Source organism: Sycon ciliatum, chromosome 4 (assembly GCF_964019385.1).
Source record: "Sycon ciliatum chromosome 4, ocSycCili1.1, whole genome shotgun sequence".
NCBI classification, from domain to species: Eukaryota; Metazoa; Porifera; class Calcarea; order Leucosolenida; family Sycettidae; genus Sycon; species Sycon ciliatum.
In genome coordinates, this window is record NC_088646.1 from 33,192,950 (window position 1) to 33,264,299 (window position 71,350).

Consider the following 71,350-nt stretch of genomic DNA (forward strand, 5'->3'; position numbering starts at 1 on the left):
GCGCTATTTTCCGCGTTATTGGCTTTCATCCGTGTTTTCGAGAGATTTTGCATAAAAGTTAAAACCCGCGTTATTCATGGAATGTACAAGAAAATAGTACATAATGTTGAAAATGTACTACAAAGTCGTACTGGTGCATGAGTTTGTACGACAAAGTTGTATACTTCCATGAAACTGCATGCTAAAGTTGTACAAATGACAGACAACTCGTGCATAATAGACACCCTTAGCAAAAAACGTTATTTTGTAACGGTATTACATACCGTAAAGCCTAGCAAGGCGCGGGGGATCAGTTGCAAACCTGAGACCAATTGTATTGCTGAACACCCTGCGCAAGGTCATTTCACTCGTTGTGCTCAAACGTATTACACCACGTGTGTCGCATTATCTTGGATCCACTTCGTCTGGTTTCAGGCCTGGTCGTGGCGCTGCTGATGTGGTGTGGACACAGCGCTGGATTTCCGCTAAAGCCACCCACTTCGTGTGGGATTGCCACGTCTTTGGCCTCGACATGTCGAAAGCATTCGAAAGCATTCGACACCATTCGACACCATTAGCCACACAAAGCTCCTTGCTGTTATGTCAGAGATTACCGGACCTGACGAGGCATGCCTGATTCACCATTAGATTTTGCTGTATGGTACAACACTCTCTGTGAAAGTGGGTACCACTTCAGCGGAGGCGTTTGTTAGCACGCTAGGCACACCACAGGGTGATGGGCTGAGCCCGGTTCTATTCGTTTGCTACCTGGAGGCAGCACTGAGGGAGACTCGAAGCAAACTACCACCACGGCCAGACACTGATGCAGCAATACCACAGGAAACGGGATAATATATTATGCCGATGACATTTCCTTCTATTCGACTGAGCGACAATGGCTTGACAACTCCCTACCCATGATAGCTGACGGCCTGGGTGACTGGTCACTCAACGTTAACAGCAGCAAAACAGAGTGGCTTCACATTTCTGCCTCCACCACCGAATGGTGAAGATCCAAGCAACTTGGCTCTCTCTCTAGGGGGAAGAGGAGGACTTGAGGCGACGAATGGACCAAGCATCAATATCGTATGGCCGCATGTATTCGCTCTGGATGCGACGTCAACTTGTATCCTAGGAAATCAGGCTTCGTCTCTACAATGCCATCGTCCTACCAACGCTGTTATACAACTGCGAAACCTGGGGACTGACGGAGGCTGCACTGTAGAAGCTGAACGCCTTCCATAGACGTCAACTACGTAACTTGTTCGGAATTAGGTATCCCGCCATCATCTCCAACAAAGACCTATATTCCAGAGCACAACCACAGCCACTCTCGCACACCGTTGCTGTCCGTCGTTTCTGGATGCTGGGTCATGTTCTGAGGGTACCCTCGGACTCCTCGCCACAGCAGGCAATGGACAACTACTTTCAGATATGGGGTTTTGTTGATGACACTGCACGCCCCATTGTCCGTCCCAAGAGAGGACAACGCTTGTGGTACAGTGGGCACAGGCGTCAGCATGTGCAGAAATGTCAAGCCGTCATGACTCCGTCTGGCCTCATACCACACTTATACCTGGGCCAGTGGAGGGCTCTCGGCATGACGCCAGGATTCTGCGCATGAGTGGCCTGCTGGACGAGCTCCAACAACTGCCTGCCCGGGGTCCTGATGCAGGTGAGGTGTTTGCCCCGTATGGTGACTCGGCTTACCCAGCGCACCTGCAAACCCCCTACCAGGGTATGAACTTGACTGATGCACAGCCTGAACACAACGCAAGGATGTGCGAATGCCGGATCTGCGTGGAATGGGGATTCGGCGAGATCTCCTCGAGATTCAACTTTATCGACCTGAAGAGGAACCAGCGCCTCTTGCTGCAACCAGTGGGCAAGTACTACATCGTTGCTGCCTTAATGAACAACTGCCATGTTTGCCTGTATGAGAACCAGACATCGAAGCACTTTGATCTAACACCTCCTGCACTGGATGAGTACTTGCGATGAACTTCAGTCTCTACAAGCCAGGGTACGGTTCGTAATTTAATGGAAACTGCTTTTGAATGATTATACTCTTCACTTCTTATAATTTTCTGCATGGATCGTGATGTTAAAATTTCCAGCATATCTATCTGATTTTAGTTTCCCTAGGTTCCAGTCCCCCACCCCCTTCTACTTTGTTGAGCATTTGTACTCAACCAGTCATGCAAGTCATGCAAGTCATGCGAGTCATGCAAGTCATGCAAAATCACATAAACTGTAAAACAAGTAAACGAAACTCATCATCAGCTCTTGTAGGTTTTTATTCCTTCTTTATATATATAATATGCATATCTGCAAGCATCTTGAACTTTGCTGCATGTTTGCCGCTTCCTTCTCCCGTATGTTCAGCTCTCTCTCTCTCTCTCTCTCTCTCTCTCTCTCTCTCTCTCTCTCTCTCTCCTTGAGCTTGCGGCGTTCGCGAATCTCCTCTGCAACGTTTAATCTCCTGCTCTTCTCCTTTCTTGTCACCTTGTCGTCATGTTCTTCCTCTTCACTGCTCTGTGATTCTTCATTGCTCTGTGATTCTTCACTGCTCTGTGATTCTTCATTGCTTCCTATGACAGTAGAAACAAGCAGATGTTCATATACGTATTATAATTATCAGTTTAGTGCTGATTCATCGGAAGGTATTTCTTACATTTATTTTCTTAGCTAATGATATTCATCAAAATATTGATGTACTGGTATTCAGTTTGAGCTTTAATTGTTTATTTGATTATTATAGAAAGCTAGCTATGAAATCGTCTTGGGAATTGAACTGAGATGCATTGCTGCATTTACATGAACAAATGATTATACAACTTACTCTTTTCGGCTTGCGCTGAGCTGCTTGCGTTTGACCCAGGGTCTGCATGGCAACATGTATGTATGTATGTATATTTTTATTTGAATTCGCAAGTACACACGGGCTACAAGCCCAATTACATGGAAGCGAATGCCATAATGAGGCCAATTAAGAAAAGAAAAAAAAGGTGGAGGAAGGAGGAGGACGGTAGCAAAGCAACAGGGAGGACAATTCAGGACCAAAATCAACAATTGCACAAATGTGAGAGCACCTGAGACCGGGGGTACCTGTGGAGCGATAAAATGCCAAGCAAACAGAAGAAAGGAAATCACAAGCCAATACACGCTAAACTGCACTTGAGTTAGAATGAAGGGGAAAACCGGAGCTCAACAAAATTATAACGTACAAAGTCATAATAAGAAGTCAACTGGATGAGAAGTAGCACAAGCAAACATTTCCTGGCAACATCACGCTGGGCTTTAGCAAGCAAGACATCCTCTTTGTCTTTCTTCTTGTCCTCCGCACTCTGCTCCTTTCTGGTGAGCTCTACATCCTGCAGCTCAAGAAGCTCTAGCAGGATGCGAGCTCGCTCATCGTACGGCTGCTCAATACCTGTCCTGCAATACACATGTACATGTAAATCTAATAATGTTCACCTTTCTGTAGTGCATCCAATCGATCACAGCTATTCTGCTCTACAGCATTGTTCCTCAAGATTCTGAGCTTTCTGTTTGTCTTTCTCTTTATCATCATCCTGAATGGCACAAGTGAAGTAGGCATCCCCGCTTACATCGCGATAGTGCTTATAATAATAATAATGTAAAGCACAGAGCAACAATCAGGGTTCTGCCTACAACCAGTATGCCAATTATGAAGTATAAAAAACAATGAACAAACAAAGGTCACGCCGCTTATTAGCACAAAGGGTTCCAGATGCAACACAGCAATACAGAAACATAACACTTCAGGTACATGCGGTTGACAGAAAATGGTGAAGACTTCAGGTGCTTACTTCGCTTTCAGGCGATTGTCGCGAACCCTAAACTCCTTGACACGGGAAAGTGTTTTTTCTCTGCAGAGCCTTGTCGTGAAACACTTGCTAGTGCTGCCTTCAAGTTAGCCGTCCCAGAGTCCCAGAGTTCCAGAGTTCCACCCCTTGGACCCCCTTGTAAAAGGGGAGTCCTGTGCGAGGGCCTCACGGAGTAGCTTTAGCTCGTCTTCCGCAACAAACCTGCTCCGCGGACCAGATGCTGATGACTGCGCTGTCGACGACATGGCTGAGTAAGCTTTCAAGAACGACAACGAACGTGACAAGAGGCGTGGAAGAAATGAAACTAGAAGCTGGCCTCGTCGGCAATTTCAATGGTATTCCACTGAGCTGCAGGGATTCGAATTCGATACATATTCGTCACGATCCCTGATCTGCGCCACGTGCCACGTTTCGCGCGGAACAGCCATTTACGCTATATATGGTGCAGTGTGTACGCACTACGCAAGATTCGGCAAAAAACATTATCGTTGGTCGCAACGAGAAAAAAGCACCCATAACAGTTTTATGCTGCAGCTTCAACGCTATATTTGGGATCCAGGTACGAGTACTGTACAAAATAACTTTACCGTTGTTTGCTAAGGGTGTCTAATGATCGCGTATGATTTATACCGCATATTTGCCGCATAATAGCCTGTTTTCGCCCGCATATTTATGCGCATAATTTTAAGATTGTGTCCGCGTTATTCTGTGGGGACAGTGTAGAGAGTAACACATCATCCAGCACCAATCAGACAATAAGCCTTTTGCGCGTTTTACAGATGTACGAAGTTCAGTACTAGGGCGTAGGTGTGTACAGAACCGATTGGGTGTTCATTGTGTGCTATGCATGCGCATTTGACCAATTTTAGCCTCATAATTAAGGGCAAACAATCCCTATTCCAGTTTCTTCACTTTGGTTAGAACTAATGACTAGCTAGATCTTTGTCAGAAAAGGTCATCGTTTGAAATGCCTTCAGGGCCCATTTCTTCGTGGAAATAGCAGAAAACACAATAGGGTCCTGCACATTCAACACCCATTAGGTTCTACGGGATTCTACGGGATGTCGTGCATCTGTACAACGCGCAAAAGGCTTATACTGTAGAGAGTAACACAACATCCAGCACCAATAATCAAAGCTGCACCTACCACACTGCAGGTATCCTATTCGCAAACACAGGCTCAGTCCCCAACACAGGCTCAGTCCCAAACACGGGCTCAGGCTCCGTCTCTGCTACGAGTGTCTCTGAATAGGTGACGAACAGTCCTGTAAACTGGAACGATTCGAACTCTGGCGATCTGTCCGGCAAGCCCTCTGCTCGGTATCTGAAAAGAAACCGTCAAGAAGGTCAAAGACGTACGTGTATCAGTGTTCTACAGTCAGACATCGCCTAGTTAACCGCACACATCCGTTTCCCACAAAAAAATATCCGGTTAGGCGAGGGAACCGGATAATCGAACACGCATACTGTATGCATGCATGACATGTGCCGTAAATCGGTAACCAACGATTTTCTTCCGGATGGCGAGGGATCCAGATAAAAGAGGACCGGATAAGCGAGGTCTGTCTGTACTTGAGAACTCATTCCTACGCTAAACGCTCGCCGAGACAGCAGCTGGTACTGGCTAGAAGAAAGCGTACAGCTGTGGGTGGTTCAGTCATCTCGGGGTCTTCAGCGCCGCCTAGAATCGAGAGGCTGTTGAGTGCATGGGAAGATGAAGCAGAATGAAGATAAATGAACGCAGGCCGAGCGAAGGGGGCAGGCAACACGTGCACTCAGTTGTGTCACGCGAAACTGTGTCGTGAGTGCCTACATCACAGTGTGACTTACGCTGATAGATTTTAGATTTGAAAATTTGCTCATGTACTTACAAAGAGCCTTGAATTTGCATTATTATCACAACAAGAAGGGATGTGCTTCGTTTGCGGTTGCTCAGACCGGAGGGGGGGGGGGATATGCCTATGATGAAGTTAAGTCGTTCCTGTTACATGTGTATAATTATGCGATAGTACTTCACAGGCTACATAAACATCTGCATCTCCAACGCAACAAGAAATCAATCACGCTGAGTTCTATAGTGTTGATGTTGGTAACTCTTACCCAGACCAGTACGGCTTGGTCTTCAGTGAATAGGAGCACTGTGACAACTGACTAGCAAAGAGCTTGGCTGTTGAACGCACGAAATCCTGGACATGCAAAACAGTTTTCATTTGAGACATCACAACATTCGGCCACATGCTTCAAAACTACACTATTTCGTTATGAGCCACTATCACCCTGTGGCATCTGAAAACCATTCTGAATGTGTGGATACTCAGTTATGCTTTTTCCATGGATTTTCTTTTAGCTGGGCACATACTGTTAATTCCATGACGCAAGTACCGGGTTTACGCTGTAAATTCTGTGAATTGTATAGCATGGTTGCGTGGATAAAGATGGATAAAGAAGACGAACAGAATCGGATGAATTGCCCGCTGTACGTTTTGCATGGTTCTGCCAATTCTAATGCCTTTCGAGCAGAATCTGCCATTTTTCGACCCATTGTCTGCTGAGGAAACTCTCTCGATAGTCATGGATTGTGAGACAATAAGCAAGGCACATCCAAAGCGCTCTACACTCTACTCTGGGAGGTATAGAGAGGTTCTGTAAAACGAAAATGCTTACAAAATTTCGCTCTACGTCATGAAGTGAGAAACTTCACATGAACGTTCGCAACTTTGGACGCGAAACTTGCAGGGAACACAAAATGAACTTTTGTGGGAAGTTTCGTGACATCGGGTCAACAGGTTCATCGTGTACGTGCACTTGGGCGAGTGCAAACTACGAAAATGTGCAGAACACAAAGTTTGTGCGAAAGTTCGCATACATTTTCGCAAGGCCCGTCGCGAAACTTCGTTCGAATTTTCGTTTTGCAGAACCTCTCTTTATGGTAACACTAGTGTGTTCGGATGAAATACATGTATGGTAGCAAGGTGCAGATGTGTTTACATCATATACAGTTACATGTATACACGTTGTACTTACAACAGCTGGGCAGTAGTGATCCGTGTCGCGGCCCTTGGTCACGCTGGTATAGTTCCCTCCGAACACGAGTAGCCTTTTGAACAGCTGTGAACACATACACACCGACTACCATCAAGTTCTGCATGCACTCAGATCGAGTGATAGTCTCAAATTGAATGACAGACTGATCATACCAGAACCCAGTGATACAGTTTTGTTACTAAAAAAACAAACAATTTTAGACCACAATTGACAGTAATCTGAATGGCAAAAGATGAAAAGAAATGCTATTGAAGTGCTCAGTACCCAAGCCAGTACCGAGTGGTACGATTTACTAACAATCTGCAGTTCTTCGCGCTGCCCTCATCTACTAGTAAGCATGTTCTTAGCCTCACCGGTACATGTGCGCTGTTATCCATGAACCTTGTGATGTCAAACTCGTCACAGCGTGGTCTGTGTGTTGCATGCTTGGACGATGGAATACCGAACGTGGCGTTGTCTCTCTGTGCTGAGTGCAAGTTGCCAATAAGGCGATCACCTTTAGTCACTTTGTAGTAGCCATCACTCGAGGGCAGGTAGAAAGTCTCTCTGAAAATAATACGGAAAAAGGCTCCGGTCATGATCATAATCTGCTGCACATTTAAATTTCATCTCATTTCAGTGGTTGGGAAGTGTAAAAATCTTCTAGGCCAGCCAGTTATTGATTCGCTGCGGGCTTCAAACCAGGGAGCACTATTAAAATCACCTGTTTTAGTAACTACTCCCTGCTTCACACCCTTAGAGTGGTGTGCAGGAGCTGAGGCAAGATCATACCAGGGGTTGTTTCACTCCATAAAGGAGAGGTTTTTGTCTCGTTAGTCAGTAGCCAGGTGTTGGTTGGTTCATGCATGCAGTGTAAATGAGCAGCAATTCGTCCCGGCGACGGGCACTTAACCGACATTCTTACAGTGCTCGGAAGAAGATCAACTGCTGAGGCGGATGTACGCGAAGAACCTACAGCCAGACAATCACATGACATGCAGCAACACAATCATACAGCAACACAATCATACAGCAACACAATCATACAGCAACACAATCATACAGCAGAATGCTCCCAGAACATGAGTACCTGGCACAGCATGTTAGTATGGCTAACTAATTACTTATCAAAGCATAGATTTATGTTGAAGTACTTACACAAAACCAATATCACCTATTTTCGTTTCATTTCTGTGCAGTGTGCACTTTTAAATCAGTGTTCGCGGCTTGGTATTCCTGTTGCTTGCCTTCCAACTCTGTCGCCTTTCTCCTCTTCCCACCCAATGTTTCTTTCCCTAATGGTGCTGCACTCACCCCTGGCTGGGTGAAAGTATCCTGTGGCAGGCAGGCGCACCAACTATGTCCTTTGTGTGTGTGTGTGTGTGTGTGTGTATATGCATGTGTGTGTGTGTGTGTGTGTGTGTGTGTGTGTTTACGCCTTGAACCTGAGCGTGCGCCGCGACAGCTCTTGTTTGGGTCCCTGAAAACGACCCGGCCTGCCCATGGTCCTCGTCGGCGCTGGAAGGACGTGTTGCGTGTTGACCTCCAACATCTTCGAAACTGGTTTGACGTGGCCTCGGAGAGGTCTGAATGGCGCCAGTTTGTGCATGGAGCACCTCCACCGAAGCCAGCACCTGCTCGCGTGGAATGCACCGTATGCCACAGAACATTTGCAAAGCCGCACTACATGGCTCGTCACAAGTGTACCACTGAGAAGAGGATGCCTATCCATCTCCAGCGTGGTGCACTCCAATGCAATATCTGCAGCAGATGGTTTGCCAGCGCTGGAGGCCGTGCTGTCCACAAGTGCACCCGCAGTACGATCAGCACCCAAGCTTGCCCGCCCTCGTCTAGTCGAGAGTCGATTCTCCTGGACAGTGGCAAACTCCAATGCTCAATGTGCCAACTCCAGTTTTCGCCATCCAGTTTCAAGCGGCACAAATGCAGCCGTGGCAGTCGCCCTACTTGTAAACAGAGGGAAACCTTCGAATATGAGTGCCGGTTCTGCAACAAATGTTTTCGGCTTCCACGAGATCTCAACCGGCATGTGGCTCGCCAGCATTTACTCTCTTACCCTGACTCTGGCTCCCTGTCACAAGGGAGTGGCATGGCCCTATGGGGCAGTCATGCTATAGTAGTAGTAGTAGTACAGTTGTGGCAAGTGAAATCCGACACTTGCCATAGGGGACAGCGCCTCAAATGGACATCAATGATGTAATGCACTGCACCTAATTTGTACTATAGAGCCGCATGCATCCCAAACAGGTCGAAAGGTCACAGCTTAGATACACACAGTTCACAAACATGGTACACATAAGGAGTATTGGTATCCAATTCCCAGTCATTTTTGCCAGCACCTTTTGAACCTTGACTGTGATGAGTACGAATTCTGTCATCAGACAGATAAAGTTGTATGCAACACATGTACTGTACGTATGCAGGGCTGCAGAGGCTGCAGGATGCACGGTGCAGTCCCTTATGCCAAGTGTCGGATTTCACTTGCCACAACTGTAGTAGTAGTAGTAGTAGTAGTAGTAGTAGTAGTAGTAGTAGTAGTAGTAGTAGTAGTAGTAGTAGTAGTAGTAGTAGTAGTAGTAGTAGTAGTAGTAGTAGTAGTAGTAGTAGTTTGCATGTACGTATGTGTGTGTGTGTGTGTGTGTGTGTGTGTGTGTGTGTGTGTGTGTGTGTGTGTGTGTGTGTGTGTGTGTGTGTGTGTGTGTGTGTGCCCCTGTAACGAGAACAATAGCACATGGTTATTATCAAAGACGCAAAGACAAGCAGCAATGCAGTATGCTGGTTTCTACGGTAACCCATCATAGTAGCAATTATTGCAGCAGGTGGGTGAGTAGAACATGTAATGAGTCCGTTGAAATGGCCTCCCCCCTCCCTCCCCCCCTCCCCCCCCCCCCTCCCCCCTCTCCCCTCCCGCTCAGGCTCACCTCATCCACCACAGCAACGCGGGCAGATGTGGTGTGATTGTTGAGTATGTCAGCCACAGTTAGCCAGCCATCGGTCGATGCTTCCGCAACATCCTTGACATCTTTGGCAACCTGTCGCTGCATTGCGCTGTCGAGATAGAACCGAGCTACGATATTCGTCAGAACAGAGCGTAACGGAATGACAACGTGGTGTCTGAAGACCACATAATGACCACGAACAGAAAGTCACATTCAGCGCACATACCGGTACTGGAAGTAACAAACATGTCACAAATATTGATATGTACCGTATGCCCAGACAAAGTACACATTCCCCACTGTCTAAATGATGAGGTAACTTAGGAGCAATCAACTTTGTTTTTAAAACGTTTCGAATTATTATTTTAAATCCTTTGAAATCTACGGCCAGTCCCTTGGCTGAATTGGCATTCATTCGATTTCATTCTGTGCCCAAAGCTTTCATAGCTACTTACGTCAGGATGTAGGCAAGTTGCGTAATCACTTCCTCTAGTATTCCATCTTGCCCCATTTCCAAATCGAGCTGAATGGGTGAAGTCGTCAGGATGTCGTCCTTCCACATGGCGGAGACGAGCGTTCGCACTTGCCGCATTGCGTCCACCTGCTCTGACCGTGTTGAAGATGACGGTTCAGAGTAGCTGCTGAAAAACAAACACGGGCGCACGTGTAGAGCAGCTGTGTGCAGATATCACACTGGATACTGGTGTATATGCATTTGGCAAACCGTTCCTTTCAGGTGTATTCCCCAACAATCACTGCGAGCACAGAATGTCGTGTCGTGACAAAATGGCAGCACAAAAGCACATGGCAAGCAACGCGCCTGTTCTGTTGCACGAGGTGAAATGGAGCCACGGTTTCTATGGTAATGGCAATATGCTCCCTGCCCGTAACATGCAGCCAAGCCACTGTGGTTAAAACCCCAGCTGCAATGATTTGGTGAGCATTACCTGCCAGACCGTGGGCACTTCACAGAGCCAAGCTCCACGCGGTCCGCCAAATACTGGTACAAGTCCAGCTGCTGCGTCTTTCCAGCAACCATCAAATGCATCATGATCTGGACCGACAGCACATTCATCAGATACTCCACACTGCTGTATTGGACCATTGCTGCCAGCAGAAACAACAACAACAACAAAAAGAGAGAGAGAGAGAGAGAGAGAGAGAGAGAGAGAGAGAGAGAGAGAGAGAGAGAGAGAGAGAGAGAGAGAGAGAGCGAGAGGAAGGGAGGGAGACAGACAGACAGGCATAGAGACAGGCATAGAGACAGACAGACAGAGAGCTGATATTTAGAGTGCGTTCTTATATTCTCCAGCATCTCAGAAGAAGAAAGAAGAAGTCGAAGAAACTGGTATAATTTAAGAATTGGTCTCTAAGAATTCGGAGATATTTTGCACATGTGAAGCAATATGAAGCCCCAAAGGGGCCGCGGTCTTGAGTCTTACGAATGTAGCACACATTGTGCGTATGTAAAAAGGGAAACGTGCACACTCATGATCAACACATGGCTTTTAGCTGTAGTTCGCATGCGCTGATCCCAAATGGCGGGAAGCTCCAAGTTTCAACCACCTCTGAAGAACCACCTAAAATTCGGAGAGGATATACGAACAGCTCTCGAACTTTTCAGAGAGTCTCTAACTTTTCCGAGAGGATTTAAGACCGCACTCTTAAATTTGGTAACGCTTTCATTTAGGCCATATTTTGTAGACAACATGCAAACCTTTGGCTAATGCTTTTAAAACTAATCACCTTGATTCAATGCCACACATAATGCACAGAAAGGAGTGGCACATATCCTAGACCCAGTCGTTCTCAAACAATTACAACGATGATGGTAACGGTGATGACTACGATGCTGACGACAAGAAGATAATCGTAAGGTTGAGGGATCATCTTACATGCAGGAATATCATGGAGAAAATTTCTAATTGTCTGTGGTATCTGACTATCAGTTGTTGCAGGGAATCTGACATCGGCTAGTTGAGCAAACAATGATTGCGTCCTGTAACAGAAGTACGACTTGAGCTGGTCATGATCCGAGTTGTTGAGGTAGTTCAGAGGTGCACGCGTCGTCTTGAAGAACGCCATATCAATTGGGCAGGCACCAATGGCTGCCTCTCTTTCAAGCTGTGTACACAAACAAACACACAATGGCACATACACACACGCACAAACACGCACATACACATACACACAGATACATACACACATACACCCCCACTCCCCCCCCCCCCCGAACACACACACACACACCTGTCCTGTCGAGCCACTGCCACAAGGGTCACGTGGGCCCCGGAGGGGCAACGGAGAGAGAAGAGGAGAACGCCGTCCCACGGCGTCCGGGACACAACGAGAGGTCGCCAGGATTCAGGTCCGTCCCGCTCCACCAGAGACCTCACGTTCCAGCACCCAAAGCGCATACGACGACGTCTCCTCCTCTCTCTCCTCTCGTTGACAAACTTCATAATGCGCGATGAAAAAATGCTCGGGGGCTTGTCAAACCGCCGCGAGTAGCAACGAAGGGTGCAGGCAGAGGTGACGGCATCAAACCCCGTCCCGTCCTCAACCTACGTCGACCCCTTCGTCGAAAGCGGCTCTACTCGCCCAAAGGCTGGCCCACGGGGCCGCCCAAGGCCTGGAAAAACTCTAGAGAACACCTGAGATGGGAGCTCGAAAAAGCACCAACCGTCCTCCACCAGTGCAGGGGAGAACACACACACACACGCACGGGCGCGCGCGCGCGCGCACACACACACCCACACACACACACACAATTTATATATTCTACATTTCTGCCAACTCTCCAGCCTTAGCAAGCAACTGGTTATGTTTATGCTAAGCTGCACAGTGTCTACCATACCAACCATAACACCAACAGCCACCACTCACAAGTAAAGAAGTCTTGACACAGCAGAATCAAATGCGTATCCTCTACTCCTACTATTCATATAAGGAATATACCGTAAAATGCCGTTGATCCGCCCCGCTCTAATTCCCTCCCCCTGTCGAATTTCTGCCTGTGAAGCGATTTTGGCGTATACAACGAAATACGATGTTGAACCGACGCATGTACTGCTGGACACAATACGTGCGAGTGCAGGATGAAAATGTGCACAGCATTCCAGGTCTGATCTTCTGCTTTGTTGTACATCGTACTGCAATTGAACAACTTTATCTAATTCCCGCCCCCTGCCGAATAACCAGCTAGGAAGCGACACAGAGTGGGGGAAGGAGGGGGGGGGGGGGGACGGATCAACGGTACTTTAGGTACATGTATAGAACAATGTTTCTCTACTCCTCTCCACCACGCGCGCTCTTCAGCAGACTAGCTAGCATTGTATTATTGAAAGGTCGAATGGTAGCAATCAACACTTTAGAATCACACAACAGTTCATGGTTTTACCAGAATCTCGAGATTCCTTAGCCCATGAGCTCACAATGACACCAGAGTGACATCACAATGACATCATAATGACACCATAACTGTTAATGACATCACAGTGACACCACAGTGGCATCACAATGACGCACCATGACAAAGTATGGCTGTACATACCAGTAGTCGTGCCACTGCGGTGTTGAGTACCTCTTGGCCATCAACTAACGGAGTGTCCGGTACCCCTCCACTGCCAACATACGCAACACCCGACAGCAGATTCTCCAGTGCTACATAGTCGTTCACCACAATGGCCTTGTAGCCGTAGTTCACCCAGAACACTCGCTTTGGGTCGGCGTTGATGCCGCCACGCTCCGCAAAGTACCACGCCGCGTCATTCATACCCTGCATCAATAGCCAGATCACGGTCCATGATGGCAATGCAGTACACACAAAGTGTGGTGCCATGAGACTACTGGTGACTAAAGAATAACCAAGACTTAGTATCATCAGCTTGCGTGGTGTACCCAATACGGGAGGTTCAATAATGAATCTCCACATTCTCCAGTCCCTGCCATGTGTGATGGGGTATAGTGTGTCTATTGTGAATAGTGAATACTCCTTGGCATTGGCTTTAACATACCGTAAAAGCCCGTGTATAGGCCCCCGGGCGTATAGAATAGCAGCCTCGATTTCCTGGGCGGATACAAGGGCACGGGCGTTATTTTGGAACCGGGCGTATACTTGGAATGGGGATAGCAGTAAGTATTGGGTATCAGTACCTGTACATGTACTGGTGTTTCCGGCATACCTGGGTGTATACATGGGCATGGGCGCTATTTTGAAACAAAAGGCTTGACTTCCCCTGACTGGGCGTGTACACGGAGGGTGGGCGTAATTTCGAGTGGGCGTATACACAGGCTTTTACGGTAGCCCTTCCCAGGTCCCAGCAAGTATGCATGTCACCAAGACCGGACAGGCTGAGCTGCATCAGTGGGTTTAGGAATACAAACCACTACATACGAGTACCTACAATACATACAGTGCAACTCTCTGATAACATGTACATGTACTCGAATGAGAAACAAAACTGAGTGTGCAAGTATCCCCTGCGGCATGTCGGCGAACACACTCAATATTCAATATGGGACTTCACCAGTGACTCTGCACTTCACATGTAGACCATGATTTGCAAGACTCCATGTGTACACACCTGTCATGTTTCGGAATGATGTTAGGTCTCTGTTGGTGCTAGGTCGACTGATGAGACCTATTTCACACCGAGACTCTCTACAACAGTGACCTGAAGTGAATTCTGAACACGTGTGCGCAACACAGGTCTTGGCAGAATACTGTTCAAACAACAGGCCCCCAGTCGCTATTGCTATGCCGAGATGGAATGCAACCATATTGGGACAAATGAACCCCGTACAGGATAGACATACCCGCCAGTTGAAACGAGGCCCGTCGACAAACCAGTAGTTGAAGAGGTTTCCGTACGGGATGTCCTTCGCTGTTGCCTCAAACCCACTGAAGCGGACCTTGGCCAGTGGCCCGGCTACATACGTACATGTACATAGATACAGAATAGAATGCACACACGTGCACACACAACACTCAGACTCAGAGACATGCCCATCATGGAAGCAATGATAGCGAACTGCTATGTTAGACATAGCAACTTGTGCTGGGATTACACCATTCAACAGCTTGCAAGGCCGATGAATTCACCCCAAACTAATTTTAGCCTGGTATCCACCACACAGCTGATTGAAGTGGCTTTTTCTGGCCAGTGAATCCCTATTTTTCATTACACACACGCACACACACCATGTACACACACACACACACACACACACCACACACACACACACCACACACACACACACACACACACACACACACACACACACACACACACACACACACACACACACACCACACACACACACACACACACGCGCGCGCACACACACACACACACACACACACACACCTTGGACCGGCTTGGACGCGCTGCCATATTCTGGCTATGCAAACCCCATGGGGGGTTGAGCAGGTTCGGAACAGTAGGGGCGATGACGGGATAGGTCCTGTGGTCTACTAAAACACCGACCGCAATTGCAACCGATGCAGAAGGAGCTACGGTCTGTGTTGGTTGCTCTGGCCGAGCCACGGCTGCACTTGTGACGCTTCATGCCTTGGCGTGATAGCACACAGCGGTTGCAGCGGGCGCAGTGGAAGCTGCAGCGTTCGCAGGACATATTGTTCGTAACTGGTGACTCAGGTGTGTCAGAAGATGCCTCTGCTGGTGATGTTGCTGGCAAGCACTTGTGCTGGGCAAATCCACCCTTGCTCCGGAACCATCTGTCACACTGGTCGCAGTGACAACTTCCTGGCTGTTGGCTTACAGGCTAGGCAGGGCACGCGTAGCTGTACACTTGTGTCGCTACCTGTCACTTACACGACTGAAGGAGTGGTGACAAGTTTGGCACACAACCGGTGATGGTCGAGGTCTGTTCTGCTTGTCTGGCAGACAATGGTAAGCATTGCGCCATTTGGAGCGAGAAGAGGTGGCCACTTCATACCAGTCGTCAAGTGGTTTGACGTCACTCCGAACACAGTCTCCTCACCTTTTTCGCGAACCATGGGCAGGTATCTTGTTTGGAAACGAACCGAACAGGAGAGCCTTCGGGATGCGCTCATCCTCCATCCTTGACACATGACCAAGCCACTCAAGGCGACGTCTGCTGAGACGACACTCCATGCCCAAGGTATCTCCCCAGCGCTCCAGAACTTCAACATTAGTTATCCTGTCATTCCATACATTTTGACGACACACACACACACACACACACACACACACACACACACACACCGGATAACCATAAACAAAGATAAGCTCCAATGTCCACTTTTGTCAAGTGCGTGTGTGTGTGTGGGGGGGGGGGGGTGCACAGATATGACATCGATACAATACTGATGAGTTCCTGGGGGGCTCAATGCCGGCCTTGGGTTTAGGCATGACACATCGCTAAGAGATCGCTGCTGGTGGCATGCAGTGATTGATAATGTAGATCTACTATGCATGTAGACAAATACGGTCACCGTATTTTCCCGAATATAAGTCTACCTTTTACGACCTAAAAACGGAACTAAAACAGGGATAGTCGACTTACAATCGGGGTTTAACTTTGACTTTTTTAAACCGGGGTCGACTTATAAACGGAAAAATATGGTATGCTTTGGCATACGAATTTCGTGCAGGCACGTAGCTTACCAAGCTTCAATGCTGGCAACGGGGACATGCCGACTTATTTGTAGAGGTCAAACGGGTGTACCCTTAACTAACGAACGGGTAATTTTCTTACCGGGCGGGTTAACGGGTACCCTTTAGCAGCCATGTTTAATTTTTGCGCATTTTTTACATAAATCATGATTTTAATTTACATTTGTATCTGGTCTCAGGTTGCATTTTGATATCACATTGTGATTCGCGAATTGATTTGTGTCTGATAGTTGCAGAGGCAGACCTACTAGGTGCGAAAATGCAACAACAATGCAGACATCCAGGGTGGAGTTGTTAATAATTGACTCCCGCCAGGAATGCGCGATCCCAGCGGTGTTGTTCCGTACTGACTGGATCATCGAAATCCAAACGGGTACCCTTTTACTAACGGTACCAGAGATTAACGGGCGGGTACCCGGGTACCCGGAACACCCCTTTGACCCCTACTTATTTGCCCAGCCTAGTAGGTAGCACAAACTAGCCTCCGCATCCGCAGGCCACCACTATGCCTGTGTTTCTGAACTTTCAAGCGATGCCGACGCGGATCCCGCGAATACTATTACCGTATTATCTCTAATATAAGCACAGTCTCCAATAATAGCACGTCTCCAATAATAGAACACCTTGGGGCGGCATTCAAAAAATAAGGTGCTCAGTCTCCATTATAAGCACACTGTGTAAATTCATTATCTGTACTGGCGAAAAAAAACCCTGAAATGTGTGTGTCTGACATGAATTTGGCATGGCAACATGCCTCTGAAATGAGGTTGAAATAATAATGGAACAGTCTCCAATAAAGGAACGTCTCCATTAATAGCACGGGGCGGAGGTACATTGAAAAAATAAAGGACCGTGCTTATATTAGAGATAATACGGTATTATAGAAGGTAGCACAGTGCTTATGACTGACACACAAAGCGACAAGACGGCAGTGCACTGGACACGTGCGCCCGCAGCATATTCCATAGTTCAGTGGGTCAGTCACGGGCTAGAATAGCTATGCTCATTGCTCTACATGTAGGCCGCTCGCCCCAGTACCATGAGTACAGTGTATGGATACCGGTACTAGTAGTAGTATGATGTTGAAAACGGAGGAGTTCTTACCTACTCCCACTGGGAATAGAGCCATGCCGTTGCCTCAGGCCAACCGATCCGCACCCAGCCAAGCAGTTGCCGGCTGGGTCAACACACGGGCGTGGGTGCTGTTTCGTCGTCCTCTGACCTTGGAGCAATACAACATTAATTTTGTCGCCGAAAATTCCGCGTAGACTGGGCAACAATGGCAGTCAGCGGACAGGTTGCAGTTCGTACTGGGTTATCTTCGTCCGCGTTACAATGTCGATGAGACGTCGTCCCTTGGTCGCTCGACCATCTCCCGCGAAGTATTTGTCTCATCGAACACGTTCTCGATCGGCATTGAGTTCGTTGCTTCCCAGGCGAAGCGGCGGTGAAATACTATACCAGCCAAACACACCGCTATCTTTCCAAGGTTTTCCTGTGGAAAAGTGACCAAGGAAGAGAACTGAGCTAACTGGGAATGCTCTAGCCTAGTCTAGGGCAGGGAAGACTCCCTTGCTCGAAGGTTGTGACTTCCTCCCGCACATGGTGGCCGAGTGCCAGGGCACAGACTAAGGAACTCAACTGGCCAATACTGCAGGGACCACTTCAGCTTCTCGACTCGGACTCGACTCGGACTCACCGGTTCAAATAGTTCTGTGGTTCAGCTCTTCTGCACAGTGTAAAGTACCTAGTTACGTAACGATTACGTAAGTAGAGCAGAGTCGGGTAGACCAGCTACTAACCATGCTAACTGAGCTACAAATGTAGTGCACATGTACATGACATGTATGTCGTAGTCAACGGTCGGAGAGCGGAGAACTCGGAGCAGAGACCGGCAATCTCGGGTAGGAAACTCCAAGTAATCAATTTTAGTTCAACTCACACAATCCGACGAGATGATGGTGGCCATCATCCTGAAAGTCGCTCACGGTCACATTTTCAGTGATACCTTCCTACGTGTAGGCCCGGTACATAAATACAAGGCTGATGTGAATAATATTCCTGGGCGATAATTATGATAGTCACATGCATGTACAATGTCATGTAGGTGAATACAAGGAGGAAAACTAGTCTTCCTTCTGCCAGCGGAGAGGGCTCAACACAATAATGTGGAGCACTAGTACACACAAAAAGGCACAGCGGAGGTTTACAGAATTGTCGCAACTCAGAGTTTCTTGCTCAATGCAATCGTCAGGTGACTTATGACATGTTCAGTGGGACTTGGCCAATATAAAGCATAGTTTGGTGATAGCTAGTTGGTATCTGATTCAGCACCGACGCCAGCAAGATACTGGAAAGCACTGATCGAGAAAGTGGAAAGTGTCATCAAGCGCATGAGATGGAAGGCCTTCTTCTTCGGGAAGGACCAGGAAGAAGAAAGAGAAACCTACGGCTTCAAGAGCAAGCACACACCACCACAGATTGAACACTTTAACAGTTCTGAAGGATTACCGTCACACCCTGGCTGCTGTTTACAAATTCACACCTTCCATTTCTATTTTCACTAGCAATCTATACTTTCTGCGCTAATAGTTCCCTCGCCCAAGCACCCAAGGGACCATCCACACGGCCATCATGGCAACATTTTCTGTGCTGAATCAGATACCAACTAGCTATCACCAAACTATGCTTTATATTGGCCAAGTCCCACTGAACATGTAATAGTCGCCTGATGATTGCATTGAGCAAGAAACTCTGAGTTGCGAAAAATCTGTAAACATCCGTTGTGTCTTTTGTGTGTAATAGTGCTCCACATTATTGTGTTGAGCCCTCTCCGCTGTCAGAAGGAAGTTTTCCTCCTTGTAGCTGTGTTGCATCCTTTCACAAATAACGGGCTGCTTCATTATCAGATTCATCCCCAAGAAGCAGCCAGAGAAGTGTGAATGCTCCAATAGTTATGTGAAGTAGAGAGAGAGGTAGGTAGGAGCCGCTGCCATCATAATCATAATACATACTACAGTGCTGGCAACTGAAATCCGAGCCCCTTGGCGGCGCGGCGCGCCGCCAAGGGGCTCGGATTTCAGTTGCCAGCACTGTACAACACAGACATGACAAAATTAATGATGCACACGTATTGGTGAGATTTTGCTGCATGGATTGGTGATTACAAGTAGCCACTGCACTGCATTGAATCCTATGCATATGTACCGGTATACAAATTTGAGAATTGTGAATGCATGTATCCTCTTGGAAGATTCTAGTAGAGCAGATGGGTTGTAAATTATTGACAGGGATAAAAAATTAAAAAACGGCAGCTACTCTGGTGCCATAACTACATGTATGTGCTTGCTAGGGCCAAGTAAAATAGTGCCGGGCTACTGTGCCAACTGGAGAACGACCAGGGGATGAAAATGTATACACAGACCTTGGAGTGCTGGCTTTCAAACGGCATGGCTATAGCTCATAATGAGTACGCAGACTCACGCCGAGAGAAGAAAAGAAAAACATCGGCATCAGTGGTGTGCTTCTATGCTAGCTATGGGAGGGGGGTGGGGGGAGCACAATTTATTTGACTGGTGCAAAAAGAAAGGAAAGCCGGAGTGACATGATAACGGGATGGGCGCGAGGGCCTCTGTGCATAATTATGCATCATGAATCATGTGAACACTGTGCTGTGCAGAGTGGTCTGGTAGAGACTACCATGCATTGCTGGTCACGGCCGTCCTGCAAGTGAAGGCCTGTTGGCGTGGTGGACGTTGTGAACCCTGAACAGTTCTCGGTGTCGCCAGATCCACGACGAGATCTGTTATAGAGTGGACAAATCGCCACCGGGGACACAGACAACAAAGGTATTCTTCAAACACATCACTGGCTTGTTTACATTGTAGAATTCCCGAACATCAGACGTTTTGTTCACCTCCTCCACATTGAATTGGGGAGTTACAATATTGGCACTCCCAGAACTGAATTCAATGTATGGCTTTTTTAAGTTAAGAAATCAAATTTTATGGCAGTCCAAACTTTTAATTAAAATACTTGGGGAGCTTAGAAAAGAGGTATTACTCCTGCTTCTGCATGTGCAGGGTTTACCGGGTGTTAGCGGCCGTCGTGAGTTCCCTTCGGGAACGGACACGATAATTTACTTCTTTTTTTTCTGCATGTGCACTAACTTCGATGGTAGAATTCAATAAAATATATCTAGAGTGCGGATGCAAGTTTTTGCGCTCCGCGGTCGAGTTTGTTTCACCGGTGTAGCTGCCTTTGGCAGGACCGCACCTACACTGATTTGTTCTAGTGTTGATGTATGACTCAATAATATGGCGACCAACGAAGATATGGACTTAGCTCTGCTGACATACGAGGAGCTGCTCACAGTTGCCCGAGCTACAGGACTGACCAACCCGGAGACAATGGGCCGACAAGACTTGGTTGTTGCCCTTCGCAAGGAAGGACTAGGAATACGGAAGTCACCAGACCAAATGGTAAGCGACCTGCTCTCCACTTTCCAGCTGCTTAACGAGACTATAAAAGGTATGGCTTCAGAAATAGAATGTCTTCGAACGAGCAAGACAGACGCCATTGTCTCCTTGCAAGTAGAAGTTGCTCAACTGAAGGGAGTAGTAGAGAGAATGCAGTCCACAAATCCCGTACCCGTAGCGTCCCCAGCTTGCACTGCACCAAGAGAAATTGTACAGTAGCACTGCAAGGAAAGCTGCCTCACCAACAGGCACACACACCAGCACGGACGGTAGTACACGTACTACTACAAGAAGTAGTACCCCAACGGCCAGACCTGACCTGCCCGCCAAACCTCAAACGCAAGATACAAGCACAAGCGACAATGGGTGGCAAAACCACACCGCCGCCGCCCTGCACAAGCCGACACCAACACTACCAGTAGTCCACTGAAACGCACTATCACAAGCCAGTTCACAAAAGAGCCAGCCCGTACCAAACGCACTGACCTTCAGGGCGTGGAGCGGGTGAAGCGCACGGCTTTCTACCTTGGCAATGTAGACCTTGGATGCGATGCTGCCTCAATTGAACTGTGGTGTAAAAAGAAAGATGTCGAAGTTTTTCACTGCTCAATCTCAGAATCACGGTACTTTGGTACAGCTTATGCCCACATGGTTGTGGGAGAGAACTGTGTAGACAAGATCCAAGGGCCTGACTTCTGGCCTGACAAAATTAGTATCCGGAAATGGAGGTTCCACACTGACCAGACTGAATCTGAACAATGAGTAAACCAACACCTCAACTTGACCCTAACGCAACACCCTTCTATCCTTCAACGCCCCTAGCCTCCTTTCCCGTAGCCTGCATCAATGCACGTTCCCTTAGAAACAAATCTGCTGAGCTATCCTACTTTCTCACGACCAGCTGTCCCCTTGTTGTTTGCATAACTGAAACCTGGTTGTGTCCACAAATTTCCCTCTCCTTCCCAGGCTATGAATGTTTTCGAAGGGATCGACCCACCTCCGAGAATAAAATTAACACCAACGACTTCCTGGCCTATGGCGGTGTTGCTATCTTAGTAAAATCAAGTGCATTTGGTCCTATTACCCACGGTACAGACCTACATCTTCCGCAATTCGAAGCTACCTGGGTAGAGATATCGCCATCCACTGGAACCTCTGCTTGCCCCACGCGCCAGCAGCCCATCCAAATTGCGGCTGTCTACCGCCCACCGTCTACCGACCCGTCGGTGATAGATAACTTTTACGCCTCATTTCAAAGCTGCTTGACTAAAATACGGACCCCTGGCTCGCCAGTCCTCATCATGGGAGATTTCAATGCTAAATGTTCCACCTGGTATGGAACAACAACAGACACTGCAGGCCACCACCTTCCATGTCTTCTTGACATGTTTTCCTTGCAGCAACACGTCACATTCTCGACCCACCGCTCCCACAAAGGCAATGAGGTTGCTCTGGACCTGATGATCACTGACACTGCAGCCAGCATCTGCGATCCGCGCCCCTCAGCCCCTCTCGGTCAGTCGGACCACTCAATTGTTCTCGGCCGTTTGTGCATCCCGACATGTACCGCATCACCACCTGCACCCAACACTACACTGCCCTCCCATTCCTTCCAGATACCTGACTTCAGTCAGTTTGACATCTCCTCCATTCTTCCCACTCACCTAGTTGCTCTAAATGAATCTATTGCTATTGTGAACTGGCATGCTGCTCTCCAGTTGAAGCTTGGAGATCCAAACCGTACTGCTCCAGCATTTTATGACATCCTTCATGGTCTATGCTCCGCTTTCCTACCCACCCGGTCGCGCTCTTCAGCCCCTAGACGACGTACACCAAGTCCCCCGTGGCTGACACGTGCTGTTAAAGCTCAGCTGAAGAGGAAGCGAGACTCGTACAGCTTGTATCGCAAGTATCCTACCCCTAGCAATCACGAGCATTACAAGTGCGAACGTAACAGAGCACGAATCCTATCTAGAGAGGCTCACCGCCAGTATGTGTCCTCCATTAGCACTAACCCCTCATCCATTATTGCATCCACCCCTAGTTTGTTCAAGTTTGTTAAGCAGCTTCGTTCGCCGACCCCTGTTGGAAACCCTATCATCACTGAACTCCATGAAAATAACACAGTACACAACGACCCTACCCAGATTGCCAATGCTCTGAATCGCCAATTCATCAGCTTTGGAACACCGGATGATCCTGCATGGTCTCTTCCTGGTATTCCATACCACGGGCTCCCAGCACTACCCTCTTTTAGCACTACTCCCACCGCCATTGCCCAACACATCCGTAGCCTAAAGCCCAAGAAAGCGGCAGGTGCAGATGGCATATCCCATGAACTCCTAAAAGCCCTGTCTCCTAGTATAGCTATCCCTCTCAGCCTAGTTTTCAACCAGTCCTTCGCCACCGGAATCTTCCCTGATGTCTGGAAGGCAGCTGTGGTTGTGCCTATTTACAAGAATAAAGGCAGTAAACTGTCTGCATCCAATTATCGGCCGATTTCACTCCTTTCCACCATTTCAAAGCTCTGTGAACGTGTGGCATTTGGCCACTTATACCAACATGTGAACCCGGTCCTTGATCCGTCACAGTCTGGATTTCGGCGAGGCGATTCGACCGCCTGGCAGTTGCTGAGGCTTGTGCAGAAGCTCTATGAATGCAAGGATCAGAAGCAATTTAGCCTCCTATGTTTTTTCGACCTGAGCAAAGCATTTGACACTGTCTGGACAAGGGGTCTCCTCCATAAGTTAGCAGCGTTTGGCGTGGCCGGGACGTGTCTGCAGTGGCTCACCAGCTATCTCACTGAACGTCGACAGAGTGTTCGAATTGGACATGCCCTGTCCGCCCCTCTAACAGTCCACTCTGGAGTGCCCCAGGGCTCTATCTTGGGGCCTCTATTTTTCATCGTATACGTTAATGATTTGGCAGGTTTGGATCATACCTCACTCTACGCGGACGATACAGCGCTCCATATAACCGAGCCAGGATTATTACAAGCCTGCGACTCGCTACAGTATCACATTAATCAAGTTGTGCGCTGGATGTCGAAGTGGAAGCTCCGCCCCAATGTGTCGAAAACGGCAATCCTTTGTATCCCCCCACGACCCTCCAGTGACCTCACCCTCTTTACGACTTGGCTTTTTACTTTCCCTGATGATCCCATTGCTATCAACATCGTTAAAAATCACAAACACCTTGGTATATTTCTTGATGAACACTTGTCCTGGGATTCGCACGTAACCTATATTGAAAAGCGAGTTTGCTCCGCGATAGGCTGCATTTCTCCTCACATCTCCCATCTACACCATGGTTGTCGAATACAAATTTATCACTCTTATGTTCTTCCTTTGTTTGATTACTGCTCTCTCGTTTGGTCCTCCGGTCTATCCTCCGCTCTTATGCATCGGTTAGAAGTCACCCACCGTAAATTACTTCGATTAATATTTCGCATGCCCCCCCCTCTGACCTCCTCTCAGACGCTATACATTTTGGCTTCCTCTTCCCCTCTCTCCGAACGCTTTCCCCACTCGGCATGCAAATTCATTCACCGTATTAAGCTTCAACTTGCTCCTCCTCATGCACTTGCGCATTTAAGCTGGTTCAATAATAGCTCGCGTACTAGATGTTCTCTCCATTTCCCACTTGCCAGATCATCGATCCTTTTAAAATCCCCTCTGTTCAAGACCTATTCTCATTGGTCTCGGCTTCCGCAGGAGGTAAAGTCTCGTGACACCTTCGCTGCATTTTGTTCCATTCTGCCCGCGCCTAAGTCGAATTGAATTGAGTTCGTTGTTTTCCATTGCTAGCCTAATCTTCATACTGCTCTCTCCAGGTTCCTATAGTACTTCTTTTGTTTTGTTTTGTTTTCTCTTTTTTCTCCTTCTTTTTCTCAGTTGTCCCCACCATGGCTGGTTAAAATCGCCCGCATCACATGCTTATTGGCACTATGTCATCGTGATTGTGGAATAATAATAATAAAAATAATAATAGACAAGCTAGGCATAATAGTGTTATTTCAGCTGGACATCCAAGTGCAATCATTTTCAGTGCAGTGTGGTCTCCTGACACTTTTAAAAACACACAAAATCAAAGAGTAAGTAGAAGAGGCAAGACCAGGCAAAGTTGCACGTACCGGGAGTCATTTCCTTCTCTGTGGGCTTCACGCACATCTATCACGCATCTGCCACCAACTCCGAGGCTGTAACGCTGATGTTCAAGGCGGTAAACTGAAACGATTCGAACTCTGGCGGCCGGTCCGGCAAGCCTTCTGCTCGGTATCTAGACGGGAAATGAAGCCGGCGCAGGTCAGAACAACAGCTGGAGTCTATGTCTCAGAGACTTGAGGCTAAAATCCCAATTTATATGCTAAGCTGATGGTAATTGGTAGGGGCTGCAAGAAAATGAAAACTATGCTGGTTCAGCCGACGTTGCCCACCGTTCAGCGGCTGAGATATTTTGACGAATGAGCTGGAGAGAGAATGCCGCTAAATGGATGCAAACTACCGTGAAGTCTTGTATAAAAGCCGCACTTGAATAGAAGCCGCACTTGAATAGAAGCCGCACTTGAATAGAAGCCGCCCTCGAATAGAAGTCGCAATTTTGGGCCCATCAAATCACACATAAGCCTGGTTTTAGTGTTGACATACATAGAAATACCTCTCTTGTATAGAAGCCTGTCTCATATAGAAGCCTGCAAAATTTCACCAAGAAAGTCACAGAAGCCGCGGCTTTTATACAAGACTTTGCGGTAAGTGAGGGGGCCGGGCTAGCAACAAACACATCAACCGGTGTGAAACTACAGCCTGAATAAGTCTACTTGCATCTTACATGATGCTCTCTTGATAGACCATGATCTGTACGTTCTTTTTGTGCATGTAATCATACAAAGAAGCTTGAATGATGCGGCTTTGAATCAGGTAAACAAGAAGAGTCAACAATATAGCATTGATGTTGGTGGCTCTTACCCAGACCAGTACGGCTTGGTCTTCAGTGAATAGGAACAGTGTGACAATTGGCTGGCAAAGAGCTTGGCTACTGAGCGCACAAAATCCTGGGCACGCAAAACAGTTTACATGCTCTCAGACATCACACAATTCGGCCACATGCATCAAGAACTACATGTTCTGCTTGCCGCTTTCTACCCCGCAGCCAAGAATCCGACTCGCAAACTGTAGATACAGGTGCTCAAATTCATGTCTTTCCTTCCACAGGCTTCCTATACTCCAGGTTCACACTGTCAATTATTAGCATTCAGCAAGCTTGCCAAGCCTTTTTATACTGATAACTTGAAGCCGAGGTATGTTGCGACTTCTTCATGCCAGGCTGATTGAAAGTACTTAGCCTGTGGCAATTTCGTACGATATGACTCCATGAGAATATTTTTTTTACTAGGGTTGTGTAGCAAGCATGCAACTACCGGTATTCAAATATCTTCCTCGACCTAACTGTGCTTCAGTATTCAAAAAGGAAGTTTCAAATTCAATGCCGCTTCGAAATAACACTACACCTGGTGCATGTGCGTACCGAGGCATACTCAGATAGCGACGGGGGCACCTTGATGTTGAGGGCTGTGCCAACCGGTGTCTTGGCAGTATACTCCCGGCTACTGCAGAGGACAGCCATGCATTTTGGGAGGATGGAGATGGCTTCCACGGCAAAACTGCCACAGCTTGATTTTTGAAATATCTTGTATGGCAGTTGCTTCTTCTTTGAGGAGATCAACAAAATCATCCATATGCCAACTATCATGGCTGGGTGTTTTGTACATCTTACCCCAAGACGATCCACTGCCTTTTAGAGCCAGGTTGCTGGGGTGTAAAGAAAGAGAGGTAGGGTGAGTGGGAGAGGGAGGGAGAGGGAGAGGGAGGTGAATGGGAGAGGGAGAAATAAAGAGAGGGAGAGATAACCAGGTTACTAGTAGGCTTGAGCGGTGGACCAAAGTTCAGTTTTTGGAAAATATTCCTACCTATTCATATGTAGGTTTCTTTGCGGTAGTGGGCAGTGTTTTTGAATTTAGGGATGAAACGAATGCCAATATTGAGGACTCGAGTACTCTTTGAAAAAAAAAACGAGCGAGTGTTCGAGCGAGTACGAGTATTTTGCTGACAACATAAAACATTGCACTGCACACACTCTCGCAACACCGAACGTACTACACCTGATACACATGTAGTCTTGCATGCAGCCTAGTGCAGGAAATAGTCTCAGAAGTGCTGTATTTTGCTGGTAAGCAGGGACAAGCAATAATTTCGCCCTCGCATGGGCTATCAGTACCGGTTAAAGTAACAGAAATGTTTGATGTACATGCATACTGTACACTGTACATAGGATACTTCAAGTATTTTGCGAAAAGAGTACTCGCTCGTTTCAAATTTCGAGCGAGGGCTCGAGTATTCGATATACTCGTTTCACCCCTACTTTTAATGCAGTATTGATTTACCAAAGTCGTGGGGTGTTTTCATCATACAAGTAGCCATACACATGGGTGCAATACTTACAGGAGCTGGGCAGTAATGATTCCCGTCACCGGTCTCGGATACGTTAGGATAGCTCCCTCCAAACACAAGTAGTTTGCTGAGCAGCTGGAAAAAAAATATTTTGTTTCGAAACATTATGTTATTCACTCGCACCGATACTGTCAAACTGACTGGCAAAACAAATAAAAAGAAACAAAAAAAGTGCAAATGTTCAGTGCCCAAGCCAGCACCGAGTGGTACGATTTACGAACAATGTGCAATTCTTTGCATTGCCTTCATCTAAGCATGGTTTTAGCCTCACCCGTACGCTCTTGTCCATGAACCTTGTGATGTCAAACTCGTCACAGCGTGGTCTGTGTGTTGCATGCTTGGACGACGGAATACCGAACGTGGCGTTGTCTCTCTGTGCTGAGTGCAAGTTGCCAATAAGGCGATCACCTTTAGTGACTTTGTAGTAGCCATCACTCGAGGGCAGGTAGAACGTCTCTCTGAAAATAATACAGAAAAAGGCCCGGGTAACGGTTGTATACAGTTTTTCATTCTTTTTTTTATTCTCTTGTTTGTGCCGCGTCACAGAATGTACTTATTCACTGCAACAATGAACTAATGGGTTGGTTATGCCTCGACTGCTGTTTCAATGCACTCCATTTGTTTATATACTACTTCTTGTTGTGGAGTTGAAGGTTCTCCCAAGTCACTGAGGCAGTTGATGATTCACTGCTCAATTTTCACACGGCCACAGTGGTGCCACATACAAGTAAGAGGTTATCCAAGGGACTATCGGGGACTGCTTCACTCCAGCAGCTATTCTCTGGGTTTGGTGTAGCTCAGTAGTAGTAAAGAGTCACGGCGGCCAAGTCACGGCAATGAGTATGACAAGTTTGAAAACACTGACTTTATACACACACATACACACGTGCGTGCGCACACACAGAATTATACACGAGCAGCAATGCGTCCCGGTTGGCCCTAAACAGGCTTTCTTACAGTGCTCGGAAGAAGATCAACTGCTGAGGCGGATGTACCCGAAGAACCTACAGCCAGCCAGACACATGACAGGCAGCAACACAGGAGAACGCTCCCAGAACATGAGACTTCTAAAACGTTTTGTTAAAGTTCAATACAGCAGTGGAGGGTTGCATACTGGTCACGTGTAGTTGATATGGTCACCTTTAAGCAACCTGTTGCCTATGTTGCAAAAGAAGGATCCACGAGCGGGATTCTAACCCAGCCGTAACCCCTGTCTTTCTGGGACAGTGTCCCACTGATTAGGCAGCCAGGAATCACGCACACACACGCACGCACGCACACACGCACGCGCGCGCGCGCGCGCGCACACACACACACACACACACACACACGTGGCTCCTTCTTGCTACACCCATAAGGACATTATTGTCGCAAGCAATTCTTGCACCTGGGTCATTCCGGGGGCTAGCAACCATCGCGAGTTCCCTCGGGTCGAATGGAGACGAAAACTTAACGTCTCAGTTTAACTCAATTCTTGCAGCAGATGGATAGCCCACAGTGAAGCCTGTCTAAGCCGACCGCTTAAGGGACTTTCAAAACGTGGCCCGTGCTACTAGGTGGTCTCCTTATCCAGGGTCATGTGACTGGAAATAGCCTCCCGTGTGTTCTGGTTGCAATGGTCTTCTGGGACAGGTAGTCGCCTTATCCAAGTGGCCGCTTTGACAGATTTTACTGTGCGGTATTTTTGAAACAGCCCCGGCCTGTTCAGTCTCACCTCATCCACCACAGCAGCACGGGCAGACGTTGCCTGGCTGTTGTAGGGGTCAGCCACAGCTTGCCAGATGGCATCGGCCGTCGGCGCGTCATGCGACCCCGCCGGCGTATCCATCAACGCCGCATTCGCCGTCGGCACCGAATCCGCAGCAGCCTTGGCATCTTCCGCCACCTGTAGCTGCATTGCCTTGTCAAGGTAGAACCGAGCTACAATATTTGTCAGAACAGAGCGTAGCGGAATGATGATGTGATGTCTACAGATGATGACACAAGGACAATGAGCAGACCGTATCACTAAGTCTTAGTTTACATGCGTAATTTCAACAGCAGTCTAATGTTAGTGAGTGTGTGTGTGTGTGTGTGTGTGTGTGTGTGTGTGTGTGTGTGTGTGTGTGTGTGTGTGTGTGTGTGCGTGTGTGTGTGGGTGTACATGCAGTACAGACAACATCTGCATGCAGGAGTCGAAGGCGACTGTCCTTTATCTCAAGCCGCACTGGATTAGCACTTCGCAGTGGTGTACGTGTAAGCGACAAACTGATTTGTTTCCGTGTAGATACCTCAACTCTGGCTAGTTTCTCACTTGGTGTCTTTGTTGAGGTTGTTTGGGTGCTTGGGCTGTCTCCTCATTCATTGTTATTGGTCACCCGGTCGTTGATTTTGCTGGAACTGACTGGGAGCACTAGTAGTAATAATAATAATTTTTAAAAGAGGTCGGAGGCGGATAATACTTTAAAAAACGAAGGTAAGTTTTGGGTCGCAAGAATCCACGCAAACACACATCCAGTCCAGGGATGAATTTACTGTCATATTTTTGCATAGCAGTTTCTGCTATACGAAATCACAATTGTGTAGCAGTCTTTGATTTTGAATAGTATTTTTCTTTGAAGGTTCGGTGTTTGCCACATTATCACTCTTGAGAGTGGTGCCTGAAAGCCCGTTTGCAGAAAAACGAATGAAGCGTACATGTGTACCCAGATTGAGAGTACCTGCACCACATACACTGCACTGTATGCATGTTACTTGACAGCGCAGGCTAGGCATGGATAGCCTGTATATATTGCAATTTTCTGCGAGTCACGGTGACTTTTGAGTAGCAGTAGATCAATTTTGCATCGCAAACTGCGATGCGATACAGGATAAATTCATCCCTGCAGTCCCAATTAGGCACTTGTCAAAAAGTATCCGAACGTTTTCGGTCCCTTCTCATCAAGGATTATACAGGGAATGGCTCAAGTTGGAAAGACTAAAACTTATATAGCGTGAAGATTATGAGATAACAACAATCGTGACAAGGTGGAAAATTATCAAGTTCAGAACGACACAAATTTGCTCACCATGTTGTTGTCACTATTATTATTTTCCTTCGAGTTTTGAAAATGTTCGAGTCCTGGTGGGTTTGGCAGTTTTATCTCTTTTCAGGCAGTTCACTTCCCCGACTGATACTTTGAATTTGAAGTTCTCCCAATCCTTTCACAAAATTAATCACTTTCTTTCACTTCTGGTAGGGTCCAGAAACCGTGACCCTGCCGGGTTGGTCCCCTGGGGGAGGGAAAAAGACCCAAGTGCCATCAGTATGTGTGGCACGTGTTGTGAGCTGCCTTTGGAGTGAAAAACTTGCCAGCGCCGTCTAGGTTCAGCCTGATCCCATAGCTCAGTGGTTAGACCATTGCTCATAACAAGCAAGGTCCCGGGTTCGAGTCCTGGTGGGTCTGGCAGGTTTTTTCTCTTTTCAGGCAGTTCACTTCCCCGACTGATACTTTAATATTTGTAATAATAATAATAATAATAATGTAGAAAGGAAAAGGACATGAGGATACGAGTTAAGAGTAACTCTCCATCACTGTAACTGGATACTATATACAGTCAGAAAGTGCAATAACTAGGCACACAACTGACAAGAGTACTGAGTTTTTTTATGGCTCAACATCCGAGTTTCAAATAATAATAATAATTGAAGCATTGGGTAGTTTACCGTGAAGTATCAATCTACCTAGCTTGTTTCTTACGTCATGATGTAGGCAAGTTGCGTAACGAGCTCCTCCACTATTGCATCTGCGCCCATTTCCAAATCGACGTAGAGGGTTACGTCTGTCAGGAGCTGTTTCTTGTACGCCGCTGATAGGATTGTCCTGACCTGCCGTAGTGCATCCACTTGGTCCAGTCGTGTAGAGGATGGCTCAGAGTAGCTGCTGAATACAAAACAGCACAGACACATACGTCGTCGTGCAGGGCAGATAGACACAGATTTCCACCAGTACGCCAGGCATCGACGTGCACTGCTTGGTACTGTCGGTGAAAGAGCGGTTTGGCACCCGCTTGTATATATAATTATATTCTTGCTCAACGATATCCCTACGGGCATGAGAACGAGTCCAGCACTGGGGTGGCAGGTCCTATCAGGGGGTTGTCATCCGGGGAATTGGCTTCCGAAATTCCAAACAACAAGAGAATTACCGTAATGCTGTAGACTACGTATCGAGGAGGAGGAGGAGGAGGAGGAGGAGGAGGAGGAGGAAGAGGAGGAGCATGCTGGTTGTCTTCATTTATGACCAGGCTCGCCGGAACCGGTCCGATTGGTCAGGTTATTACCGGACCAACTTTTCGGCCACCAATACATGTTTCCTAATGAGGAGGTCATGTGTACCCGCCATATCATACACAAACTGTATGAAAGTCATGTGTACCCACCATATCATACACAAACTGTATGAAAGTCATGTGTACCCACCATATCATACACAAAGTGTATGAAAGGCAATGATACTACCGGACCAATCAAAAACTGCTTCCGGCGGTCCTGGCGACATTATTGATGCATCTGTGGCTGCAGCTGTCACATTGGCTCTGCCCCCCCCCCCCCCACACACACACTATTCCATTCCACTGTGCTGATGTCAGTTTGAATGTACCCAGAAACGGGCCAGAAAGGACCCAGGGGCTAATTAGTAAATACCTGCCGGTAACGGGACATTTCACGGAGCCGTCCTCCACGCGGTCCACCAAATACTGATAGAGGTCCGGCAGCCGCGGTGGCGTTGTTTCACTCAGAGCCAAACGCATGGTAATTTGGACAGCCAGTACGTTCATCAGATACTCCACGCTGGTGTATTGAATCATTGCTGCCATGGCACACAAACAACAAGAAAAGAACGTGCTTCACAGCGGCCACTTGCTTATCCCGTGGAAGCTCTTGTGTCGGGTAGAACTGCCTGGTGCTGTTCATTGTGAGGACATCATGAATGGAGTTGTCATTGTGTATTGTGTATTGTGCATTGTGTGTCATGAATGGAGTTGTCATTGTGTATTGTGTATTGTGTAGTTGTGTATTGTGTAGTTGTGTATTGTGCATTGTGTATCATGAATGGAGTTGTCATTGTATGCAGATTGTCAAGTTTCATTTTCTTTTTCTTTAAATGTTTTGTTTGTTTTGTTTTGCTTTTTCTTTAGTTATTGTGTCAGGCCAGTGATACCATGTTCTGTGATTGCCCGTAGAAGAGACTTATTCAACAAAATTGTGAGGACATTCCCTGAGCTGTCCTCGCCGGCTTTCGCTGGACCGGGGATGGCGCTGGATTACATAAATCAGATCCATTCAGCCAAGTGTGCAGTGAATGTTCGAGTGCTGGTGGGATTGGCATTTTTCACTTTTCAAGCAGTTCACTTCCCTACTAACGAACTGTTTACAAGTGACAGTGTTTTAATCGTACCTGCAGGAATCTCTTTGAGAAAACTCGTAATTGTCTCTGGTATTTGGCTGACAGCTGACATGGGGTACTTTAGATCAGCCAGCCGTCTAAACAACGGAGTTTCCCCGTAGAAGAAGTAAGACTTGAGCTGGTCATGATCCGAGTTGTTGAGGTAGTTCAGAGGTGCACGCGTCGTCTTGAAGAACGTCATATCAATCGGGCAGGCACCAATGGCTGCCTCTCTTTCTAGCTGTGGACACAAACGTACACACACACACACACACACACACACACACAATGTAGATAACCTATAAATGCTGCACTTTTCTGGCGAAAACTATGACACGCACCTTTTTTCCAAAAGTTTTTGATCTTAATCTTTAGTAAACAGTGCACAATGTACTGTACTGGGCAAAATTTGCTGTATTTCACACAGTTAGCGCAATCTTGCTTTGAGTTGCTATTATAAAAGTGCTTTGTTGTGCGAGCTCCGTAGATGTGGCCTGGTAAGTTGTTCGTAGATCGAATCGTGCATGCATAATAATGTGTGCAAAATCAGAGTTGTAGCACCTAGACCGATCATGGCTGGACCTTATTTCGAGAAGAAGAAAAAGTTGACCATCCAATCTGTTCAAAACGGGGTTTCTTCGTCAGTGATGTTCACTTCTCGTCAAGTACCTCATTTCGCCAGACCATCTGAAATCCAGGTACTATGGCCCTGACAATGTATGTACATGTATAATGTATGCATGAGGTGTGTAGAATGAACTCAATCTCCGGACAGCTAGCTAGCTGTTTCGACCTTGTTAGGTCTTGTCTTCAGACCTCAGAGTCACTGGATGAACCGATCGCAGCGGAGTCTAATGCGCAACAAAGCATCCCAGTCAGATTTCTTTAAATTGCGGTAAACACAGCGAGCTTGCTAGCTTTGAGTGTAATAATATAGTACAAGTATACTGTAGGGAGACAGAGAGTGGGTGCCATCAATCAAGTCACAGTTGATACCTGCACTCTAACCCGGGCCTTTCGCGGCAAGTCCATTCTGGATATGAACTGCATCACATGTGCACCAGGAATCCCAACATCTAGAAAGAAGGCCGCGGGTGTGTTTTGCATGAAACGAAGTGGGTTTTGCTTTCCGGGCTGCCTGGTCCGGTTGCCTTGGGTCATGGCTGGTTCAGGAATCCCAGCCTAGCAAAGTGGGTCCATAAAAAAAGGATACTCTTGCACATTTGCATGCAAAGTCCATGACTTGGGAAGATTCCACAGGTTAATGATACTCGGTAATTTTGTCCAAGGGAAGTCCCGATGGCCGCTAACACCTGCATGAAAGAGCCCACCATAACAACCATGGCAACCCACCATAACAACCATGGCAACCCACAAGAATACTTTCAACAAGAGAGAATATTTCTTCTAGATCTTAGAACTCCCCTGGAAATCCACGCAATTTCTTCCGGAAATGTAAAAACTACGCGTGAGTTCACAATGGTAGCCATGCATAACAATGACATCACAATGATATCACAATGACACCACATTGATATCACAATGACATCACCGTGACAAGTTACGGCTGTACATACCAGTAGTCGTGCCACTGCGGTGTTGAGTACCTCTTGGCCATCGACTAACGGAGTGTCCGGTACCCCTCCACTGCCAACATACGCAACACCCGACAGCAGATTCTCCAGTGCTACATAGTCGTTCACCACAATGGCCTTGTAGCCGTAGTTCACCCAGAACACTCGCTTTGGGTCGGCATTGATGCCGCCACGCTCCGCAAAGTACCACGCCGCATCATTCATACCCTGAATCCATCGCCAGATGTGCGTGATGGTGGAAAGAAACAGAAAATACACTATCAAAGTCAAGTCATTGGCTATAACGATATTGATATGCATGCCCTCTGGCATGTTAAATCCAGATATTTTATTACCCTGCGTGATCATTAGCACTGCCGGTAAATTGTGTAATGCTGGAGGATACTTCAAAATAGAATGACATCTTTTCCCAGTCTTAGGCAAGTTTAATATCAGAACCAAGAGGACAAACTGTGCGGTAACCACTGTTTTCTTTGGCCAGTGTTCTTGCATATTATTATCATTTGTAGTGCATGTGTGTTCTGACACGTAACAGACTAGATAGACATACCCGCCACTTGAAACGAGGCCCGTCGACAAACCAGTAGTTGAAGAGGTTTCCGTACGGGATGTCCTTCACCGCTGCCTCAAACCCACTGAAGCGCAATTTGGCCAGTGGCCCGGCTGCATGTACAATGTAGATGCAGAATAGCATGCACATACAGTGTTGTTTACAGTGTTGTTGGTTGACAGCATGTAACAAGGCGGAGGACCACCGTGTTCGGAAACAGTGACCTCTCTACAGTCCTCCACCTTATCACATGCTGTCAACTAGGGCTGAGTCGGGTAGCATTTTCTTCGGGTATCGGGTAGTTTTCCACGGGTAGCACGGGTACCCGACCGGGTAATGTTTCCATGGCAAAAAAATGGCAACACCACAATGCACCCCTTCCCTTACACACTGGGTAGACATGCGGAGTATTACATGAATTTGCGCCCGTGCACTGTACATGATGTCATCTGCGACTTCGGGTTTTCGCGTACTATTCTGTACCCGTCCACCCGGGCCGAGATCCTCACGGGTAGCGCGGGCACCCGACTACCCGTGCACACCACTGCGTCAACCAACAACATGTTTCAACAAAACAAGGTTTACCTAATGCCATGCACTTGAAATACATGCATGTACATGTACATGCACACAGATGGTGGTGGGTCTTGTCTACTCACCTCCCACCCCTTCAGGAGTTGCACCTACATGTACACCTTGATCCCTGATGGTGCCTTGGTGGTGTTACTGCACATGCGGAAAACTCAGGCTGACTGAGTCTCACGGGAGCCATGATTTCTTTTTCATTTTTTTCATATGTAGATTTTATTTTTTACTTGAAACCACGCACCCAATTCGTAAAAGAAGAAAGAAGCAGGAAATGACAAAACAACAGACTAACAAGACATTGACTGAATGGGGCTGCAAATGCAACGCAGCGGTGGTGATCTATGAGTAGCTTCAAGAGTCCATGGGGTTATGGACTCTTGGTAGCGTTAGTTACTTGTAAGTAGTAGTGTGTGGCTCGACCTCCGCTCCCATGCCACTGCCTGTGCACAGTGCTCCACATGTGTCATGTGCATGTCTGTGCTGCCACCACGGACAAAGGAGTGGTTTTCCGCACAAATGCGGAAAAATACAGAAAGTTGGTGGCACTGGTATCAGTGTGCGTGTGTGTGTGGGTGTGTGGGTGTGTGTGGGTGGGTGTGGGTGTGGGTGTGCATAGTACACTGAATATGCTCCACGCGAAGCCAATAATGTAGCTTATCACTCCCTTAGTATTGACTCACATAGATTTTTGCCATACCTAAGCAGTCAAATATTCCTGCATATATCACTCCTTAGGGCTATATTGACTGCTTATATTTGACTGCTTAGGGGTTGCGCAGTTGAACGGTGCCTAGTGCAGCATTGTCACTGCATGAGTAGGCCGTGGTGCAACGGTTGTGCAATCATAAAACGGGGTTCATGAGGTTATCGTTCTGGAATTTGAAATACGGACTGTTTGTCGTGATAAATCTAATATTGACTTCGTACTTGGTCAGTATAGGAAATAAAAACCTCGTAAAAGACCTCGGCTTCGCCTCGGTCTTTTACTCGGCTTTTATTTCCTATATTGACCTCGTACTCAGTCAATATTAGATACATACGTGTATTATTATTCATTTTCACTGGGCCATGGGCTGTACTGTGGTTGCCCTCCTCGTAAGAAAAGATAATAATAAGTCACAATGGTGAAAAGTCACACTGTGACAGTTCAGACAAACACGCGACTTCTTACCTGCTCCCACTGGGAACAGAGCCATGGCGATGCCTCAGGCAGGCGAGGGCAGGATTGATTGCGACCAGTCTTCCCAAGGCTCCGACCAACCAATCAGCCAACCTAGCACTCTGCGCCACCACCGGACCGTGAGCAGTCAACTCCACTGGCCCACACAGGCGTGGGTGCGGTGTGCTGCTTCGTCCTCCGACTGGTGCAAATCGTCACGGATGATCCCCTCAACAGCACGCAGCGAACAGGTTAGTTCTCTATGGATGATCAAGTATTGATTTCGTTCCCGTCGGAAGAAGAGGTTATCGGCAGGAGGCGTCGTCCCTGGGTAGCTCGACCACTTGGCAAGAAAAAAAAGTCTTTTCGAACGCCTATCCACATCTGTATTGAGTTTGTTGCTTCCCAGCCGAAGCGGCGGCAAAATATCAGCTAAGCGTGTCGCTATTAGCCATCGAAGGTTTCCCAGAGGAAAATTGACCAAGGAAGAGAACTGAGCTAACTGGAAATGCGCTAGGGCAGGGAAGACTCCCTTGCTTTGAAGGTTGTGACTTCCGCAACATGGTACTCGAAGCGTCAGGCCACAGACAAAGGAACTGAAAGCGGCCAAGCATTCAGCCTTTTCAGGCACCAGCCGGCAGCAACCACTTCAAAACGAGTAAAGTCGGAAGACTAAAGCCAAGAGTACTCTTGCTGAAACGCTAGATTGTCGGATTCGCCGGCTCGCAGGTAGAGTCTTCCGCTGCATCCTGAGTGACGTTGAAGCAACCACAGGTAGTCTGAACTAGCCGAGCGCGCCACGGCACTCTCTGGCTGGTTCGGGTGACATTGGTGATGGTTGTAGAGATACCGTTGAAGCAAAGAAAGTAAGAACGCGAGCAAGGCTCGAGGACACACACATTCAGAAAGCATAATTATTGTGGCAACACTGTTGAGTGTTGTCCTTGTAGCCCAGTAACCTTTGATTTTGAAACAATTGTGACTGCTATGTGTCATGCAGATCTACGGACTACGGACAGTGTCAAAATAGGAGTTCCATGCATGTAGATTCTACATGGACATGATTGTATCGCTCTACTGTACTGTAGTCTGTAGATCTACAAACAAAATTAACGTTAGTGCCTTCGTAAGAGGCAAGAGATGAGATGGAACGGTGTCCGACCTTGACTTTGCTTGGCCAGGTGCCTGCCCTAGTACTTCAAGTACCGGTAGTGGTGTGCACACACCAAACATGACTCGGTGTGTAAGATAACAGTAAAACCTGTCAGGGCGACCACTTGTCCTAGACTGAGACCACACTGGAACCAGGACCATGTACCAAGGGATGCTCTTTCCAGTCAATATTGACCCTGGGTAAGGAGACCACCTAGTACAGCTGTACCTGGTAACAGAGACCACATTTCGAAGGTCCCTTGAGCGGTGGTCTGAGACAGGTTTTACTGTGGTACATTCTTGAGTCGTACAACGTACGTGATTTAAGCCTTGCTTGCATGGTAGTTTAAGTTAACATGTTTTTCGATATTGACAGCATGTTACAAGGCGAGGACGCATAGTGCTCCTGACTACAACCACAACCCGGTTGGCAGTCCCGGTCGTGCGACCATTTGAACCGTATTGGGAAAACCCAGGTTCGGACCCTCTTTACTCTAGGGGTTGGTAGGATGTAGAATTTTCTTTTTTTGTCGTGTTGTAGATGTTGTCGTGTTGTAGATGTTGTCGTGTTGCCGCCGCAGTTGTTGTTCACGTTATCGTGTTGCTGACCACGTCTGGAAATGATTTTTTTAAAGAACAAAAGAAAAAAGAAAGATAAATGACAAATTACAGAGAAAGACAAGAAAATAACAACATTACAATCACAAAATCATTTCCAGACATGGTTCCTACAGCGGCAGCAACACGACAACGTGAACAACAACTGCGGCGGCAACACGACGACATCTACAACACAACAAAAAAAGAAAAAATTCTACATCCTGCCAACCTGGGTTTTCCCAATACGGTTTTGTATTGATTTTTTATTTGAATTCGGTATCTCAAATAAAAATCAATACAAAACCATGGTTCAAATGGTCGCAAGACCGGGACTCTGCCAACCGGGTTTATGGTTGTAGTCAGGAGCACTACGCGTCCTCGCCTTGTAACATGCTGTCAAAATCGAAAAACGTAAGTGATTGCAGTCAATGCTAGTGAAGCTAGGATGTGACACCGGTCTTCAACACAACAATACTTTTTAAAAATGCTATACTATTACTAACACCAACAGATCATCCCAATATGCCTAGCCAGGAAAGTGTAAGGTTACAATTAAAATTTGGACACTACTTGAAGTAGGCACATACCGTTTAGTCCACTAAAAGTTAGTGCACGCCCTACTGCATACTGGCTGGTTCACATGAGCACTAGCCATACCATACAACTGGTTTGGTATGGCTCCCTGCTGGCCACCTACAAGAGCGGTACGTATTGCGACGAAGTCCTGGACTTGCCAGTTACCATGGTGATGATGATGGCCTTTCACAGCTTCAAAGCCGATCATACCGCTGAAGACCATGACGGCATGAGCGCTAGGTAAAACCAGGCCTGGCGGAACCAGTCCGGTCAGTCAGGCCATGGCCGGACCAACTTTTTGGCCACCAACGTGTGTTTACTGCTGATGAGATCATGTGTATACCCTCCATATCATACACTAACTGTATCAAAGGTATGTGCCATGTAACTGGGTTCAAGCATTCACAAGAACACTGGAGAAGGAGGCCTCGTTTGTTGGACTACACACAACACCAAGAGTACATAATCCCCAGAGTGTGCAACGCCTGACCCAGCTCTGCATAGGGTCTTGGTCGAGCCGCGTAATCGGATCTTCTGATGCCATGCGTACACTCCACACCAGCGCAAGGCCGGTCTCGAGGCAGGGCACCGTTGTTTTTGATCCGAGAGTACCCGCGACTCCCCGGGTTCCCCTCAGATGTGTACGGGATTATGACGCAAAGATCCGATTACGCTCGATCAAGACCCTATGCAGAGCTGGATCAGGCGTTGCACACTCTGGGGGGTTATGTACTCTTGATAACACCAGTCTTTACTCTTCAGTTATCGGCCACCCAGTGAGTGGAGTTGTGTCCAAGTAATCATTGAGCATTCTGTGATCAATGAGAACTGATACAACTCTGTACTTGATAGCTGGGCTCTATCCAGGGTCAACAATACTCAACATGTGGATGCTGGGGCCGCAGGCATAGCCGATGCTGAGCCGGCTTTATGCAGGGTACTTTATACTGCAGTTTCACTGTAATGAGCCGGCTTTGCCGTACATTAGAATTCAATGTGATCGGTTCATCCAGCAGCTCTGAGCTCCGCTGACGAAACAACGTTGAAATATGCAGCTGTCCGAAGATGTTCACAGCTCATGTGAAACGTCCCCACTGGCACACAATACAATCCACAGCTATCAAAACTCGGGGATTTGTACACAACTGCGAGATCTGTGTCATGGCAACCTTGGACATAGCATGCCTGTACTCATTCCCATGGCACAGTACATGTATAGAAGAGTACGTTTTTTTTTGTAGACAGCCTTCTAGGATAGTTCTGGCCGGAAAAATCCGACATGAATAAAGTAAACTCTATGTGGACTTGGAAACATAACCACCTTCTTGGCACAGCGGTGCAGTGAGTGAGGACATTTCAGTGCAGAAGATTAATGGCAACAGAATATTCGTCCCGGGTGCAATTACCCATCCTCCAAAAAATGTGCTGGCTACACACACACACACACAGCATTGGTCTGGTCATGTATTGCAAAAGCTAGGATAACTTACTCTACATCGTTCTTAAAGTTGACACAAACTGTAAACCTGCGCTCATAGCTGGCCTGTGTACACGGTATACGGTTAGGCTTTCACAGAAACTTCCGTATTTTAGGTCGTGCGATGCCTTTGAGCACAAATTTGTTGACCCCGCTAGTCAAAGTGACTGGCATGTATGCCAGTACGTGCCTGATACACCTTGAAAATTGCAACATGTTGGAATTTCCATTTTGGCACGTTTCCGTATGCGAGACGACCCGAAGCCAGCAAACATGCACACAAACACGTAGCTTCACGCGTATACGTGTCAGCTGCGAATAGTTTTCAACGCTTTTTGCACAATATACCCACCCACTTTAGGCCCAACTACAATCTACATTATGAGTGTTTACCAGCACAGAATTCTGCAGAGCTGGAAATATAACATTCACAAATGAATATAGACATGTGCGGGGGCGTCGACCGATCGGTTCACGGCGTGTCGGAGTGCCAGGCTCTGCTACCAGTTTTGCTGGAAAACAGAGCTTTGCTACTGTGGACCGATACGGCACACGGTATGCACGCCCTAGCAGATTAGTAGGCGGGAACGCATCAAATGCACCCCCGCGGCCCTAATACATACATGCCGTTTCTGCAGATTTCATCCCCGTTTGAAGAACAGATGTTGAGTGTTTTATGTGGTGTCCCAGAGTAAACAATAAAACAGTGATCATATCAAAAGCACACATCGCTATGCTATGCTAGCAAACACCCAAGCAGAGAATACGGCCCGGGATACATCGTAACTAGCTTTCTGCAGGAGTATGACCATGAGTGAGACACACGCCACATACTGACACCACCAGGACCAACTGCACAAACGCATTCAGGGTGGTTGCCTTGCCTTCAGATTTGGAAAATTATGAAAAAATGTGTACATGGAGGCTGGTTGTGAGACACTGAACAGAAGGCAAGCATGCACCTTGATATATCAATGCATAGTCCCAAGAAACAGCAAGATGACGCTGTATAAATTAAGTCTCTAAAAACACACACATGACTTTACTACAAGCAGTAGCTGACCGCCAGAGACGATTTCCACTCCAGCACAGCATTGCGCACATCATCCACATGAGAAGACTTTCTCCACATCCACGTCTATTTTGTAGGGTAGGCGATCAGCTGGCGCTTTCCAATGACTTCTCCGACGTAGAACCACATTGCAATCTCAATGGCGATCAGGGTATTCTGTGCTGCACGACGAACTGGAGTGTTTGCGAACGTCGGGGCTTTGGCGAACAGCGCCTGGGCTTCCCTCTGAACAGCACCGAAGTCGGTCGGTGGTCCAAGTTCACGCTTGGCATGGCCCCAGAAAGTCTCCAAGTGGGGACGAGCAAAGTTGACGAGCCTGGTGCCACGAGTGGCAAAGGACTTCGCTACTGCAGCCATTTCAACTTCAGTCGAGAAGAAACGTATTCTCGCCTGCAAAATTCTCTTGTCGCCTTGCTTTTTGACTTGGCTTGAATATCTGTGGGTCTTCGATGACGCACAGCTGCACAGCTAGCTAGCTTGCTTATGCATTGTTGCTATGCCGTTCTCGTGCCCAGAAAACGCACACACACATTTTACACAAGTCACACTGATCAATCATTTCGCTACACCGTGACGTCATAATTATGGCTTTCTTTTGAATCGATCAATCAGTTTTGTTTTTTCATCTGCGAGCTGCATGGTTGCCTTCATTGTTGTTCCTGAACTTTCTCAGACCTCCTTGCCTGCGAGACGTCGACATGGCATCTGCCACCGTTTGTGCAACCCAAGAGGAAGAGGAAGATGCAACTATTCTTCGCTTTCCCAAAGGTGCAGCGGAATGTTGCTTTTGTAGAATAATACAACTGCTTTTTCTGACGTCGATTACTCTTTTCCTGGTTTCTTGCAGAATTCACTGGAACGGAGACATTGTTTATTTCGGAAGTGAACCTGCTACTGGAGCATCGAAAATCCCAGAACGAGAATGCAGACGATGATCAGGAACTTTCTGAGGTCTTCCAGAAAACGCTGGAGTACACACAGAGATTCAGTCGATTCAAGAACAGAGAAACAATCCAAGCTGTTAGAAGGTACATCTAGATCTGCATGTTACACTTTATGCAATGGTGGATTTTGCTCATGTGCATGTATGTACATGCATTCACGTGGCCGTGTGTACATCAACTTCCTTTTGCAGTATTGGCCGATGAAATACCGAATGAGCCTATTCAATCCAGTCAACGTCGTGAATAACAATCTCCGATGTGCTTCAGTAACAGCAACACGCTTCAGGCCTAGTAGTAACAGTTGACTGCATGCTTTCAATTACAACCTCGCAAATAACCACGAAACTGTATCAACACTTTTCTGATGCCTGATCAGGTGTCGTTATTCACTAGGTCGACTGTAGATATTCTTAGCACAATACTTGGGAACGTGTGACTGCAAACAATCATCGCGTCCGTTTTATCTTACACTCCGGCCAAAACCTTGATGCTTTTGTGTGGGGATCACAGCTAGTGCACCTTTTGTTCGGCTTGCTTGTCACGGTCATGTGGTATTTGCAGTTTGTATAACACACAGATGACCTAGGTATAAACAAAGCATAGCGAGGGCTCCTGGGCTTTCAAGCCCTCTCGTTTCGACAACCCATGTGTGTCTATGTCATGACCGAGTTTAAACTAATGGTGGTCCATTCATCAGCCTTGCAAGCTGTTGAATAGGAGTACTACAAGTCGTAATCCCAGCACAACATCTCATGTCTAACACATGCTTGTTTGCTATTGCCGCTTTGGCGAGACGTGTGTGTGTGTGTGTGTGCGCGCGTGCGTGCATGTCTGGATATATGGGCGTCCATTTGTGCTGCTGCATGGTTGAATTTTCAAAGCGGTGACCCATTGTGTATGTGACCCCTGTTCCAGCCGCTTAACTCAGCAACAGAACCCGGAGCTGCACAAATTTGAGAAGGCACAGCTGGCTAATTTATGTCCCGACACTGCAGAAGAAGGAAGATCTCTCATTCCAAGGTAAACTTTCTTTTGTTGGCTCATGCAGTTTTGTATAGTTTGTATGCAAAAATTGATACTGTACCCATGAGCTTGTTCGATCAACCCCGTTGGGATTTCTTTGCTTGAGGTAGTTCGCTACAATTTCATCCATTGACACAGTTTTGTGATCACTTTTCACAAAAATGTTATTTTCCTTCTTTGTTGTACCCGCGGAAACAGTTCGAAAAGAACACTGCTTGGCACAAAGACAAAAGTCGACGGGGTGTTCTGAACACAAGTCTCAAAAGGAGATCATAACGACTGGCGATAGAACAGCGGAAAGGGAACACAGTGTGCGAACAGATAACTACTTGGTCCGCCCAGTTAAAATTGGCGCTTATCTTCTCACTTGGTTTTTTGGTGTTCCGCCTGTGCCATACGGCATGGAACCACCGATTCACCATCCGAACATGACCATTGACCATTGCATCCGACGACATGGCAGCACAAACCATCACAGAAGTTGCGATCAGTTCGTTTGAGTCTTTTTGACGGAGCTGCCGCCGACGAACACTTCCGTCAGCGCAAGAAAACACTGCAACCTCCGCTCGAGTCCGTAAAATAGGTCAGGATGTTCGCATTTCAGAGCGATGGAGAATACAGTTTCTGTCTACTTCCAGCTGTCTGATGGCAAGGATTGTTTACTCCGGGGAGGTATAGAAAAGCTGAAAAAGCGCTTCGCGAGCTTGAATTTCAGTGCTTGCACAGTACAGCCCCTAGTGAAGGGCTATCACCAGCAAATCGCTGACGAAGAAACTGCAGCTCATGTCGATGTCTCCAGTAAGTGAGACCAATCCGGCGGACACACTTTGAAGCTCACAGAGGACAGGGCAAAGGAGCTAATCAAAGGAAACACCAAGTCCTGAGAGAAACACTCGTGCAAAGGACTTTCAGGAAACTAGCCGAAATGCCTGGTGCACGGCGTTGTAGGTGCAGTACGCACAGGTGCTACATCAAGCGGAAGCTATCACTGCGCTGCATGTACAAGCACCAGCGGCTCGCGTGGGTACGGGTGCTGATCAGCAAGTCCGACAAGGGCAAGAGGCGATTTGAAAAAAGGACACTGATATGGCGTTGCCTTTTTGTCTCAAACAAAGTCGCATTATTGCGACGAACGGGGATAACACTTACAGTCAACATGCGGGCAGTCTCACTCAGCTTCTGATGGGAAGGTGACAGGCACGCACTGCCTTTGAGCGTGATTCGAGACGAGGAGAAGTGGAACAAGCTATGAAACGACCTGTGCAGCAGCTGTCCGGATCGTACGTTTTGAGCTCTTCCTCCAGCGACGATAGTGGCGAGGAGGATGTGTAACTTGCTTGAATTTTCGACTGAGTTGCTTACTGACATGTAAATAATCATGTATATAGTGCTTTGTGATCGTGGTTTGCTTCAAATATTAGTATTTCTTTCCTGAGACAAGTGTGAAGATAAGCGCCAATTTTAACTGGGCGGACCAAGTACTTCTCAAGAACTCAAAGAGATGCTCCAAGGACAAAAGAACACAGATGCACAGAAAGTATCCGATCATCCGCCCAACATCATAGAACAACTTCCCGCTGCTATAAAAACTCCGGGTGACAGACCTATCACACGACGAGGAGACATTTAATCTGGCCGCCTCTCTCTACAATGAGGCCCTCCACGCCAGTGGATGTGAAGAGGGGGTTGAATATAAAAGCGAACGGAAAGAAGGGCGGAACAAGAAGTGGAGAAACCATCAGCGCAACATCACGTCGTTCAACCTTCCGTTCAGCAAAACGTACTTAGAAATGTGGCCGGAAAATTCTTACGTCTTATTGATAAACACTTACCGAAAGGCTCACCACTCAATAACGTATTCAACAAGAACACAGTCAAGGTCAGTTGTAGCTGTATGCAAAACGTACGGAGCATTATCAATGGCAATCGAGTTCTCACGGCGACTACAAGCCAGCCACAACCCCCCCCTGCCAAGACATGTAACTGCCGTAGCGCCGCACAATGCCTCCTTGATGGTGATTGCCTGTCGAGATCAATAGTATACCAAGCAACAATAAATAAAAAAACGGTATCAGAACAAGACTGAACTGTCAAATCATGTGTGGAACCTGAAGCGTGCGGGGACGCCATTCTCTGTTCGGTGGCATGTTCACACAAGGACACAGGCGTATTCCAACAAGTCGAAAAGGTGCAACCTATACAGAATCGAGAAGCTTACTGTATTGAACAATGCCAACAGCCCGAAGAGCCTGAACAGAAGAAACTAACTAACTAGTGTCAAAATGCCGCCATGAAAACGAATATCACATAAAAAAAATACTTCACACCTAGCATGACATAGTAGAACAAGTAGCAGCCAGTCGCAGCTGCCGCGCAAGGACAGTGCCTGGCACAGTCATGAATGGTTTGGCATACATCAGTGCTAATATATTTACCATCACAACTATGACTGGTTTAGCATACGTCAGTGCCAACATTATCCCATTACTCATCCCTCACATCATCCATAATGTCTGTGTTATATATTGGCCTTCATTCGTGAATCGCGTGGAGTAATGACAATCTAAGCGCCAAGTATCACGCATGATCTTATTCAAATGGTTAGTCTTGTTTTTTTTGTTATCAGTCGTCTGATGATTGCAGTGGCATGAAACTTTGTGCTACGACAAATCCAAACTGGCCTATTTCTCTTTTTTTCATATCTATCTATCTATCTATCTATCTATCTACCTCTTTATCTCTATCTCCGCTTTAGGAACTGCACCTGCGCCTTAGATCTGTGCAGGGTGGTGGCGTTGCTACGGATGCTGAAAACTCAGTCTAACTGAGTCTCAAGCGAATCTTGAATTTCTATCTATCTCTGTCTCTCATCTCACCATTTACGTGCCTGTCTATCTGTCTGTCTGTCTGCAGTTTGGAAGGCCGTCTCGATGATGGTGAGCTCCAAGAATTGCTCGACGATCTGCAAACGCATCGTGACCACCAGGGTTAGAGACAGTGCTCTTTAGTCAGGAGTCCTGAAACTGCCCAAGTATTTCCACCATGGCATCACTGTGCTTGCAAAGATAAGGAAACTCACTGTTGTAGGTGTTCGATGTGTGTGTTGTCTGCTACACTGTAGAACACCTGATTTGGGCTGGCTTTTTTCTGTAAATATGTCCAATACTTGCTGTATATACTTCATGCTGTCCGCTAGTGTACATTTCGCTTCATAGGATTGTATATTTTTTAGGTATGCTCTGTTTTATCCCTTAGACTGGGCTCTGTTTAGTTTGGGTGTGAATGCTATCCTCAACCAGCATTCCGTGTTTTGTGCTCCTGAAGAAAAAAATCTGTCGTGCTGCAAGTGCGTTGTGTTGTTGCTGGAGCTGTAAATGTTTTTTGATGTCTTTTGCCGTGTGGCACTATACATATTTTGCCATTCCTAGCGGTATACTGTCTGTAGAGCTTCAACAAAGCCGCCCAGCCTGATGAATGTATCAGGGTGGCGTATTGTGTGTAAGTAGGCGTCAGAAGAAGAACATTGTCTCTGATGTGTGGAGGTACTAGTTGTGCATGGGGTTGAGTGGCAGCAAAATCCAAACGTTCTAGTAGGCAAGGGTGATTCGTACTGAATTGTGTAGGCTGTGTGACATTTGCTGGCAGACAAGTGCTCGCCTTGTGCACATACAATGTGTATCTGTTGCTCTCACTGTCTGTCCCACGTCCACCTGTGTGTACATCTACAGTAGAGTCGCGCGCCCGAAAACGTTGTTTCCAAGGGGTTAGCCTGGGACGTTCTTATTTTGTCAGCAATCTGGCTGCGGTCTTATAACAGTTCTTAGAAACAATCCGTCCTGGATAATATGTATCCCATAAGCTGCCAGAAAACCAACACCGCCGCCGTTCTTAGCTTTAGGCCGTGGCGTTATTAGAATTTCGGGCTGGACGTTCTTCGGCTCCACGTTCTTCAGCGCGCGACTCTACTGTACTGCCATTTACTGCTGGTGCGATACGTTGGGATTTTGCCGCGACCAACCTCGATGCAGACAGTGATGTACAAGTGCATACACTCTGGGTTGCTGGTAGGTGGTATGTACGAAAACTGTGTTTATTGGCGTACAAGTATTTAGACAAAGGAAAGGAACATTATGGATCAAAGCAAAATTATTAGAATCTGATACTGGTGATAAGTGTGGGTATTTTATGAAGGTCAATTGCAACAATCTCTCCTCCATGCGCTCTAAAGCCGACCATTACTGTTGCCCCCGTAGGCGACGTTGGCGACAAGCAACACCCGTCGTATGCAACTTTAGGGTTCACGGATTGGCGCATGGCATGCTAGCGTCGCCAGCTACATCATGCACGTGACAGGCGCGTGCATATGTTCCGGCCCGTCCGTCGATTCTGCCCATCCTAAGATGGGCAGGGTGGCCAATGCCCATCCTAGGATGGGCCAGGCGAATCTCGGATCGATCGATCGAGGTGGCATCGATGTTGTAGTTTGACGTTTACGTTTATAATCGCCTTTTATTACGTGGAGGAGCTTTCATGTTCATCGTCCATTTTCGGAAAATGTAATTGTTGTTTTCGACATGTTAGGAGAGGAGACGGTATGGTTTTCTAAATATCTATGTTTGTTTTGATGTTTTGATACTTGTTGCTAGTGATCTTGCAAACTGTTACTGTGACTTCTCCAAGTCCTACTGATATACCTTGTCAAATCAGATGCCCTGTAGTCTTGGTGGAGGCGAAGTGGTATGCATTGAATTCGTAGCTGCTGAAATTGAAATTTATTTTTTCTGGAGTGACACTGGCAAGCGATGGCATTGGCGACAGAAGAACTTTGCTTCCTTCCAGGAGAGCTGCATCACAGTCGGATCCTGTCCATGCACATGCGATCATGCTGTATTGTACTTGTAGACATTCGGGAGCTGATTTTGACCCGAGAAAATATTAATTTTTTAAACATTCATGAAGAGGATATTGTTGCTGTAGCTAGCTGACAGACATAACCTGTGGCAGTGGTGTATGGAATCAGCTTGCAAGGTCTGTAGCAACTCGATCATGCAGAGAAGGAGCTGAACTGCTCACGCACTCGCTACTGCTCTCGCAAGATGATAAGATTGGCTTCTCTCCAGTGATCCAGCCCCCCTCAAAGCATGGATCCACTGCACTTTGTCGTCGAACACATCAACACGCCTGTTGACGTACACTGGGAAAGGTATCACTTCACGATGAGGAGCACACAGCACTCGTGGAGGCTTGTGCTGGGTGAGTGGCTTCTCTCCAGTGATGCAGGCCACCTGGAGGCATCGGGCCAAGTGCGTTCTTTGCCGCAAGGGCCATATCAAAACAGCAACACCAGCAATGCCACGACTTCCTGACTTCAAGACAACTGGACCACATCAGTCATCTGCCATAGTTGGTGCCGGCTATGTCATCCCGTTCTATGCACGCCAGGGTCGAGATCGGTCACAACTCAAAGAGATCTGTATGTGTGTTTACATGTTCCTGACTAGGGCTTGTCATTTCGAGGTTATCTCTGGACAACGACGGTTTTCTCCTGGCTCTTAGACCCCGATTCACCATGCGACGTCGTGTGCCACAAGAGATGCAATCGGACAACGGTACCAATTTTCTTGTTGCTGATCAAGAGGTAAAAGCAGCTGTCAAGTTTCTCAACTACTCCAGACTAGCAGCAGAAAGGTCATACCGCGACATTACCTGGTACTTCAAGCCACCAAGTGCACCACACTTTGGTGGTGTGTTCTAGGTAAGGGCCAAGGCAATGAAACGACTGCTGCGAAGAAGACCTTCAGCTGCTATTGCCACAACACTTTCTCACTGGCCATGCTAGGGCAACTATTGCTGCTGAAGCCAACACATCTACAATTACTCAAGTTCACCCGAGGAAGTGCTGGGAGTTTGTGCAACGTATTGTAGATCAGGTATGGAAACGTTAGCTGAAAGAGATTGTTCCCAAGCTGGGCATCCAGGTAATGTGGTTGCTAGAACAGCGTAACGCTAAGAAAGGAGACATCGTGCTTGTGATGGATGAGCACACAGCAATTGCACACTGGCCACTTGGACGTATGCTTATGACCTATCCAGGTAAGGATGGTGTTGTTCGGATAGTAGAAGTTTAAGCTGGGAAGGTATTCAAGCATGCAGTTCATCATCTTGAGCCACTGGAAGTTAAAGGTGCAAGTACTGGGCAAACTGTGATTGTTTTCATATTCATAGTAAAGAAAAGACCAATGAACTACAAGCTATGCTGTTGCCCCCTAGGCGACAAGCAACACCCGTCGTATGCAACATACTTTGTATTCACTGCTACACTTTCTGTAGTCTGGGCTTTATGTATGACTAACACTACTATTGATGTATTGACTTTCAGTCGGCTCCAGTTACAACTGCCGGTACACATGATACATGAGCTGTCTGACCCCTTTCATGCATTCGTATGCAGCTGTCACCTAACACCGGCACCTTTTGTCATCTACTAGTATGTATCATTTGCCGCTACGCTAGGATCGGGATGGTAGTCTGTGATCCGTAGGCGTAGATCGGTGCTTGTTTTCCTTGGTGTGTGAGTTTTAGGTTCCTGCTTCGGTGGTGCAGGTTATTGGACTTGTTTTAGTTGAGTTAGCTGTTTGGCACGAGAATGAAAGAGTAATAACACAGTCTTCTTATAGTACAGTAACGACGTTACGTTTGTGGAATGGTGAATCAAGACGAGAGGTAGAAACATATGCTATAATGTCCACTAACACCACCAGTTCCTTGACGATCAGCTCATGCGATAACATTGCACGAAACTGGCCGACAGTACTGATGTTCAACAACTAACTGGCTATCAGCTCTAGCATATCTTGTAGGTCCTTGGTCCTTTTCTTTCCATCCAAGTTTTCATATCCAATTGCCATTGTTTTTGTTGTGTTTTTTCTTCTTGTTGTCTTCGTCTTTTACTCACTCATGTGCTCTTTATCACTTTTCCTTCACGAGGGAGGTATGGTAGATTGATTCTCCTATTTCTGTGTAATTTACATGTACTACTGTGTTCGATGGTGATGAACCACGATGCATTGATTATCATGAATGCATGTGACGTGCGTCATAGATAGATAGATCTGGTTTCTATGGCTGGCGTCTATTACGCCTGACTGCTTTCCGCCTTAGGCTTGCATTCACAACGAAACGTACTATTATTTCTTCACGGCCACATGCATGTACGATGCAATGCTGTTATGTCGTTGCCTGTTCATACTGTCCTGGAGCTGGAAGAACCCGCTAGTCTTACTTCTTCTACTTTTAGTTGTTACTATCTTGCCTAAGTGGGCAGTTTTAAAAATGTTTGCAGCGGTTGTGCTTCGGTTTATAGTTATATCAAGGAACGTTAGAACATACGGTTCTCTGTGATTGTTCTTCGAAATAGTGTAGATGAGTGCTTGTAAGACCACAATATAGCGAATGCAACACACTGCATGCTGGAACTAGCTGGTCGCACACATGCGCTCTTAGCCACAACAACAAATAGCACCCGAACATATACCCTCCAGTTGCATGAGAATAGTGTTGTACATCAGCAGTACTACATGTACTAGTTCAATATTCTATCACAACGCAAACCAAAAAGCATGATGGGAAGAAGGGATCAATGTTGAGAGGGGGGGGGGGAGAGAGAGAGAGAGAGAGAGAGAGAGAGAGAGAGAGAGAGAGAGAGAGAGAGAGAGAGAGAAAGAAAGAGAAAGAAAGAGGGAGAGAGAGAGAGAGCGAGAGAGATACAGTGTACGTTAAGATGCGTGTTGAGATGTTCAACGACAAAGTGCAGTGGATCCATGCATTGTGAGTGAGTGTGTGTGTGTGTGTGTGTGTGTGTGTGTGAGAGAGAGAGAGAGAGAGAGAGAGAGAGAGAGAGAGAGAGAGAGAGAGAGAGAGAGAGAGAGAGAGAGAGAGAGAGAGAGAGAGAGATGGATCCATGCATTGTGAGTGAGTGAGAGAGAGAGAAAGGGAGAGAGATACAGTGTACGTCAACGTGCGTGTTGAGATGTTCAACGACAAAGTGCAGTGGATCCATGCATTGTGAGTGAGCGAGTGAGAGAGAGAGAGAGAGAGAGAGAGCGAGAGATACAGTGTACGTTAAGATGGGTGTTGAGATGTTCAACAACAAAGTGCAGTGGATCCATGCATTGTGAGTGAGCGAGTGAGAGAGAGAGAGCGAGAGAGATACAGTGTACGTTAACATGCGTGTTGAGATGTTCAAAGACAAAGTGCAGTAGATCCATGCATTGTGAATGAGTGAGTGAGAGAAAGAGAGAAGGAGAGAGAGAGAGAGAGAGAGAGAGAGAGAGAGAGAGAGAGAGAGAGAGAGAGAGAGAGAGAGAGAGAGGAGAGAGATACAGTGTACGTCAACGTGCGTGTCGAGATGTTCAACGACAAAGTGCAGTGGATCCATGCGTTGTGAGTGAGTGAGCGAGTGAGAGAGAGAGAACGAGAGAGAAAGACAGAGAGGAGAGAGAGAGAGAGAGAGAGAGAGAGAGAGAGAGAGAGAGAGAGAGAGAGAGAGAGAAAAGAGAGAGAGAGAGAGAGAGAGAGAGAGAGAGAGAGAGAGAGAGAGAGAGAGAGAAAGAGAGAGAGAGAGAGAGAGAGAGAGAGAGAGAGAGAGAGAGAGAGAGAGAGAGAGAGATACAGTGCACGTTAAGATGCGTGTTGAGATGTTCAATGACAAAGTGCAGTGGATCCATGCATTGTGATTGAGTGAGTGAGAGAGCGAGAGCGAGAGAGAGAGAAAGCGAGAGAGATACAGTGTACGTTAAGATGCGTGTTGAGATGTTCAACGACAAAGTGCAGTGGATCCATGCATTGTGAGTGAGCGAGTGAGAGAGAGAGAGAAAGAGAGAGAGAGAGAGAGAAAGGGAGAGAGATACAGTGTACGTCAACATGCGTGTTGAGATGTTCAACGACAAAGTGCAGTGGATCCATGCATTGTCAGTGAGCTAGTGAGAGAGAGAGTGAGAGAGATAGAGAGAGAGAGAAAGCGAGAGAGAGAGATACAGTGTACGTTAAGATGCGTGTTGAGATGTTCAACGACAAAGTGCAGTGGATCCATGCATTGTGAGTGAGCGAGTGAGAGAGAGAGAGAAAGAGAGAGAGTGAGAGAGAGAGAGAGAGAGAGAGAAAGGGGAGAGAGATACAGTGTACGTCAACATGCGTGTTGAGATGTTCAACGACAAAGTGCAGTGGATCCATGCATTGTGAGTGAGCGAGTGAGAGAGAGTGAGAGAGAGAGAGAGAGAGAGAGAGAGAGAGAGAGAGAGAGAGAGAGAGAAAGAAAGAGAGAGAGAGAGAGAGAGAGAGATAGATGCACACACAGACACACACACACACACACCATTGGACCATTGGACGCCCCATCGCCAGAGGCGATGATAGCGATGCCAAAGCAGAAGCCATAGCAGCTTGTGCTGGGATTGCACCATTCAACAGCTTGCAAGGCTGAATAATTGACCGCCACTATTCAGCCTGGTCTGCACCACACAGCTATGAAGTGGCTTTTTCTGGCCAGTGAATCCCTACTTTTTGGTCTTTTTCATATTTTTCCGCACACACATCACACCTCATACTCCGGCATGCACTGGCTGTTGGTAACCACCCAGGAGAATGAAAGAAAAGTCAGGAGGAGTCTGACACACACACACACGCACAGCACACACACACACACACACACAGGAAGAGAGATAGAGAGGCAGACAGAAAAGAGAGTGGGTAGCTTAATCAATGCGCAGATGTGGATTCGTGTGAGATGATACAGAGAAGCTATCAAAGTTGACAAGATAGATCTGGTACCGTTGGTATAAGAGAAAATCAGTGGGTGTACATCCACTGCACTTGCAGACTTGAGTGTTTCTCTTGAGACGGATGCACATGGTGCTTAGTTTCTGAGTGTCAATTGGCTCATCCTACAGGCAAGTGGTCAGTGCCTGAGTTCAATCTCGGAAAAGGTAAGTAGCTTTAGTGTGCAGTGTGGAGAAACATTATACCAAATAGGCGGTCTTTAGTAGAGACTATACCAGCAGCCTCAATGGGGGGGGGGGGGGTATTGGAGTTGTTGATGATCAACAGAGTATCTGTTAGGCATATGTTGCATCCATTGGTCCTGTTCGAGCGACAGTAGGCGTGCGACCGGTCAATGTTGGTGAAAGGTTTCATTACCAAAAATTTTGGAGAGAGAGAAAGAGAGAGATGCAGTGGATCTACGCTGCAAGGTAGCCTGCATCACTGGAGAGAAGACACTCGCCCTGCACAAGCCTTAGCAAATGCCACGTGCAGTTCATCATCGTAGTGTAAAACAATCACCAGTGCAAGCTGCATGGCGTGCTCCATGCCTCGCATCAACACACCGTGCAGTATTTATCACATAGCTCATCATGCTTCAATGTGGCATGCATCACTGGGGAGAAGCCACTCACCCTGTACAAGCCTTCACGAGTGCTGTGTGTTCCTCATCGTGGAGTGACACCGTTTTCCAGTGAATATCTGCGTCAGGCGGATTGATGTGTTCCGTGACAAAGTGCAGATAAGTCATGCATTGAGGCAGCCTGTATCACGGGAAAGAAGCCAATCACCTTGCAAGAGCAGTAGCGAGTGCGTGTGCAGTTCCTCATCGTGGCGTACCGTTAAAACTTAAAACATGCGCCAATGGAAGTTGCTTCAGCTCCTTCTCTGCCATGATCAAGTTGCTACACAGGTCCTCATCGTGGAGTCGTATCTTTTCCAGTATACGTCAACAGGCATGTTGATGTGTTCCGCGACAAAGTGGAGTGGATCCATGCTTTGAGGCGGCCTGAATCACTGGAGAGAAGCCAATCACCTTACGAGAGCAGTAGCGAGTGCGTGTGCAGTTCCTCATCGTAGAGTAACGTTAGAACATGCACAAATGTAAGCTGCATGGCACCCTTCACATCTCGCTTCAGCTCCTTCTCTGCATGATCAAGTTGCTACAAACCATGCAAGCTGATTCCATACACCACTGCCACAGGTTATGTCTGTCAGCTAGCTACAGCAACAATATCCTTTTCATGAATGTTCAAAAATATTTTCTCGGGTCAAAATCAGCGCTCCACTGTCTACAACACAGCATGATCGCATGTGCATGGACAGGATCCGACTGTGATGCAGCTCTCCTGGAAGGAAGCAAAGTTCTTCTGTCGCCAATGCCATCGCTTGTCAGTGTCACTCCAGAAAAAATAAATTTCAATTTCAGTAGCTACGAATTCAATGCATTCCACTTTGCCTCCACCAAGACTACTACAGGGCATCTGATTTGACAAGGTATATCAGTAGGACTTGGAGAAGTCACAGTAACAGTTTGCAAGATCACTAGCCATTACAACAAGTATCAAAACATCAAAACAAAAATCGTGTAGATCCAGCCATCGATCTACAAAAATCAGGTTCCTTTTACACGCGGGAAAACGAAAAACCCCAATTCCACGTGAAAAAAGACCCGCGCGCGCGGCATCTCCATCATGCATGAACGTATCCCATCCTAAGTCCGGCACCCCCCCCCCCCCCCCCCCCCTGCCCATCCTTGATGTATCAGATTGCAACGACCAGGAGGCTCAAAGATTTAAGTAGTGGCTGCAAATGACCGATATCCGTCACTTGCAGCTCTGCATCATATCAGAGACCTGTAGCTGGCCTGATGAGTTGTAAAATTACTCCTTCGTAGCCGGGCGAGTCAGAGCGAGGGCACGGCTAGCTTGGTCAAAAAACTGTCGGCCTGGAACGTAAACGTCGATCTGCCGACACAGTTCACCTGGTTCACACGCCTGACCAGTGACCTGGCATGCTGCCTGCGTGGAAGGAACATTTTTCGGAAAGCAAGCTTCTTCTCCAAAATTCGAAATTTTCCTTCCAAAAATGCCGTCGTCCTTGACCTCGAAGCTGAATGTTGTTAGGATAGAAAATTAGCGAAGATGTAGCCGACCCATTCTGGCAAGCCGTGTGCCCTCTGGATATGCAGTTGTTCGCCATGGTCAACAATCTTCTTCTCCTTCGTTCGTTTTCACTTTCCTGACCACGAATACAAGCGGTACCCATGCTCAGGTTAGTGTTTGTTTGTCTGTCTATGTACATACATGTAATACAATGTACTGTTCGTGCTGCAGGCACTGGCCGATCATGGAAATAGAGGAAGCAGCCAGCTTTCTTTGAAAATATGTACACACTTTCCTTGGCACCTCTTTCCCACCGCCACCATGCATGCACAATCGAGCTTGCTTTAATGCCCTGCAGTGCAGAATGCTCCCACCACCGCAACTACCACCGCCGCCACCACCACCAGCAGCAGCAGCACCACCACCACCACTATGACCACCACCACCACCACCATGACCACCACCACCACACCGTGACCACCACTATAGAACTAGAAGCATTGTTGTGCATGGCACGTCTGCAAGAGAAAATAATAGTATGCCAGTGCTGTAATGCCCTGCAGTGCAGTATGCTCCCACCACCACCACCACCACCACCACCACTATGGAAGCATTGTCACGCACTGTACATCGATCCACAAGAGAAAATATGCCAGTGACTTACTAGCACCTCCATGCTGCATGCGGACCTGGACACAGCACTGTTCCCTCTGCAGGAATGGGGCGGGGGTGTATTTCATTTTCCCTGCTTGAAGTAATAATGACTACATGACATGATATCCAGCTAACTTTGCCAGTAACGAACGACCCTTGATCGGGCATGAGAAAAGTGTTGCTATTTGGGAGTTGTCGTCATTCACGGGGTTGAAAACATACGGCTATATTGTTACTAGGTCTGAAGATAGTGTCACTATCCGTAGGTTGTTATACCCGTGGTTGACTGCAGATACGATTGATTATTCTATGAGTATATGAAGGGTATACGTTTAAAAATATTTTCCTGAGGACATAGCACGAGGAAATTATGGGGAATGCAGTACATGTATACAATGGTGCAATCCATTTCTCCCAGGGCACTTTCCCAAGACTCCTCCCAATATTCACTCTTGGCGCGACCCATGTGAACTGAGCGGGGTGTATCGTTGAATACACCCCTCTCAGAACGTCTACTGATTGGCTGAAATCGCCCAAATCATACCGTGCCATGGATCAATGCATGTCAGGGAGTCGTAGCACCCAAGGAAACAACACGAGATCATGATACCCAAAATGATGTACTGTAAAAGCAGAAATTTTCAGTGGTGTTTTATTTTCGGTAACTTCGGTGCCAACAATTTTTACCGAAAAAAATGCACCGAATTTTCCGGTACTACTTAGTAGTACTAGCACCCTTACCTGGAAAGCGGGTATTACCGAAAATTTCCCTCCACCGAACTGCCGATTTTGGAGAATTCTGAAAATATTACACCACCGAAAATTTCTGCTTTTACAGTACACAGATTGGATCCATGGAGACTCTACATGATCTGTTGTTTATGCAACTCGTGATCGCGGACTTGACCCACTGGCCCCACGCATGGGTCAGTCAAGCGATGCTATATGCGAGCATGTATGTATCGCACTTGACCCTAAGGCAGTAAGGGCAACTGTCACTGGCAGCCCGGGGTTGAACCCACATTAATAATTTTTGAAATTTTCTAGGGTGACACGAAAAGCTTCACGCACTGGGTGGTCACTCTCTATTCATGTATACCACTCTGCCAATAGTGCATAGAGCTCTCGTTTGAGCTGCCCAGCTGGCCCTCGTTATGATTTAGGCTGAAAGTCTACCGTGCCGTCTCCCTTATGCTATGACTTCATAATGCATATGTACAGAAGAAAAAATCCCGGGGCCCCGTTGATGAAATTCTGTTTTGTCAAGTGGACATTTTTGATTATTGTGAATGGCGTGTAGTGCCATAGTACAGTTCCTTTTGCTACATAACGTTTGCACAAGTCACGTTTCAGCAATTGAACTAGGGAAATCTATGTCTCTGATCTTGTCATTTGGCCCGGCTGGTGCTGTGCATTAACAACCATTGTCAGGCACCCTCGAAAGACCAACAGCGATGAGTTCATGACCCAAGCATTATTTGGGCCGTTAAGTTGACTAAGGCTGTGTTTACATGAGGCGTTTCAACCCGGGTTGAGTTCGACCCGGGTCAGATTTCAACCCGCCATGTGCACAAAATGAATGGCGCGTTTACATGACGCATTGCGCTTGACCCGGGTTGAAATTTCGCCCCGGGTTGATTTCAACCCTCCCCCTAAGGGGAGGGTTGAAACCAACCCGGGTCAAGAAAATCTTACAAACGTACTTCTGTGCGTATCTCACGACAGGTTTGAACAGCACTGCAGATGCAAATTTCGCGCGAACGGATTCACGTGACCATGCAGGACTGTAGAAGTGGACTTTTGGCGGCATATCAGTATTTGACCCGGGTCAACTGTCTTCATGTAAACGCTCACCTCTTTTGTTTGTCGTACAGACTTTCAACCCGGGTTGAAATTTCTCATGTAAACACAGCCTAAACGGGAGTGTAGCAAGCTTTGATCGGCGTACTTCCTTCCGTACGTAGTGAAATGTTGTCCGAGCTGAATAGATTCTATCTCCTGCGGTTTAGTACAACAGTTTCACACCTAATACTGTAGATTCGACGTCTCCAAGAAAAACCTCCATGGAGACTGGAAACTATAGCAGATCATAAATGACGCAGCAGCTCAGCTGATTCCCCAGCTCGTGTCTACTTGGTTCATGTACTTTGGTCAACGTGTTGTGGCAGACTCCATGTACAAAGCTGCATACTCTTGGGGTTATTGATTCTTGCTGATAATTCCATTAATGTTATTGCATAGATATGAACATCATAATAATTGAATGTTGGCAAGACCCAACAAGGTGTCCCTAATGACTTACATCAGATCTTCACAAAATGCACATACTGTAAGACATGTATATATATAACGAGGAAGCAAATCTAACGTTTTAACGGATAACATTTCTTCGTTATAATAAGATCCGTTGAGGCCGTACTGCTTCATATATGCTGTGTGTGGATATGGCAGAATACTGCAAGATCGTTAACCTATGAATTTTGGACAATCGTTAAATTAGCGACTCGTTATAATAACATGTCTTACAGTATATCTTGAAAAGCCGTATTTTGGTTTCACATACACGTCTCATTTCTATCACAGAGATCAGCAGCCATGGGCCATTGGTGGCAATACTGGTAGGAGTCGCCCGAGGCTAAGCCAATAATTTCCGTTCTATACCCAATGTACATACCTGAACTGGGCAAAAATCTATCCCATTCCTTGGTGCTGACCCCTTTGATGCGCCCCCGAATCCCTTAGCATTATTAGTACCTCCAATTCATTTCGTCATCAGCTCACCGCATGCTCAGTACTGTGTTGTAAAGTATGCAAATTTTCGACGCTTTTAAATTGCAGCCTCCCCAGGGCAAAAACACATCTCGGCCACATTGAAATTTCAGCCTGTACTGCTGATGCCTGTATACACTGTCACATTGAACCTTGCAAAACAAATTTTAGGCTACAAATGCCCAGTAAATAAGAGGGGAGAAGGCACTGAACGAAGTGTCAACCTACGAATACAACCTCAGTGCAACAACGTGCTCTTTCTGCTTGTGTAAGCAGAAAGAGCACGTTGTTGCACTGAGGTTGTATTTGTAGGTTGACAGTTCGTTCAGTGCCTTTTCACCTTTGGTTACATAATTTTGTTACCTTTTGCGTTTCCTCTAGTAAATAAAAGGGGGTTGTCAAATGACAACCGCTCTATTCAATTGCTATTCACTCTTGGCGCATGCGCTGGACGAAAAATTCTTATATTAGTGATGTCGAAAAAGTATGCGGTTGTCAGTTGACAAACCCCTTTTTATTTACAATTCAGTTGCGTGATGTCCACCACTTTCCGAATTAAAAATGCACAGGCCGATAATAGCCGAAAATAAAATATGCGCCGAATATGCAGTACCTTGCGCACTCTGTTAGAAGACATTAGGGCTACTGGGAATGAATGCCCAAGTAAAATGATGAAGTACAGTAATACAATACTATAGGGAGTGCATTTGCCATGAATGCACCAAGCCAACTCTCCTATACAAACAGTATAGTGTTGCTGCCAAAAATATGATCAGCTAAAGTTGCCTTTTTGCATTATTATATAATATGGTCGAACTTTTTTTTTCCTGTAGCCTCGTTCCCAAGCTGTGGATTTAATCATGAAATTCGTTAGCAAGACGAAGAGGTTTTATGTGAGCTTACTATTATTCTACCTGCACTTGCTTTTATCTTTTTTGTGCAGGACTCTGAGAAGCTGGAGGGACCCAACAAACCTCAAGCATTGAAGATACAACTTTTAACCAAGAACCAGGCAACATGATGTGCATTTATCACGTTCGCTGTGATTGCATCGTTTCAGGGTACACTGACAACATACTAGTACTAGTAACTAGTCCTTGATTAGCAGCAGTGGCCTGAATTATTGCCTGGCCGCTATTCATATAATCCTTTGGTGCTTACTCATCGCCTTGTTCTGTCTCTAAAATGGCGTATGGGTGTTCCGAGGCTTGTAATATTTGCTCAAGCCGCGCATTGGCATTGGTGCATGTCGGTAAATGCCAGCCACTGCCTAGCTCAACATGTTTTGTATGATGTAGAATGCGCTCTGTGTATCTACAATCGAGTGACCTACAGTTGCACTAGTATGTGCACTGTGCTGGCACAGTGTATCATACTCAGTCTTGTCACTTCTTCTCCCACGTTTACTGTATTGTTTAATTCACTGTACACATCTTGCCCAGCTCCTCTAAGGCCACACAGAATTAGTTTGTTGTTTTGGGCCACTACACTCAGCTGGTGTAAGGTTGGTCTGCTTCTCTCTTCCTTTTCTTCGACGTGTCCAGCCAATCATTCATGTCAAGCTTTGCATAACTTAGATCACTGTATATACAGTCACCTGGCTGGAAACGTCCATGGCTGCAAAATCACATCTTTCTTGAGGGACCCCATTTTATAGAGTGGACGACATTCACTTTCCTGATAGACTCACCTCAGATGTTGGTATTGTACCCATCCCTGATTTGTACATGCACCACTTTTTTGGCAACTCCGAACAGTGAGAATGTCTGCTGTGGATAGTTCTCATGCTTTAAACTCATTCCTAAATTGAATGTAAACAAGTACGGTATAATACCGCCGAAATGTAGTTCATTACAAGTCGTCGATTATGATCCTTTGTTGAGACGAAAGCTTCGGGACCTGGGAGTACTTGTGACATACCCATATCATACTCCCTCATGTTCTGAAGCTGTGTGTGTCGTGTTTGCTTTGCTTTAAAGTATATTAAGAGCTCTGATGGTCTGCACTCTTTGAATGGAGTCACCTCCAGTGGTTATGGCGATCGAGTGCATGTATGTTCGGATAAGGGCGTGGGAAAACACTCATCTAAAACATACTCATTTCCTCATGCATACTTTTATTTCTCATTCTTTTCGGCACACACTCCAGCTCCTCGAAATTATCATGGGATGCATGTTGATGACAGCCTGCTGCCATGCAGACTGAGCAGTTCGGACAATCAATCATTCGGATAATCGGCATTCTATATTACTACAGTTGTAGTAGCTGTATTTCATGTACAGTACTACAGACAGTAGAGTCAGGCGCCGAAGAATGTGTTGCCCAAGAATGTCCAGCCTGAAATGCTAAGAACGCCACCGCCTAAAGTTAAGAAGGGCGGTGTTGGTTTTCCGGCAGCTTTTGGGATACATCATTATGATCCTAACATGATTGTTTCTAAGAACATGCTATAAGAGCGCAGCCGGATGGCTGAAAAATAAGAACACCCCAGGCTAACCTCTTGGACACAACGTTCTTGGACGCTTGACTCTACTGTAGTATGGAAGAACACTCTTCGGCAGGGATGTTACATTTTAGAAATCATGCGTACAAGATGCCTATTAAAGTCTGCTCTTTTTTTATGACAAGCTTTGGCATGCATGCAGCTCTTAATTAACCCCAAAGGTGGAGTGCAATGACATGCATTTGGAACCGTGATCACTAAAATCCTTCGCTAAATTCTACGATTTAGAACTATACGTGATGTTGCACACCCAAGAACGTCGTTCCGAGGGCCTAGGTCGGGGGCGTTCTTGGAAGAACATCATGCTGGATTGTAGATAAACTATATAACCCACATGTGTGTGATAACAAAAACTGCGGTACAGTGCGGAGAAACTAGTCTAACATACCGGTACTAATATCACCAGTAGGTTTTCTAAACTTCTTGTTCTATACTGGAGAATATTCCAGCGAGTGAATCCAGAGCAAGTGCTATGGAAATGGACTAGCGAGAGCTCACAATAGCCAGACAAACCCACGAGTCCTTTCTTGAACCGAACAATAATCATTTATGGCATTCAACATGCAGTTTGGGAAGCCATGCAGTCCTGGGACAAATATCCAAATGCATTCTTGTCTCCAGACCAAACAACGATTGTTATCATACTTGACAATTTCCAACTCTACGACCACCATGCCAGCTCAAGCAAAAAGAAGCAAAGGAAGACGGAGATTTCTACTTGTGCAGCCATTCAGGGAGGAGCACGAAGGCTGTTTTAACATTACATGATTCGACTGTGCACGCACTTTCCAAAAGTGTACTTATCACATACCACGTGAACTCTTAGGCTGTTTGCAGTGCGATATACTTACATGTGCATGCCCTTGCCGCACATTCACACTCCAGTACAAAACATAATCATGCAAATATGTAATGCACATAATGTGACATTCTACGCTTGAAAGCAGATCAGCATTCGAACTTTTTCATTGCCTTCAGGCTGCAACAGCATATTGCAAGAGGGCACAATGGCCCAACCCAACATCTTCCAGTGAACACCATCGGCCATGGCAGTACAGACCATCTGACATCACTCACACCACCCACATCGAAGAGAAGCAATGTTGATACTTCATAGTTAACACGTTACAAATACTACTGAGAGTGCATATAGGCAGTACACCAGGTTCAGGATGCATTGATCCATTCTTCTGCTTCAACTACCTTAGCTGCTCATTTGATCTATGGCTATGCATGCTGTCATCAGTGAGCCACATCATTGCGAAAGACTGATGATGGAGAGATCATTGCGAGTGTGTAGTCACAATACTATCAGTCTAGAGAAATACGTTTGGCAAATATAGGAATACTGTGGACAAAATTGTACACAATAACCTGCCTTGAAGCAAATCTCAGAAAGAAAGCGCTGTACAGATGCATATCAGCGGCTTCAGATTCAGTCACTTCGTGAGATCCAATATTCTTCCAACTGTACTGTTCAGCCTTTGGTGATCCACAGAGACAGACAAACAATCTGTTCCGTCCTTCCACATGAGAAACAGAGAGGGAACATGTTCCAGTTCATTCCAGTATGAAGGCGGCGGATACAGGCAATGAAAGTCATCGTTGGGCCAACATGACCAGCTTTCAGACATGGGTTCTCAGAGACCTTCGCTCATGATAATGGTATTCACCCTGGCGACAATCCTGCAAAACACGTGAAAAGATTGCAGCAAAACAAACTGAATGTTATAAAGAAGCAATTTAGGAAAACTAAGCCTATCGTATTTGTAGTACAGTGAAGCTAAGATACAACACCCAGCAGCCAGGCAAACTTGCTAATATCCGATGAATTAGCATGCCTGGTCATGGCACACCGGGTACAAAATATGCAACCAGCATAACGTTTCCACCAGTATTGATAATCTATCGTAACGTTATGATCAAACTACATAACTGCTAAGAATGTGCAACTACTAACATAAGGTACGATCGGCTTCGAAATCCAATGATTATGAGCAAGCGCGCATATATTTCTACATGTGCCATGTAGATAGAGTGTTTCATCAGGTTCAGTAGGCATGGATCCACAGTTCATTGTTCTGCTTCAACTACCGTAGCTGTGATGTACAAGTTTTGATCTCTGGCTATGCATGATGGTATTAGTGAGCCCAATGGCCCACAAAAACCGAAGTGATGAAACTTTCTGCCGTGGGCAGAGGGATCATCGAGTTACCCACTCTTGGTTATGTACTCATGCCATTACCAACTATCAGTGCACAAGTACTGCTACACCCTCACTATGATCCATTGCAACACTATCACCAGGCACATGCATGCTACTGCAGCCATTAAACCAAGAGTCGCAAATAGGAAAAGCTTTGCTGTAAACCACAGCTATAAGGTGCTTTGAGTCCAGTTTTGTGGGAAAGTTGCACTGCACGATGCACAATACCACATCGAGCGAAATTCTTTTTTTCACATAGCGTGAAGTGTCTCTCGAGAAATGCAATGCACAATGCATAGCACATCGCAGAAAAATCTTGTATTGCACCTGCAGTCTAAAACTGCTTGCCAGCCAGAGCTCTTGAGTCACATGCACCAGCATGCAGGAAGTGATGCCCATCACGTGTCACCCAACCTAGAAGTGGAGCTGGACTCAATTTCCTGTGATACGACCTGTGATGGAGCTGCAACAACCAGCGATGCAAGTTTGCAGTCCAATTATTTGAAACTGGCCCGCTATGTTGCTGAGAATGTACTCAAGGCAACATTTGAGAAATTACCTTTCGAAAAAATGTTCGGTACAAACCTGGCCGGATATTGTTTCAACGGTACTGTGCGAAGAAAACAACTATTTTATTGCATAGACTAAGGGTGCGTTCTTAAATCCTCTCGGAAAAGTTGGAGACTCTCCGAAAAGTTCGAGAGCTGTTCTTATATCCTCTCCGACTTTTAGGAGGCTCTCCAAAGCTCTCCAAGCTCTCCAAGCTTCAGAGGTGGTTGAAACTTGGAGATTCCCGCGGTTTGGGATCAGCGCATGCGAACTACGACTAAAAGCCACGTGTTCGTCATGAGTGTACGCATTTCCCTTTTCGCATACGCACATACATTCGTCACTCAAGACGCTTTGACGCTTCATTTTGCTTGACATGTGCAAAATATCTCCGAATTCTTCGAGACCCGTTCTTGAGTAATCCCAGTTTCTTCGACTTCTCTTTTCTTCTTCTTCTAGAAGCTAGAGAATATAAGAACGCACCCTAAGGAGCTATCCAGCATTATCGATAATTTTCACGAAATGGTCCGCATGCAGCATGGAGGTGCTAGTAAGGGTGCGTTCTTAAATTCTCTAGCTTCTAGGAGAAGAAGAAAAGAGAAGTCGAAGAAACTGGGATTCTTCAAGAACGGGTCTCGAAGAATTCGGAGATATTTTGCAGATGTCAAGCAAAATGAAGCGCCAAAGGGGCCGCGATCTTGAGTGCCACGAATATAGTATGCGCTGTGCGTATGCGAAAAGGGAAATGCGTACACTCATGATCAACACGTGGCTTTTAGCCTAGTTCGCATGCGCTGATCCCAAACCGCGGGAATCTCCAAGTTTCAACCACCTCTGAAGCTTGGAGAGCTTTGGAGAGCCTCCTAAAATTCGGAGAGGATAAAAGAACAGCTCTCGAACTTTTCGGAGAGTCTCCAACTTTTCCGAGAGGATTTAAGAACGCACCCTAAGTCACTGGCATATGTTCTCGTGTGGATCGATGTACAGTGCGTGACAATGCTTCCATAGTGGTGGCGGCGGGAGCACACTGCACTGCAGGGCATTACAGCACTGGCATACTATTAATTTCTCTTGCAGACGTGCCGTGCACGACAATGCTTCTATAGTGGTGGTCACGGTGGTGGTGGTGGTGGTGGTCATAGTGGTGGTGGTGGTGGTGCTGCTGGTGGTGGTGGCGGCGGTTGCGGTGGTGGGAGCATTCTGCACTGCAGGGCATTAAAGCAAGCTCGATTGTGCATGCATGGTGGCGGTGGGAAAGAGGAGCCAAGGAAAGCGTGTACATATTTTTTGTTGAAAGCACGAGAATTCAAAGAAAGCTGGCTGCTTCCTCTATTTCCATGATCGGCCAGTGCCTGCAGCACGAACAGTACATTGTATTACATGTATGTGCATAGACAGACAAATAAACACTAACCTGAGCATGGGTACCGCTTGTATTCGTGGTCAGGAAAGTGAAAGTACGAACGAAGGAGAAGAAGATTGTTGACCATGGCGAACAACTGCATATCCAGAGGGCACACGGCTCGCCAGAATGGGTCGGCTACATCTTCGCTAATTTTCTATCCTAACAACATTCAGCTTCGAGGTCAAGGACGACGGCATTTTTGGAAGGAAATTTCGAATTTTGGAGAAGAAGCTTGCTTTCGGAAAAATGTTTACGTTCCAGACCAAGCCGTGAATCGCCCTCGCTCTGACTCGTCCGGACTAGTAATGTCTACGTCTACTGTACTTCTGATCCACCCTCCCAAAAAAGAAAGAAAAAAAAAGTATAATATAAACCACGTTTATAAATTAATAATTTATAAAAGCACGTTTTCGGCGGGAAAACGAAAAAACCGGATCTCCATCAATCGAACCTATCCCATCCTAGGATGGGCACCCCCTCAACCCATCCTAAGATGGGCACCTGCCCATCTTAGGATGGGCAGAATCGACGGACGGGCCGGAACACATATGAGCCGTCAGATGAGAAAACAGACCTTATCGCAAAATCTGTACAGTGCAGAAAAGTGCACTTGAAAGTAGGCGAGTTTACCCACTGGTGCGTCTGGACAACCAAGCTACAAACCGTCGTATTTCAGTCAAATATCGGTCTTTCAAGACAATCCAAGTATGTAAATCGAAGAGAAAACTCCAAGGAATCCAATGCAGCAAGCGCGATCGCGGCACGATGCTGCGTTCCCGAGATGCGAAGCCTGCAAGATACGTCACGGCACTTTGCATTTCTACACGCGAGTCAAACGCTCCAGACCTGGGGTTTCCCCCTTTTCAAGCGATCTACGATCTCGGCAACAGGCTCAGACGTCTTGGAAGCTCTCACTGCATCTTCACGAAAAAAATTGGGCGTCCTGGGATAATGGAGATGGAAATGGCGAGCGATTTTCGTGTGACGGCGCAAGTCTAGCGCTGAAGCGATGTCTGCAGCTTGATGCGCTGGAGCTGTGCTTTATTTGCTATCGGATTTGGGCCCAACGAGTTGCTTGTCGCCAGAGCTTTCCAGAAAGCCCAAGTTTGTGGAAATCGGTCAAAGGAAACAGAAAATATTATCCAAAGTAGGTGAAACAATTGTTGGTATTGCACCCAAAATTGAGGTGCAATTTGTAATGGTCTCCTACTGTGGAGGCTATAACTTTGCTTTCCCTGGTCCAAATCAACTCTAGTTTTCTGCATACGATTCCTGGTGCTCCTGGCAATCAGATAGTACCACAAACAAAAATATGACTTTTTTGTGATAAGGTCTGTTTTCTCATCTGACGGCTCATATACTGTCCCACACAATCGGTCAGTGCTCAAATCGCATTTTCCCATCAATATCACTCACTTTCAACTCTACGGGATTCATTACGGTTGGCTCAAACTGCCTGAATTTTTGAATCCACACGCACGAAAGACGTTCCAAGACTTCCACCGTTCGTATTTTTTCAAACGAGTTCCGGGTTTTCCAGTAACTTTGGCCAAAGTTCGGCTAAAAAAACAGGGGGAGCCGTTGCGTTTCCGTAAAATACTGAACGGTAGAAGGATAGCCAAGGTCGAGAGCAAAACAACAAGCCATTATTTGTCAAAATCGAACAAGAAACGGCTCAGCGCATCTATTTTCCGTGCACGCGCGCGTACTTTGGCCGACAAGGTGTGGAGAATTTCTGAAGAAGAAGAATAACAAGAGCAGCAGCGCTCGGAACAGCCGTGCTGGATACTTCCAATCCCGACGATGGAGCGTGTTGGCTGTCGTGAGCTGCTGAAACGACCATGACATTTCTTTTTCTTTGTATACCCTACATATCTTGACGTGCCCTAGCTCAGTTTCGGCCTCTTTACAGGAAGAATATTTTCTTCCATGGCATCAGCGGCCAAACAGCAAGAAGAGCAACAGATCGAGATTTGCAGGGCAAACAAAGGATGCGTGCAGCTACATCTAGTCGGGTTCGATGCAGCTGCGCTTTGCCAGAACCTCAGCAGATAAGAAAAGACGACAGAGTGTCTCAGATGGAACTGGATCTTTCGCCAAGACCGCCACCGCCGCCATCATCAAGTCCAGGTCAGTCAGAAAAATGCAAAGCCCGAGTGAAGTGAAGCCACTGAAGCCAAGGAAAAAATTACAAAATGTACGCTCTCCGGCTAGACTTCGAGTCGATATTTTTTTACTTCGATAGGCGCTGTCGCGGCCTGTAGCGCGCGTCCATAATCCAAAATGGAGGCGCACGTGACGGGTGCTTTTAGTGGCAAGCCGTGAACCCTAAACTTACTTTGTATCCACTGCTACACTTTCTGTAGTCTGGGCTTCATGTATGACTAACACTGCTATTGATGTATTGACTTTCAGTCGGCTCCAGTTACAACTGCCGGTACACATGATACATGAACTGTCTGACCCCTTTCATGCATTCGTATGCAGCTGTCACCTAACACCGGCACCGCTTTTGTCATCGACTTGTACTAGTATGTATCATTTGCCGCTACGCTAGGATCGGGATTGTAGTCCGTGATCCGTAGGCGTAGAGGGGGCTTGTTTTCCTTGGTGTGTGAGAGTTTTAGGTTCCTGCCTCGGTGGTGCAGGTCACTAGTTTTTGGTCATTCTTGTTTTAGTAGGAGTTAGCTGTTTGGCATGAGAATGAAAGAGTAATAATACAGTCTTCTAATAATAAAGTAACGACGTTCCGTTTGTGGAATGGTGAATCAAGACGAGAGGTAAAAACATTGGTCCTTCGAGAGCCGGATTCGAACCAGCCGGACGGAAAGATAATGGACGTCGACAAGCGGCACAGTGAACAGGTCAGGCGATCTCAACGTGAGACCAAAGGCCGGAAAGTGAAGCCGACTTGTTGCAGCAGGAGCGACAATATCAGTAACGTTGTCGCAGGCAGCGTCGCGGAGGAAACCGAAAGTATCTCCTCCTCGACACTGAGCCGATTCTCGAGTGTTTCTCGACGCTCTTCGAGCAGTGCTGCTGAAGCCAGGAAGCGGAAAGCGGAGCTGGTGGCAGCGCAGCGTGTGGCTGCACTTGAAGAGGAGGCGAGAAGCCATAGGCTGGAAAGCGAGAAGAGACTCTCCAATCTCCAGCTCGCCGCGGACCTGGCGGCGATTCAGGCCGACGAGGAGGTCGACAACGGAGGCACAGCAGCACCCGTGCTCGACTACGGCCACAGCGAGAGGGCAATGGACATGCAGGAGTCACACTACTTCGTGAGGGACGGTGAAGAACCAGTATCTGCTCAAGACGCAGAACAGTACCCACAGCACGAGGAGGTCGAAGTGACTCAAAGTGTCATGCCAGCCCAGGGGTACACGGACAGTGACCCACATGACGCGGCTACTCCAGCGGTAATTCCAGCCACCAGCCTTGTGCAGCCTCTGTGTGCTGCGGAGATAAGGATCCAGGAGTTGGAGGGGCAGCTGAAGTTATGCCGACAGAACACTGGCTCCATTGAGCGAGCCTATGACGACAAGCTCACTGTGGAGCTTGAAGAAAAAAGACGACTGAAAGACGAACTCCAGCTACAGCAACAGACGATTGCAACCCTGAAGCAGCGGAGCTTCCAGGAAGACGCGAGGCATGCTGACCAGGTGCAGGTGATCAAGTCCCTGGAGGGAGATCTTGCCAAGGCCGAAGCAAGCAACGACCGTCTCCAAAGTGACTTGGTAGCCAGAGACCATCGCATCAGCCAGCTCACCAGCACGTCATGCGACCTGGAGGACCAAGTGCAGAATCTAGAGTACGAGCTGGAGGAGACCAGAGCTCAACTAGCAGTCATGCAGGTGGACATGGCACCTTCCAACCGGGAAAGGTGCGAGCTGCAGACCAAAGCGCAAAGTGAGCCACGTGGTGCGGCCGGTGCTGACACCCCCACATGCGATCTACCTTCGTCCAAGAGCGCGGGAGCAGGGTGCCGTGACGATGGACCCCCGAAACGACCAGCAAGTACTGATGGTCCTGCTAGCCTGCAGACGCAGGCCACATCAGGTGACAGCATACAGACAGCTGTTGCATCAGCAGTGTCACAGCTGGCCCAGGTATTGTCGGATAAGCTGACGCCACCAAGGGCGACCACTCCAGCCCACCAGAACACCTCGGACAAGGACCTGCGGAGAATGATGGCTAGACAATCAGCCACAAAAGACCTGCCGGCCTTCAACGGTGATCCGACAGCATGGCCAATGTTCAACCGGACGTTTACGGCCTCCACTGCAGAGTGTGGTTTCTCCAACCAGGAGAACATGACCCGTCTGCAGAGAGCCTTGAAGGGAAAGGCTTTGGACAGTGTGAAGTCAATGCTCGTCGTACCGGACAACATTGATCGAGTGATGCACACTCTCCAGATGCGGTTCGGCCAGCCGGACCATGTGGTCCAGTCCATGATTGCCCAGGTCAAGACCATGCCTAAGTTGCGAGACGACGACTTCGAGCAGCTTATTGACTTGGCGAACTCGGTTAGCAACTTGGTGTCGACCATGGAGCTCCTCAAGAGCACAGGCCACTTAGCTAACCCACAGCTCCGCCAGGAGATCGTCCAGAAACTACCAAGCAGCTTGACCCGTCAATGGGGAGAGCACGTAGCAGAGTGCAAAGATCCAGTGACGATGAAAACACTGGCAGAGTGGCTCGCAAAGAGAGCAGATGCGCTCTGTTGTGTTCGGAGACTCGACACGACGGCAGCAAAGTGTGTGTCAACAGGCAGCAATATGAAGCCGCCACCGACTGCTCGACAGAGCGGCCAGCGGCAGACTGCCTTCGTGGCCAGCGAGAGAAAGTGCGACTTCTGCGGACGGGCAGGCCACAAGGTGGCTGAGTGCCGAGAATTCGCACGCAAGACGAGCAACGAACGCTGGAGATGGGTCAAGACAGAACGACGATGCTTCACCTGCCTTGTCCAGGGCCACCGCACTAGAGAGTGCCCTGACAGTACGCCCTGTAAGAAGGATGGCTGTGACCGGCTTCACCATCCGATGCTGCACCCACCAAAGAGGAAGGACGATGTCGAACGCACGAACCTAGCTAGCGCCCAGCAGCAAAGCAGAGTCGTCCTGAGGACAGTGCCGGTAGCAATCCGCGGACCGAAAGGTGTGGTGAACACGGCAGCACTACTGGATGAAGCATCAACGGTCACCCTGCTGGATTCAGACATCGCAAAGCAGGTGGGCGCAGAAGGGCCATGTAGGCCATTGACGCTAGCATGGACGAACGATATGTGCCAGCAAGATCCTGACTCCAGGGAGGTCACAATCACCGTGAGCGGTCAGGACGGAGACCTCCAGCTGTCGGCCCGGACTGTGCGTGAGCTGCACCTACCAGCCCAGCATGTCGACATCAACCATCAGCGACAGCGTTGGCAACACGTGAGCAGCGCAGACATCCCTCTCAGCGCGACAAAGAAGCCGCGCTTGCTGATTGGCCAGGACAACTGCCATGTTATCTTGCCCAGGGAGACGATCGAGGGCCCACCCAACGCACCCACACTGAGCCGGTGCAAGCTGGGGTGGTCGATACACGGCCAACTCGGTGGCGCTGATCAGGTACTGCATGCCCGACTTGACGGCACGGCAGAAGAAGGCAGCGCCGAGGACACGGATATCGGCCTCCACCAGCAGGTGAAGCACTACTTCACCACAGAATCGTTTGGTGTACAAGTCCGCAGCGAGAAAATACGCTCGC

At 47.2% G+C, this 71,350-nt stretch overlaps 5 protein-coding genes and 1 long non-coding RNA gene across 7 annotated transcripts in view; 2 read left to right on the forward strand and 4 right to left on the reverse strand.

Moving 5' to 3' along the window:
* Positions 1-2,480: 2,480 nt before the first annotated feature.
* Positions 2,481-18,124, reverse strand: LOC135813516 (uncharacterized). The gene is made up of 14 exons (XM_065326608.1): positions 17,578-18,124; positions 14,630-14,742; positions 13,365-13,589; positions 11,707-11,935; positions 10,759-10,918; positions 10,267-10,452; positions 9,794-9,986; positions 7,780-7,826; positions 7,229-7,421; positions 6,855-6,938; positions 5,931-6,016; positions 4,978-5,154; positions 3,207-3,417; positions 2,481-2,570 (listed from the first exon to the last, which is right to left on the reverse strand). Exons 1-14 carry the CDS (start codon positions 17,600-17,602, stop codon positions 2,481-2,483), a joined length of 2,019 nt encoding a protein of 672 aa, XP_065182680.1. The 5' UTR covers positions 17,603-18,124.
* Positions 18,125-19,565: 1,441 nt separating this feature from the next.
* Positions 19,566-37,328, reverse strand: LOC135815751 (uncharacterized). Of its 2 annotated transcripts, none has more exons than XM_065329089.1 (13): positions 36,770-37,328; positions 35,011-35,123; positions 34,443-34,667; positions 32,878-33,106; positions 32,124-32,289; positions 31,177-31,356; positions 29,172-29,424; positions 28,415-28,461; positions 27,729-27,915; positions 27,449-27,532; positions 25,916-26,001; positions 25,084-25,229; positions 19,566-20,275 (listed from the first exon to the last, which is right to left on the reverse strand). In XM_065329089.1, exons 1-12 carry the CDS (start codon positions 36,792-36,794, stop codon positions 25,124-25,126), a joined length of 1,701 nt encoding a protein of 566 aa, XP_065185161.1. In that variant the 5' UTR covers positions 36,795-37,328; the 3' UTR covers positions 19,566-20,275; positions 25,084-25,123. The 2 variants fall into 2 exon arrangements, with proteins under 2 accessions (XP_065185161.1, XP_065185160.1); XM_065329088.1 differs by having other exon boundaries at positions 31,177-31,359; positions 36,770-37,321.
* Positions 37,329-41,700: 4,372 nt separating this feature from the next.
* Positions 41,701-41,991, reverse strand: LOC135813517 (ATP synthase subunit g, mitochondrial-like). The gene has a single exon (XM_065326610.1). The coding sequence runs from the start codon at positions 41,989-41,991 to the stop codon at positions 41,701-41,703; it is 291 nt and encodes a 96-aa protein (XP_065182682.1).
* Positions 41,992-42,257: 266 nt separating this feature from the next.
* LOC135815753 (DNA-directed RNA polymerase II subunit RPB4-like) lies at positions 42,258-47,122 on the forward strand. Its single transcript, XM_065329091.1, has 4 exons — positions 42,258-42,402; positions 42,482-42,662; positions 43,494-43,598; positions 46,515-47,122. The coding sequence occupies exons 1-4, from the start codon at positions 42,333-42,335 to the stop codon at positions 46,591-46,593; spliced, it is 435 nt and encodes a 144-aa protein (XP_065185163.1). The 5' UTR covers positions 42,258-42,332; the 3' UTR covers positions 46,594-47,122.
* A 15,415-nt stretch (positions 47,123-62,537) lies between these two features.
* LOC135813702 (uncharacterized) lies at positions 62,538-65,887 on the reverse strand. The gene is made up of 2 exons (XR_010553095.1): positions 65,618-65,887; positions 62,538-63,134 (listed from the first exon to the last, which is right to left on the reverse strand). It is a non-coding gene; the product is annotated as an uncharacterized LOC135813702 (long non-coding RNA).
* A 2,555-nt stretch (positions 65,888-68,442) lies between these two features.
* The window catches only part of LOC135813518 (uncharacterized), a 6,198-nt gene continuing 3,290 nt past the window's right edge, over positions 68,443-71,350 (forward strand). The window contains exon 1 of the mRNA XM_065326611.1: positions 68,443-71,350. This exon is cut by the window's right edge and continues 3,290 nt beyond it. Within this exon, the coding sequence (XP_065182683.1) occupies positions 68,443-71,350 (2,908 nt within the window).

Bases quoted from the DNA above. Each gene is read 5' to 3' on its own strand.
- LOC135813516 (XM_065326608.1), bottom strand. From the start codon at position 17,602: ATGGCTCTATTCCCAGTGGGAGTAG. The intron at 7,422-7,779 runs GTAAGAATGTCG...TATTATTTTCAG, and splicing joins TTGATCTTCTTCCGAGCACT to AGAGACTTTCTACCTGCCCT. The intron at 3,418-4,977 runs GTAGGTGCAGCT...TGTGTATTGCAG, and splicing joins AATAGGATACCTGCAGTGTG to GACAGGTATTGAGCAGCCGT.
- LOC135815751 (XM_065329088.1), bottom strand. From the start codon at position 36,794: ATGGCTCTGTTCCCAGTGGGAGCAG. The intron at 32,290-32,877 runs GTACGATTAAAA...GTGCCATGGCAG, and splicing joins TCTCAAAGAGATTCCTGCAG to CAATGATTCAATACACCAGC. The intron at 27,533-27,728 runs GTGAGGCTAAAA...TTTTTTTTCCAG, and splicing joins TCATGGACAAGAGCGTACGG to CTGCTCAGCAAACTACTTGT.
- LOC135813517 (XM_065326610.1), bottom strand. From the start codon at position 41,991: ATGGCTGCAGTAGCGAAGTCCTTTGCCACTCGTGGCACCAGGCTCGTC.
- LOC135815753 (XM_065329091.1), top strand. From the start codon at position 42,333: ATGGCATCTGCCACCGTTTGTGCAACCCAAGAGGAAGAGGAAGATGCA. The intron at 42,403-42,481 runs GTGCAGCGGAAT...GGTTTCTTGCAG, and splicing joins TATTCTTCGCTTTCCCAAAG to AATTCACTGGAACGGAGACA. The intron at 42,663-43,493 runs GTACATCTAGAT...CCCCTGTTCCAG, and splicing joins ACAATCCAAGCTGTTAGAAG to CCGCTTAACTCAGCAACAGA.